Here is a 72,089-nt window from a genome sequence, read left to right as displayed (position 1 = left end):
AATTCGGCTTCCGCCTGAAATACAGCTCACGTGCTGACACCTTGTCTCTGATCCGGTTTTGGATGTAGACAACTGTCCAGACCGCCTCAGCCCAATAGAATTGGGGCATGCTCTTCTCCTCCAGCATTTCCCTTACTGCGACGACAATCGGCCGGTTCTTTCCCTCGGCCACACCGTTTTGTTCCGGTGTGTATCGGCAACTGAATTCTCTTCGAATTCCGTTCTGCTATAGATAACCGTTGAATTGGCCGGAAAAGTAATCTTTTCCACCGTCCGACCGTAGGCACTTGATCTTCCTCTCTGTTTCCCTTTCGACTAGGCTTTGAAGGTTCTAGAAATAGTCAAACACTTCGCTTTTCTTCTCAATGAGATAGATCCACGTGTGCTTGCTATAGTCGTCGATGAAGGAGACAAAATACCAACTCCCGCCAAGACTAACGTTCTGTGTCAATCCCCATACATCCGAATGGATTAGATCGAGCTTGTTACGGCTCCGGTTTTGCTCGATGGGGAATGAAAGCCGGTGTTGCTTCCCGAGTTGGCAGGCTTCACATATTTGGGCCTTCCGACCACTAAACTTCGGCAATCCGAACACAACTTGTTTCCATTACAGACCTTGACGCCTCAGATAGTAGACGTGGCTGATCCGCTTATGCCAGAGATCAATGTCTGATTCAACATTCTGTCCTTTGGCAAACATGGCGGTGCCGACATCATTAGTGTTGAGGATGAACATCCTCCCTTCTCTACGCCCTTGCGCAATTATCCGGCATTCTTCTTCGATGAACCACCCGAGGTGCGTAAACCGCACCTACATCCCCTGGTCGACGATTTGTCCGACTGACACCAGGTTCTTTGTGATTGTCGGGAACATGTACTACATTCATCAGCTTCCCTTTTAGTCCGACATGGCTTAAAGGGACTTCTCCGACATGCACAATTGGGTGAGGGGTGTCGTCTCCAGTTTCGACAATCCCCGGTTGTTCCGGTTTCTCCAAAAAAGAGAACCACTCTTCATGTCTTGTCCTGTGGTTGGACGCTCCGGAATGAACGTACCATACTTCCTTCGATTTGGAAGTAGTTTTCTTCATCGAGTTAGCCTTGTGCTCCATCACGAAGGTTGGCCCTTTACCGGTCTTCCCGGTTCCGGATCCTTCCAATCCTTCTTCGTCGTGCGAGCTTTGCCGGATCCAGATTTATCCGAATCGGCACGCTTCTTCCAGCACTCGCTCTCTCTGTGGCCTTTCTTGCCACAGTACCAGCATTCCGTGTCGGTTTCTGACTCCAACTTGACTCCCCCTACTTGTGGAGGGTCCGGAACTGCTGTCGGCATTGTCTCTGTGCCTTCGGTTTTGCTCTTGCCGGCCGCCTCCATTGCATGCTAACCCACCTCGTCCTCCACGCCCACGGGGTCAATCCGCCTCCTGGTATAGCATGCAGTTGTCCGATTGAGTGGTCCTTGACCCACTCGCGTGGTTTTCTTTGACCATCAACATGGATTGTAAGTCGAAGAAGGACGATGGCTTCTCCCATGTGCAGATCGCCATCCGGATTGGGCTATACCGTTGTCGAGGTATTCCTCGCGGATGCGTGGAGTGAGGCGGGACCTCGGGGGTCCTGTACCGAAGAGCAAGAGAGAAAGAGAAGAGACCCACTACGTGCGAGCGTAGATTCACAGGGACACGGCCCTTCGAAGCAAAGACGCGAGTGGGACAGCGACACAGAGAGACACGAAGGTATGTATGTATTAACAAAGACAACAGCAAGAACACGAAAGCAACAAAAACACGAAGTCGGTTACAACCGAACAGGCCGGCGAACAGATGCCGATGCCTGTTCGTAAATGCACAGAAAGATAGGAGCAGGTTGGAGGTGCTGTCGGAAGCACTCGGGCATTCCTCAGAGCAGCGCGAGCCTCCCCGAAACCTGCACAGAAGGAAGCTATGGAGTTTGCGAACCAGAGAGAGAGAGAGAAGCCTTCGCACGCAAACCGACAGCACTTCGTCCTCAACTCTCCGCGATCCCTTGCCCCTCCTCGTCTCCCTCCTTTTATAGGAAAGGAAGGAGCCGTTTCCCCTTTACTTCCTACCTACCGAATCTACCTAGGATCTCCTATGTACAACATAAGGCGCACGTGCATGAAGAGTCGGTTCCTACGCTCCGGTACACCGATTCCGCTTGTGGACGGTTTTCTTCACGACATCCACCCCCACCTAACCGCGCATCCACCGGCATGCGCCAAATTGTGTTGGGACGGAGAAAACCGGTCGAGCCTTCATTCTCCGCCCGTCGGTTCTTCCTCGGTTTCGGATTGCTCGTCGTCGCGGTCCAGGTCAACCAGATCCGGCTCGTCGTCGTGACGCTTGTTGAACGCTTTGATCCGCTTCCCAGCTACCGGTATCGCCATTCTCGTACCGTCGAGTTCCGCTAGATGGTACGTCCCGTTGTCGTTGGCGCTTTGTACCACGTAAGGCCCGAACCACCTTCTTGCGAACTTCCGTGTCGCTCGGTGCTGGTTGTCGAGGCTAATGTCGTAGACTAGCACCCAGTCGCCTTCCTCGATCTTCTTCGGTCGGAGCCGGTGCGTCCGGTCGAACCGAGCTTTGTTCCTCGTCCTTGCCACTCGAAGCTTTTCCGCAGCCTGCTCCACGTCCTCCGGTCTTCGCTCGAGCTGCCGTATGCGTGCCGTCAACAGTTCCTCCCGGCTCATCTCGTCTCTCCATTCTACGGTTGCCCAGGAGGAGATCATATGTTCCATCGGCATGATCAGCTTCTGCCCAAACATGAGCTCTGCCAGCATGAATCCGGTTACCGAACTGTGCGTAGTTCGGTCCGCCCACAACGCGTAAGGCAACAGCCGCGACCAGTTCCCGACTTGACCTCCGCATGCCCGAACTAACGCCTTGACGATCGGTCCATGTCCGCGCTCCACCTTCCCATTCGCCTCCAGATTGTATGCAGTGGTGAGCGAGAGCTTGACTCCTAGCCGGTCGAACAGCTCCTCGGCCTCTTCGGCGTCCAACTCCCCGCGATTAGCCACTATCTTCCCGACGCACCCGTACCGGCATATCACGTCCTCGATCAGGAACCGACACACAGCCGCGGTCGATTTGTTCTGAAGGGCTCGGCCTTCTACCTGGTTCGTCAGATCTTCCCGATCCAGGACCAGATACCGCATCTGTCCTACTCCCATCGGCATCGTCACCAGATCTACCATCCATTTGAAGTGGATGGTCGGAGGGTACGTAGGGTGAAGCTCGTCCCGATATCGGACTATGGAGTGCATCTGACAACTCTCGCAAGTTGTCACGAACCGATGCACGTCCCGGTACAGTCCCGGCCACCAGTACTTCCCCTTTATCTTCTCGAACGTGGCCCACGTTCCACGGTGTCCAGCCCAAGGGCTGTCGTGGTAGGCCGTCAGCAGCTCCCCCTGTTCTTCCTTCATCGCCACCACCCGGAGCGGGACGCCGTTCCTCTTCTTCGGGTGCTTCCATAAGTATCCGTCCCGGAGAAAGAATCGGTATGCTTTATTCCGGATCCGGTTGGCCTCGTCCTTCGTCCATGACGCATCCGGCGTCATTGTCCTCAAACATCCACCGATCTGTAGCCACTCGCCATCGTACTTGCTCTCGTCGAAGTCGTTAAGTGCCGGAGTGCTCGTCCCATTGGTCGTTACGTACGCTGCCTCGAAGAAGTCCACGCCGACTTCTTCGTCCTCCGAAACCATGCCGCCCTCGTCATCAAACCTCGCCCTCGAAAGCATGTCGGCCATGGCGTTGTCCTTTCCGGAAATGTGCCGTATTTCCGGGTCCAGGGACTTGATGTACGCTATCCACCGGAGCATCACTAGGTCTGGTGTCGCGCATCCGGAAACCATGCCGAGAATCGGCAGGCAATCCGTCTCAATAACCACTTCTGTCCCGATTAGGTAGTCTTTGTTGGCCTTTACTGCCGAAACGATACCCCAGAGTTCGCGCTTAACCTGGGCGTACCCTCGCTGTCGCTCACTGAGGACCTTCACGCCGAATCGGATCGGGAACCGAATGCCGTCCTTGTCTTCTTAGTTGACAACCCATCCGATCCCGGTCGGACTCGTATCCACTGTTATGTATACCGGGGTACCCTTCCCGTAGACAGCCTTCCAGAGCGCCGGTGCTGCCGCAAGAGCTTCCTTCAGCTTCCAGACCGACTCCGTGTGCTCGTCTCGCCACTCGAATTTTCGCCCTTTCTTCAGCAACCCGTATAGCGGCTCCGCAACGTGGGCGTAATGCAAGATCCATATGTGGTAGAACGCGCATGCCCCCAGGAACCTCCGAACTTCTGTAACCGAGCTACAGTCGGTCTTCATCGCGGAGATGGCTTCTACCTTTGCCGGAGAGGGCTTCCGGTCATATGGTCCACATAGGTGTCCGACCACCAGGATTTCCGATTGCCCGAAGGCCGATTTTTCCCCGGAGAAGGTGAGCCTCGCATCCTCTAGGTTTTGTAGCACCTTCTCGCAGTCATCGATGTGTGTTGCCACGAATCGCCGGCATCCGTCCGGCCCGACTGTCTCGTCCTTCTCTTCCACCGGGCACCCCTTAATCGGGATGTCGTCCAGAAATGGCATGGTGATGTCCGGGATGCAATCCCTCAGTACCTTGTTCATTGCATTCACCATGTGGGCCACCGAGTTAGTCCCTCCTTGTGGCAGGGTACACATTCGCACTAGGCCGAGGGGAGTTCGCATCGTCGTAATGTCTCTGCTCTCCACGGCTAGCTGGAACTGGTCATACCCTGAGTACATATCACCGACCGAGTAAATCGACCTTCCGGCAAAGGCCTCCGCGAACTCGTCTATGGTCGGTCCAATTCCTGCGTTTCGAATGGTCACTCTGTTGACCAGCTGCAGGTCTTGAATGAAGCGCAATGTTCCGTTTTTCTTCGGTACGGTAAACCATCGGTTCGAGTATGGGGCACTCGACGGTTCAAGAATGCCCATATCTACTTTCTGCCTCAATAGCTCCATCAACTTCAGGATGTGAGCTCTCGGTACCGGAATCGGCTTGAGATTCCACGGCACATGCGGTACCGTGAATATCACCATCGGCTCCACGATCGTCGGGTCTACGCACCCGATCTCTTCCCGTGAGAATGCGAAGGCTTTCCCGTGCCTTCCGAGCATCCTCCGAAACCGGTCTTCCTCCGCCAGCAGTAGGAACCCGCCCCCACCGATTTTGAGCTCCCGGAGCGTCCCGTCGGTGAAGGTGTGTCCTATGCAGGCCGGATCTCGTAAACTGGGGTCCGACGCAACCCCTCTGATCCGGGACTCGCTGCCCTCCGGTAAGGGTGCCGCGACTGGCCTTACCTTCCGGTCCACAGTCTTGTACTTTGTGCTAACTCGGGCCGTCCGATCCGACCCGAGCCCCCGACTGAAGTTCGCGATGACTTCGTACATCTCTTCGGAACATATCGGTATCATCCGGTCTTCGTTAAGGTCTTCTCCGACAACCTTCCTCAGCATCCCCAAGGTGTCGTCGAAGGAGACCGCCTCCACGGCTCCGCTGATTTCCTCGTCCGGGCCAAGAACTCTGCACGCTCGAAGTCGCACTTCCGCCCTTTTCTTTTCTCGCCCAACAATGCTGACTATCATACACCCTCCGTGGTTGGAGAAGCAAATTTTCCTACCTATCGTACAGTCGTGGGGTCTTTTCCGAGTGTCCGGGCTGTCTCGGCCCCACGCCTTGGCAGCCCTCTCTAAAAATCCTCCCGGTTCTCGCCACCGAGGGATTCGCGGTTTCTCTCGTGGTTCGGCCGCACCGTCAGAAATTGGACCGAATGGCGCCCGTCCTGGCTTTTGACCCTCGCGTAGGCCGACCCGTTGTCCAGCACTTTGGTCTCCATCCGCGCCGTCGTGATGTATGGTTCACCTAATATGACCGGGTGCGAGGACGTCTCCTGTACGAAGAAGTGCTGGTCAATCTCGACGTCGCCGATCTTGACTCGCACATTCGGGCAGGCCCCATGCAATTCCTCGGTGGCACGCGTCGCCGCCCGTATCTTCCACCCGTGCTTGGTGTTGATCGGCCACTTCCCCTTCTTATAGAAGTCCATGGACATCAGGTTTATTTCCGAACCGTGGTCCACCAACGCCACCACCGGTTCCTGAACATCTCCGATCTTTACCGGGGTCTCCGTGGTCGCTCGGGCCCAGTGTGGCCTCGAATAGTGGCTCTCCGTCCACTCATCTGCCAGCGCCGAGTCGTCGATGTGCGTCATCCGCACCTCTACCGGTCTTTCCGGATCCGTCTCTGTCGACAGCCTCTTCTGTTTCACCAAGTCTACAATGGAGTCGTGGAACTCCTTCTTGGCGATCCCTAGCACCTCTCGCAATGACAGCTCCACTTTGCTGTCGAGGATCCGTTCCTCTAGGACCTTCCGTAGGTCCGTAGTCCTTTCTATTTCCGTCCCCAGTCGGTATCCGCCCTTCCTGGGGTTATCTTGCGAGCTGGACCCGTCGGCATCGTTTCGTCGTTGCCCGAATCGGGTCTCGTACCGTTGTGAGGGCTCGGCCGCTCCGGCTTTCCCTACTCGCTTGTCTTCTACCAGAGCCTTGTAGTTCCGGCAGGCGGCTTCTACGAAGCCCGTCTTCTCCTCGACCGGATCGCTCCACCCGGTTATTTCCCGGACCCATCTCTCAGCGCGGTCCGTTTCATCTTTCCTTAGCCGTGCACCGGCACGACCTTCCAGCATTACCGCCCAGAATCCGTCTTTGCCCTCCTTTCGGGCCTTGCTGCACCCAACCCGAATGCCGGCCGACGCCGAGTAGTGGATGGCTTCCACGTGTCGGGCCGCTGCCTCTTCCATTAGTCTCTTCATACCTCCTCGTCCGTCGTTTCGGTTCAGGGCCCTCCTGGTGTCACCGGCGTGCACCCGGCCTTCCCACAGGTACACCACCCGGTTCCTCAACGCTTCTGCGAAATCGCCGCAGTCCTTCCGAATGTGGCCGACCTCGTCGCACCACATGCACCTGTTCCCCGCTGTCGTCCATCGGTCACGAGCCGGTTCGCCGCCTTCCCTTCGAGTCTGGGCGATCTGGAGATCCTTTATCGCCCGCGTCAATTCCTCCAGCGCTGCTCCTCCGGACGAGCCATTGACCATGTCGGTCGAAGCCGGACCGGTTTCGAGCCATTCGCGGGTTTCTTCCCTTCGCACTTGCGGTGCCGGTTCAAGCCTCCTTGCTGTGACAGAGCCCACACCGGCCGCCCCATTGTCAGCCCATTCTCGCCGTTTATCGAAACGGCCACGGACTCTCTTAACCGCAGCCCAGTCGGTTGTCAGCCCGTCCTCGGTTTCCAGCAAGGAGCCGACTTGGTCCCGGTCCCGCTCGTCCACCGACTTGACGAACAGTAGGACCCGGCTCGTATCCAAAACGGTTCGGTCAAGCGCCGAAAGGCGCGCAAAGCGTTCTTCGAACTCCCGGAGGAGTGCCGTCGCGTTTCTTCCCTTGTCGGGGAACTCCACCCATTCCATGAAGTCCCTTTTTGAAAGCCGGAGCGCGTCGTCCAGCCCGTATTTTTCTAGGAGTCGGCCTTCGAACTCCTCCCAGGTACGGCTCTCCGCCCGCACCTCGAGCACCTCTGCATGGATGCTCGGCATCGCCACTCGAGGAAACCCGGCAAGACGCCTCTCTTCCGGAATGTCCCGCATCAGCATTTCTGCCCCGTAGGACGCCAAATACTTCGTGGCATCCTTTCCGCTGAACTGGCCTATCGTACCGACGACCGCCTCAATGGCTCTGTCGAGGGCGCCGGTGCCCTCGCGTGCACTCAGTATCCGATCCACGGCCGAAGCCATGGCCTCTGCAAGATCCGACCCTTTCATCTTCTGCTCTTCTGCCGCCTCCTTCACGTCGGGTTCACCAAAGATGTCGAGGTATTCCTCGCGGATGCGTGGAGTGAGGCGGGACCTCGGGGTCCCTGTACCAAAGAGCAAGAGAGAAAGAGAAGAGACCCACTACGTGCGAGGGTAGATTCACAGGGACACGGCCCTTCGAAGCAAAGACGCGAGTGGGACGGCGACACAGAGAGACAAGAAGGTATGTATGTATTAACAAAGACAACAGCAAGAACACGAAAGCAACAAAAACACGAAGTCGGTTACAACCGAACAGGCCGGCGAACAGATGCCGATGCCTGTTCGTAAACGCACAGAAAGATAGGAGCAGGTTGGAGGTGCTGCCGGAAGCACTCAGGCATTCCTCAGAGCAGCGTGAGCCTCCCCGAAACCTGCACAGAAGGAAGCTATGGAGTTTGCGAACCAGAGAGAGAGAGAGAGAAGCCTTCGCACGCAAACCGACAGCACTTCGTCCTCGACTCTCCGCGATCCCTCGCCCCTCCTCGTCTCCCTCCTTTTATAGGCAAGGAAGGAGCCGTTTCCCCTTTACTTCCTACCTACCAAATCTACCTAGGATCTCCTATGTACAACATAAGGCGCACGTGCATGAAGAGTCGGTTCCTACGCTCCGGTACACCGATTCCGCTTGTGGACGGTTTTCTTCACGACACCGTTGTGCTAGACCATCGAGGCAGATTTGAACCATCTCGTCTTCGTCCATCGTTAATGTACCGTTGATGGACCTGAGTGCGTCGCAAATCTCCTTTATCTTGGTGGTGTAGTCGGTCACGGACATATCCCTTTGTCGGATATTGTTGAGTTCTTGTTGGAGCTGCAACTTCCGTGTCATGGTACTAGCGGCGAAAATCTTCCAAAGATTTTCCTAGGCCTCCTTTGGCGTTTTTGCATCTTTGATGTAGCTGAGCATCTGATCGTGCACACTGGATGTGAGACAATACAATACTCGGCTCGCTCCTTGCTCCCATGCCGGGAAGTCTTTGTGTGCCGGCTCCGATGCTACCTCATTGGCTCCTTCCACATAGCTCCAATAACCATGCCCCAGCAAGTACTAGTGCATTTTATATGACCAGGATGCATAGTGAACTCCGATGCTACCTCGTTGGTTCCTTCTATGTTGGAAGTGAACTCGCCATAGCTTTGTCCATACCTTTCTCTTTCTATTGTTACTGGTTATTAGGGTTTGTCTTTGAAAGCGTCTGTCGGTTGTAGAGGTTCTCAACCCTCGCACTCTGATACCATGTGAATGTGAACGTGCGGAAGCGTATTACAAACCGGCTCTACCAGATAGCAACAGTTTGAGAGGAAGGTTCAATGGAAGCTTAACACAGAGAATATGTGCAGGAGAGACAGAGAGAGAGACAGAGAGAGAGAGAGAGAGAGAGAGAGAGAGAGAATATAAACTCTATGTAGCTTAGTTGGTAAGGTTGCCCAATGGAGACCAGGTGGTCATGGGTTCAACCCCTACATTCCATAGTGGCATCTAGTGAAATAGAGATATATATGAAGTATATAATAGAGAGGTGAGGAAATTGGGTTTCGAACCCAAGACACAATGCTTGTAGTGTTATTGACTTACCATTAGGGTAAGCTAATTACGAGAGAGAGAACATAAACTCTATTCAAAAAATATTCTAAAACTCTGTGTACATAGAATGTGCTTAGAGAGCACTTTTATACAAGTCCATAAAGGACTGACAGAAGTACTGACAAGTACTTCAATGCTCATACGAGCGACTGTCACTGACTCCCAAAAATATCCCTACATACTAGGCTAGATCCGTAGGCCTCTAATGGCCTACTGGTTTCATTCCGATCCGGCTCTCCGATCCGGGTCCTGGTTCCGGATATCATCTGAACACTAATCTGATTCTCCGTTCCGAATACCCATCCGGCTCTGGCTTATTCAGCCGATCCGGACCCGGTTGAGCCTGCTCGTTCAACACTTCAGTTGTTGGTAAAGCGGCTTGGAGGGAGCTCATGGAGAAGGAGCTGATGTTTTGGGCCCTATCCATTTCTAGGACACAATCGACCACTTGCTCGATCATTTGTTGAGAGAAGTCAACAAGAGCTAAAGTGGTTCGAAGGGGCTCACGGAGGACCGCAAGGAAGGTGTCTTTCAGGTTGCCAGCCGAGATTTCCTAAGTTAGCTTATGATAGAGGTTCTGAAATCGAATCGTAAATTGTGGGATCGTTTTGTGAGGCGTCTACGCGATTGCATAGAAGTCGCTGAGTAGTTCCCTCTTGGGTATCTATCGATGGAATAGTCGGATGAAATGATCGCAGACGGCTTGAAAGGAAGCAAAACTCCCCCAAATCGTGTTGGGAGTACCAGTGTGCAACTTGCCCATCGAGGGACAAGCTGAACTCCGTGATTTTCAATGTTTCGGCATCCAGAACGGCCAATCACTGTGACACATGGTTTGCTTGCCATGTGGTTAAAAAGGATCTAACATGCATCTCTACATCAACGCCATCTGTATATCTCGAATACGAATACGACATCGTGTCGAAGTTGGGGTCTTTTGGTATCACCGGAAAAAGTTTATCTGTGGGTTGGTTGACTTCGGAGGGATTGTTAGGCAAGGCGGGGTCGTGACCTACAACTGATTGGGCGTCCAATTTCGGTGGCGACGATTGCTCTATGAGAGTTGAGTCGGTAGTGTTGTCTACTGGTTCGGCACGTCGAGGCGTTGGCCGAGTGCGTGTGTTCCGAGGAGGCACCATTACAACGACTGGGCGTTTCTTACGCATTATTCGCTGTGAATCGGGCATGCCAAATTGTGTTGCTCCCTCATGAAGAACACCTTCGATTACTCCTAAGTAATTGGATCAAGGAATCGTGGTGCATAGAAACTTGTGCCCCAAAACAAATCAGATCATTCTTGATACGAGGAATTGCACTCTACAGGATCGGCTAAGTTTGTGAAATGCCTCAAACTCTCTTCCCTTCTTCCATTACATCTTAACTCCTTTATAGAGTTTCTTAGTACATTCCAAGATACCTTATGTTATCTTGGCATGCTTATAGTTAGTCCTCTAGTTACCTCTAACTAACCCCTAACTAAACTAAGGTATAACTCTCCTAACCTTGGTTATAGTTACTTGGGTTAGGTGAGGGGTTTAGCCATGTGGTTTTACCACGCGATCCCACAATATTATATGTTTTTTTATAACATGCTTATTAATTTAAATTTGATTGAAATTTTAAACAATAACCTTTATTAAATACTCTACTTAGAGTGTAAACTTTAGGTTTGATTTTAATGTTTTAAGTTTTTTTTTTTTTTTCCAAAAAAAACACTACTTCCCATTAGTTAGCAAAAGAATTACATCGAAGAACAGCCATAATCAAAACAGCATAATCCTCACCTAACTATTTACAACAAGAGTAACCCACTGCCTCTTTTTACATAGTGACCACCATGGTGACCACATATTCACAACGAAGCCAATGGCGGAAACAGCCATCTTGATGCTTGGTAATTCCATTTAGGACCAGACGCTGAATTAACCATCATAGGAGAGCGACCCCATTTCAGCAAAAACTTTGAGCGAGCCCTGTCTACTGCATCCGAGTTCCCTTCAATTGAGTTGTACTGTCCGCACAGCCAAGATACCAGCTCGAACCAAATGTTTAGCAACACCTCACCGCTTGGGAGTTTTCGTTGCTGAAAAACAAACATACATCGTCTGGTCCAAATGTGCTAGACCGAGAAGCATGCCACCAACATCCATATCTCCTCAAAAAAACCAGAGTTTGTACCAGGTTCTACTCCAACACTTTTGAATACACTGCCGCCCTGCAATATAAAACCATGACCATGTGGATTTAATTGTTCCGCCCAACCTTCCTTAGTTAGTTTCAAACCCTGTAAGGACCCCCACACAACTCTCCCATTCACCCCGCATGTTGCCACTATCCTGAGACTTCGACCCCAAATGCTGATTGCCTCTGCACAATTCCAAAAACAGTGAGGTATCGATTCCAAAGAGTGACCACATAACAGGCAACCAGCCTCCCCACCACGAGACCTCATCCACTCCCCTACCGGTAACGCCTTATGACTAAGAAGCCAAAACCACACCTTGATTTTTTCTGGCATATCAGATGCCCATAGTCTCCGCCAAAACGACTTCAACAAGTCATCTGATATGCCTTTATCCCTCCAACTATTGTGAGTTTGAGCAGCACCCACTGATTTGGAGCCAATGATTTGCCTTCCGAGCTTAGTACTATAATCAAAAAACCCCACCAGTTTGTTCGTTCCCGGTTTTTGCCACCATACCTCTCGTGGATCCCACTCCAAATCATGTAGAGGCTTGTTGTCCAATAGCCATAGTTTACAATCATTATCTAGCTTCCCTGGGTCTGGGTTTAATTGCCACTTCTTACCTTCCAACACTGCCACCCGCACTGCCAACCACTGACCATTGTCGGACAAAGCACTTAGGTTTCCCCACAAACGATATTCATTAGATGGACACTTGCCACGGATAATTTGTCCATCACTCTCACCTACAAACCACCCAGACCAGACCCCCTCTTCCTTATCCAACCTATCTAGACCATCAACAGCCTTATTTATCAGTTGGGTCACCTTCTCAAGCCCTCAAGAAATGCTACCAAACTGACCCTCCCTCCTCTTCATTTTGAAAACATCCCACTCTCTTACTGAACTAACATTGTACCCTAACATGCGGCCCCATGGCAAATATTTTTTCTGTTAATGTTTTAAGTTTTAAGTTAAAACTTAATTTTTTTATTAACCTTTTTTTTTCGATAAAATAACCTTTTTTCTAAAAAAATAACCACTTTTTTTCCCAAAATAACCTCTGTTTTTTCCAAAAAAATAGCCTCTTTTTTCAAAAACATTTCCTTCATTCGAGTATGATAAACACCCTTGAGGTATGGTAAATACCATACTTTTGTATCCATTATTTATTTTAAGGTAAAACAATTTTCAAGGTCAGAAAGTTAAGGTAAAATGTATAATAATAAAAACATAAGAATGTTTGATAACATACGCATTCGTTTGCATTCATATAAAAAAGAATGTTCGTCTATTCATTCGAGTATATTACGTACTCTGATTTCCTTCTTTTTTTCAAAAAAGAAAACTCTTTTCTAAAAAAAAATAACTTTACACGATATTTATTTTATGTATTTCATTATCTTTGTGAGGTAGTTATGCTGATTTGTGTATCTTTGTGTTATAGTAATGACATCTATAATAACAATGTAGTATTATATATAGAGATTTTCATTTTTTAAAACTAGTATGTCAAATTGAAATGACATGCTAGTTTTTTGCAAATCTTATGAGATATGGTATGACATACATCTTTAAAAAATGTCCGTCAGAAAAACTTTTTGATACTAACCCGTCAAATTTAAATTAAGGCCACTGTGTATGTTTGTTTTAAAGGATGTCTATTGTACTTTGTATGGAAGAAAAGGAATACAGGTCAATTTTTGGGAGTGTGACACTCGTCTTCGTCTTCTTCTTCTCTATCTGTAATATGTATACTGTATACATTACATTACATATATCCTTTTGGACACCCTGCTACCACATCCTTGGCCGCCATGGATTGATGGTTTCCACGCATTCATGATTATCCTGATTTGCTCATCTCCTGCAATCGAAAAAGAATCGAAAGGATGCGAATCTCTGCTCCTACTGCCTCAACCATCCCTCTTCTCCTCAAATCCTGCATCATCATCATCATCATCATCATCATTTTTTAGGGTTTCTGATGATGATGATGATGATGATTGTGCTTCTGATGATGATGACCATGGCGCCTTACGCTTATGGCAGCAGCAGCAGCAGCAGCAGCATTAGCTGCAATCACACACATGTCATCCACTCCTCACTAATGGCATTCAAAGATGGGATCACATCAGACCCTACCGGATCCTTAGATCTCTGGGTCAGCAGCAACCACACCTCCCCTGATTACCCCAACTACTGCACTTGGCCAGGAATCCGATGTAACACCACCATATGCGATCTTGATGGCCATGGCAGCAATGGATATCTGGATGTTGTGACCTCCATAACCCTAGTTTCTCTAGGGTTGCAAGGCACCCTCACTACCTCTGCACTTGTATCTCTCTCCCCACATCTCACCTTCCTTAACATCTCTAACAATAGCTTCCATGGCCACATTCTGGACGGAGGCGATGCTGACATGATCCCAGCAGCAACTAACATCCTCTGCAGTAGCCTCACTCACCTGGATCTCAGCCATAACTTGTTCACAGGATCCATTAAAGCTTACATACCCCCTAACTGCTCGGCCTCTTCCTCCTTGACCCTTCAGTACCTTGATCTCAGCTTTAACTCCTTCTCCTCCCCTTTCCCTACTTTGCTCACAAACTTCTCCTCTCTCACCTTCCTTGATCTCTCAGCCAACGCCATCACTACAGGTTTGCCCCTTTCCTTTGACAGGCTTTGCTCTAAGCTTCAGGTCTTCCACCTTCACGATGCCGGCCTCTCGGGACCCATCCAAGCCTCCACCTTCGCTAACTGTTCCAGCCTTCGATCCCTCGATCTCTCCCATAACCTCCTCTCGGGACCTTTGCCCCTCGATTGGACCCCTCACGCCCCGGCCCTGCAAATACTCAAGCTCCAAAACAATGGCTTCACAGGCTCTATCCCCTCCTCTCTTGGCAATTCTTCTTTGCCTTTAACCTATTTCGATGTGTCCAAGAACCTCCTCAGCGGGCCGATCCCATCCTCCTTCGGAAACCTCGCATTCTTGGAAGAGCTACGGATCTTCAAGAACGGACTGAATGGCACTGTGCCCCCTTCGATCGTGAATTGCACGAGATTGATCTACTTGAAAGCCGGATACAACGACCTATCCGGTCATGTTCCGGACGAAATCGGGGCTTTCCAGACGGCCATATGGCTCTCCTTCACTAACAATCACAGGCTTTCGGGAACTATCCCGGATTCGATCGGGAGATGCTCCAACATTCAGCGTTTGGCTTTGGACAGTACATCAGTTGGAGGATCGTTACCCCATTCTTTGTTTAACCTAAGCACTTTGCTCGAGCTCTACCTCGATTCGGCCGAATTCTCGGGAACCTTATCTGAGGAAGTTGGACTACTGTCTTCCCTTTCGAATCTGGACCTCAGTTTTAACCATTTCTATGGGCCGATCCCTCTGGGGCTCGGCCGATTGAAGACGCTTCAAGGCATTCAACTGCAAGGAAACAGTTTGGAGGGTCAAATCCCTGCGGCATTATCCAGTTGCTCTTCCCTCTCTGTCATGGATTTGTCATATAATCAGCTCTCAGGCACCATCCCGGAGACCTTTTCTCAGATTGTGTCCTTGAATCATCTCTCTTTACAATATAATGGTCTGTATGGCGAAATACCGGATATCTTCGGTGAAATGGATGGGTTAGATATCTTGAACCTCTCTGGGAACATGTTCAACGGGACGATCCCGGCCTCATTGGCTGGCCTCTCGACGATTACTCGGACACTCGATCTCTCCTTCAACAATTTATCGGGCCACATCCCTTCTTCTCTGGGCAGAATGCAGATGTTGCAGGAGCTGAACTTAGCATACAACATGTTTATGGGCCAAATACCAGAAGCTCTTGGAGATTGCCTAGGTTTGCAGGACTTGAACCTATCCATGAACATGCTAGAGGGAGAGATTCCTTCCAATTTCGATAGTTTGCTCGGCCTCATCTATCTCGATGTGTCACAAAACAATCTGTCGGGCTCACTGCCCTCATACCTTCAGAACCTCACCAATCTCATCTATGTCAATTTCTCCTACAATCATTTCCAAGGGGCAATACCTGATATTGAGATCTATAAGAACTCATCTGCATCATCACTGATTGGAAATCCTGGCCTTTGTGGTTACCCCCTACTCAATACACCCTGTACTAATAGTAATCCCTCCCAAAATCCCCTCTCCAAGAAGCTAACAATGGTCATAGCTATATCTGTATGTGTGCCAATTGCTGTAGTTTTGCTACTACTTTTGGCTACCTTGTATCACTATGGTTATATCAGCTCCATTGGTCGACCGGCCGGGGAGGACTCTCCCGACTCCTACGGCCACATCGAGATGAAGCAACAATTCAAAATATGGAGAGCAAAAGATATTAGGGCTATGACAAATGGGTTCGATGCGGCCAATATCATTGGGGTCGGGGGCACGAGCACATGCTACAGAGGAGTGATTAGGGACAAGTTTGGGGCCCACGATGATTTGATAGTTGTCGTTAAGAGACTCGCTATGAAGGGCCCCGACAAGAAGGAGGCGAAGAGAAGCTTCATGAATGAGCTCATGGCCGTGTGCAAAATGAGGCATAGAAACCTCGTGAAAGTGTTGGGGTATTGTCCCGATGTGAAACACGAGGCGTTGGTAATGGAGTACATGGCAGGAGGTGATCTTGACGAACATTTGCATTCCTCCGAAGAAGATGGTGTGGGGTCGAAGAGTCTACTTAGTTGGCAAGACCGGAAAAATGTGGCTTTGGACGTTGCTGAAGGTCTTGTGTATTTGCATCACGAATCCGTGCAACCGGTCATCCATTGCGATATAAAGCCAAAGAATATATTGCTAGGAGGACCCAACACGGTGGCCAAAATTGCTGACTTTGGTATCGCGAAACTCCTCGAACATGATGACAATGGAGGCATGACCATCACTAACTTGAGAGGGAGCTTCGGCTATGTTGCTCCAGGTAGGGTTATATATATATATGAGCAATAATTTTAACTTTCCCATTTTTCGACAAGGCATGATTAATCATAAGATGGTGATGATGGTTTCTTGATATTTTTCCCATGTAGGAAGGGGCACACTATCATTATCATGTTTTTTGCTCACTTAGTGTTCCAATATCATGATATCCTTTAGGCAAGCCGAAATGTTACGTAGCTACGTCCATGGGTGACCAACAACATGCCATCACCTAACAAGGATTGCCCTACCTTCTTTAGAGAAGTTTGCAATGCTAGATCATAAACTCCGATATTCAGGAGCTTGGTTGGAAATGCAATCTAATTGACACTTTGACTGCCTTTGGAGAATACTCTATAGCCATTTCCAACTAGAAGATTGTCTATTGTTAATGTAAACAATCTTAGCTGGAAATGCAATCTAATCGACACTTTATTGCCTTTGGAGAATACTCGATAGCCATTTCCCACTAGAAGATTGTCTATTGCTAATGTAGCATTTCATTACACGACAAGAACAAGTGTACTCTCTATCTCAAGAGTGGCAAACACAATGCTCTTTTGAGAGAGACTTTATAGAGGCAAGTGTTCTAGTGTACTACTTGGGGACCGTGGAAAAGGAATTTCTTTTCCAACAAGCATACAATGTAGATACAAAATCATTAGACTAGAGATAGAAAGTTAAGCTTCATTGTCCTACAAATGTGAATGGTACACATCTATTTAACTCAACATGCTTTTTACATCTTTATGCCTATCTAGTGTCAATTGAACCTTCGATTAGATTCACATTTATCTAGTAGATGCACTGACTAGAACACCTATCAACAAATAATTGAAAGAGAAAAAAATACATGTTGACACATATATTTCAACATGTAAATGGCTGGCCAACCGATGAATAAAGCTATAGTCTATCACAAAGCCTTTAGTTGGCCATCCGGCTTTGGTTTTCAAATGCGTTTGATCTAGCCATGAGCCCAAGCAAGCTTTTGTTTATGAAAATTTTAGTAGGTTAACCACACTCACCCATCCACCTCTTTGTGACCCCATTGTAATTATTTTATTATTAATCTCATCCACAACATTACTTTTGTCACCTATTAACACTACTTTGTAGATAATTTTGAGTGCCTTATAAACAAATAAAGACTTCCTTCCATGAAATCTTTTTTGAAATCATTAAAAGATAAGTCATATCAATATGTATTCACAAGCTAAAAAAACTTTTCATGAGGTATAGATAAGAAACAAAGATCAGATAATTATTTTCCTTTTGATTCCCAGAACACCACTAAAAATGTAAATTTGTACACGCAGAGAATGCAACAGGGTCGAGGATAACAACAAAGGCAGATGTGTATAGCTATGGGGTGTTATTACTTGAGCTGGTAACTGGGATGAGACCAACGAGCACGCATCTCTACGAGGCAGGAATGAGCAATATTCACATGTGGGCACAAACAAGTTTAAAGAATGGGAAGGTGTCCGATATCGTGGATGGATCAGTACGAGAAGCCGCTAAAATGGACACATCTGTGTGGGATGAGGCGGCCAAAGTGATTGAGATGGGCATCCGTTGTAGTAGCCGAATACCCAAAGATCGACCAACTATGAAACTTGTTCGTGAAGCACTTATCCTCATGTTTAGATCCAACCTTTCACATGATAGTCATGCTATATCTACAAATTTCTTGGACAATGTCGATTGCCTTATAGATCCTAGGTGAGTCCTTATCATAGATCCAAATGGCTATTGTGTTTCAACAACATTTGTTGTGAAAGAGAAAAGTAACGAAATTATAATAACACAAAGTATTACAATTTCAAGAAAAAGGGTAATTTTTAAAATGAATATAGCTCATCCTCATTTATATTAATTATTATTTGCATCTCTCCTTTTTCTTTCTATGGAAGTACCAACAAAATAAGGGAGGCTTTATTGTGTAGATTTGATGATGCACCAGAGTTGCAATGCGTTAATCCATGATGTTTACACAACTAGATCAAACAAATCATCAACGTTTGTAACTTTGAAACAAAGTAAATCATTAGATCCTTCCATAAATTGGCAAATTAAACACATAATGCCTACAAAACCAAAAAACTAAACTTGTACAATTCTGGCATTGAAATATCATCAATGGTTAGAACACTTCCACAAGTCTATCATTGAAACACATGCAAAATTAGAACACCTCCACAACACAAATATCATCAATGGTTAGAACACTTCCACAAGTCTATCATTGAAACACATGCAAAATTAGAACACTTCCACAACACAAACAAGTTACCACTCATTTTTAGGAGGGATTGAAAAAGGATCATCAAAAGCTTGTGCAACAAAGCTACCATCATTGAGCATCAACAATATCTAAAGTATCCACAACTTTCTTTACTTTTAAAAAAAAAGTTGTGTCCATTCGTATTCATTTATGTCTAAAAGCAAAGAGAGAAGAAAAGGTAGCTTACACGGTCTCCTTTATAATTAGCATGTCCCTTGAAAAGTCTCTCATTTTTGTGTATTATATTACACTATTATGTTATATGTTGTTATCAAAATGAAGAAATTTTAAAGAGCCGGGACACTTTTAGTGAATGGAGGAGCAACAAACACAGTGGCAGCTTCGTGTTGAAATATCTTGTAGCTTGATGAATATATATTCCAAGATGCAATATTGATAAGTACAAGATTCTATTGAAGCAAAATAAATTAATTGAAAAAAGGACCATCAAATATGTCTTTGTATTCACTAAAATGGCAAGCAAATTTCATTTGTGTAGATGATCAACCAGAAATATTTGCAATAGGGAAAAATCATTAACATTGGAAGGGAAGCTCGTGTGATCAGTAAAGAAAAGCAAGACAATCTAGTTAACTTGGTTGACATTTATATATACATACGTAACAATAACGATTGTTGATATTACAATTGAAAATATTGCTTGGAAAAATACCCTACTTCTACATAAACAAGGATCAATTTGATTTAAGCCGATCGTTCTCTACTAGTGACATTTTTCTTTAGTGTATGAGTACTAACAAAGATATGATTTGCAAGAATCTATTGTTGGGAAACATGTCCCACCGGATAGGAAGAGAACGAACCGAATCGGATGGAGTCAATAAGTATTTTGGCCGAGGCCGAAACCAAAATCGGGAGACCATATATGTAAATAGTCTAAATGTGCCCCTTGTGGGATATGTATGTAAATAGCCAAAAAGTTGTATATGTATAAATACAACTATGGCAACTTTATGGTTAGTAGTGCATGTTATTGTATAGTTACACAGAAGGTAGTTGCCTCTATAACTGTGTAAGGGTGAGAGATAGCGAGAGAGAGTGAGAGTGAGTAACTTTTCAACCGTTTGTGTGACAAACGAGAGCTTAAGGTTGTTATCTTGGAGCTTCTCGTTGTACCCCTCCCCTTATAGTGATCTAGTTCAGAGTTCGAAGACTTCCGTGGTTTTTCCCTTTCGGGTTTTCCACATTAGATATTGTGTCTCTGTTTTTCGTTTTGTTATGTCGTCTTCTGTCTGTGTATCTATCTCGCGCGTTTCTTTGCACCTGCAAACGAACGTGAAACCAGTTGTGACCGGCCAATTCTAACATCTGTCTATAGTCAAAATTCCATTTCATGACATTTCTATTTAGTATATCACTATTAACCAACAAATGCTTTAGTAGGAGGTATGTCCACATTTTGAATCAAATCTTTATATGAACACTCTAATGTAGGTGCTAACATATAACTTTTAAAAGTAATGGCATCAAAAGGCGGGAAGAGAGATATTTTTAACATGAAACAAAGATGGATTTTATTATTGTCTTCAAAGATCAAATATGGTGGTAGAATGTTGGGAATGGATGTGACTTTCTTGGGCAGATCTTGAAAAGCAATGGCGGCCCACAGTGGCTAAGTGTTGGAGAACCAACCGGAAATCAACAATATAATGGAAATTGGCAATATAAAATGGATGAAAATGATAACACTCATAAAAAACGCTATATGGATGTATCCTTGGGAAACTCATGTGTTAGAACGTGGCTTTGAGGGGTGTAAATGGTTGGGGCGCTTTAATGCCACAAGGGATATATAGGACATTAAATGAGCTAATACAGATGTTGAGAGCTCTACCACAATGGTAGAATTTCAGGAATGGATGCCAATTAGAGCACTTACTAGATGCAAAAAAACAATGGGAAGTAGACCCAAACAACTATAAAAACGATGCAGTTTCTAAATTTTGGATCTTGGAAGGTACAACTTGAAAAACTTGACGTGGGATCCAGTGGAACTAGGATGGAAAACTCTGTAAGGCACTATTCAATTGTTCCAATATTCTTCTAAGCTTGGCCGCAATATTCTATAACACAAGAACATGGAGCAAGAGGGCCTTGTTGGCATAAAAGGCCGACTCCACCCAACTCTTGTATCTTGAGTGTGAACACATTCCCAAGTTAGGGATTGAGTATATAAGCCCAACTGTAACATTGTAAAGTGAGAGTTCTCATAGAGAGAAATAAGAGTTTCCATTAGAGCTTCTTGTCTATCTTGCTTATCTTGTTGCTAGATCTTTCTATGTTGTTTGTTGTACACATCTTACTACAAGTCCTCAACGTCATATTCCACTGCACCACCACCACATTATCTTCAACAAGTGGTAACAGAGCAACCTTGTTGTCCTGTGGCAACAAACAGAGAAAATTGAGAAGAGAAGCTAAACGACTAAAAGAAAAGACCAAGCTAGAAAAAATCTCACTTCTAGAAGAATGTTTCTACATCTAGCACAAATGTAGAAATCCGGAAGTTCGATGGAAAGAACTTTGCCCTATGGAAGGAGATGATACAAGATGTATTGAACATTTGCCGACAAATTGAGGTGATACCAAGGTTGTTAGGTACGTTAGGTACGGTACGGATACCATACGTATTTAACGTATTAATACCCGTATAGTACCTTCTAATTTAAAAATGCGTTAAATACGTTTTCTTAATATTTTAAATACTTATAAAATACGTAAAATACGTATAGTACGTTAAATACTTCTAGAATTTGAAAATTATTTACCTTTCTAAAAAATATCTATAATATTATAAAAAACATCTATGTTTACACAATTTTGTGATGTATAATATAGTTCTATATCCTAAAATGCATATAAGACATTTGAACATTTCACATCCTAAAATACTTGTAGTAATATGGATGTCGACATTCCCTTATTCTATAAATCAGTGTAAGTGTGTATCATGATGTTCTACTTCAAATTGTAATTATTTACAATTATGACTTCATAGATTGAGGAATCTCTACGATTATCACACTCATGATAGGTTTCTCTATTCTTCGTTTTCTTCTTCTTCTTCTTCTTCTTCTTCTTCTTCTTCTATCTATTGCGATTATCACACTCAGGACAGGTTTATGTAGACTTCTTTTCTCTCTTCTTCTTCTTCTTCTTCTTCTTCTATCTACTGCGATTATCACACTCAGGACAAGTTTATGTCTTCTTTTCTCTCTTCTTCTTCTTCTTCTTCATCGTCGTCTCTTCTATTCTTCTTTCTTCCTTCCTTTGGCTTCTTTTTCACTAAAATCTTTTTTTTCTTTTCCTTTTTGTTAGGGTTTTACTTACATTTTCTTTATAAATACGTATTATACCAATTTTTTTATAAATACGTTAAATACTGTATTGGACAAATGTACATGATATTTGACTGAACAACATTGAGGTATAGTACGTATTATACAAATGATGAGGTACTATACGTATTGAAACGTTAAATACGGGTACATAAACAACCATGGGTGATACGGCACAACAACAAGCTGGCCTTGATGACAGTAGAAGAATGGCGTTCCACAACGAGATAGCCAGGTTGACTATTTGGATGCACCTGGCCGAAACGTCTACTTCAACATAACAAAGGAGATGACAACATTCTCATTGTGGGAGAAGTTACAGGTCATATACGAGAAGAGGTTCTCCTCATGGAAACTCATATTGATCAGACAATTATTCAATATGAAGACGAGAGAGAAGGATCTGGCGACCTCCCACATCAATACCTTCAACTAGGTACAGTTGTCTAAGCTCTCCTCCCACGAGATTAACTTCGAAGAAGAAGTTAAAGAATTTGCCCTCCTTTCGAGCTTGCCGGCGAGTTGGGAGGTATTCTGCATGACATTCACCAACAATTGTCGTAAGTTGAATATGGACGAAACGATCGGACAAGTCCTCATTGAGAACATTCGGAGAAAATTGATGAGACTCGCCATCGATGAATCGGTAGAAGCCCACCACTCGACCGAGTCGATCGGACGGACTAGCCGATCAAGAGAACAAGCCGAAAGCACCAGGCGAAACACCAATCGACCGAGAAGAAGGGAAGGCCGACAACGGTCAAATTTGAGGAATAATCAATCAAGTATCTTCTGCACACACTCTAAAAAGACTATGGTTTATAAAGAGACAAGAGAATGGTCGGCGATTCGATCAAACACAAGGACAATCCGATTCGAACTATTCTCCTACATGCGACCAAATCAATGTTGCTGAATCCCGGTTGGGAGAAATCCGCTCATTGGAGGATCCATCGACAGGCGAAGTCCTATATAACGCACAAGATGCGTGAATGTGGTTGTTGGACTCAGGCACCACATTTCACGTGACCCCCAACATCGAATGGTTTTCAAACTATTCAGTTAGAGCTAGTAGTACCGTCCGAGTAGGCAACATGCAGGAGTGCTTAATCGCAGGGATAGGCGAGGTCCCCATTCAATTGTCAAATGACAATTCACCTTGCACCTGAGCTGAAAAGGCATCTGGTATCCATTGGCATGCTCGCCAAAGCTAGGTATCTAAGCAAGTCATCATGGATGATCAGCCAAGGAAACATGAAAATCGAGTGCGGATGCAAGTACAATAACTTTTATCCATTGATGGCGATCAATCCTGAGGGCATAGTGAACATAGCCGAATCGTCAGACTCAAACTTATGGCATGGCCGACTTGGCCATATGTCCCAAGCCGGACTGGACCGGCTGATGGTGATCGGCTACATCCCGAAACTCCAAACAAAGATAGACTTCTGTGAGCATTGCCGTTATGGGAAACAGACCCGAAGTCCGCACTCTCTCAAACACCAGCCCCTAGAACTGGTTCACACAAATATATGTGGGGTGATGCCCGAACTGTCACAAGGAGGCTCCTAGTACTTCATCACATTCTTAGATGACTATACACGAAAGGTCTGGGCCTACTCGATTATGTCGAAACACGAATCGCTCAAGGTCTTCTTTCAGTGGTTAGTCGAAGTGGAGAACCGATTAGAACACTGAGTGAAGACACTGTAGTCTGACAATGAAGGGGAATACACCTCCCGAGTCTTCAAATAGTACCTGTTTGAATAAGGGATTTGGCACCAAAAGACCGTTCCCTATGCCCCCATGCAGAATGGCATGGTGGAACGGATCAATCGAACGATCCAAGGGAGAGTGACGACTATGCTCCAGCAAGCCGAACTAAAGCTGGAATTCTGGGCCGAAGCATTGCATACAACGGTATACTTGATAAACCTTTCGCCAATGAGAGCAATTTGGCTCAAAGTGCCACAGGCACTATGGTCATGTAAACAACCGACCTATGACAGGCTTCAAACTTTCGGATGCGAAGCCTATGCCTTCATACCATGGGAGAAAAGGACCAAGTTGGCGCCCCATGCAACAAAGTGCATATTTCTTAGATATGGAACCAATGGGGAGTTCGGCTATCAACTATGGGATCTGGAGAACTAGAAATTGATCCGAAGTAGTGACGATGTCTTCAATGAAGACTCAATCTTCTCCGACCAATCCCAACCGAAAAAGGTCAACAAAAGAGTCTCACTCGATCTCACTCAATTGGATGAAGACGAGGGCCCAATCGACTGAGCCCAATCGGCAATTCGACAAACAGTCGAAGTAGACCAAGCCATCGACCCCCTTGCCGAATCAGCAAGAGGTCCACTAGTCGCAATCAATTTTGATTCGACTAGAAGATTGACAAGAGCCAAGAAAGAAAAAGTCAACTCAACCAATTCACCCAAATCGGCTAAGGTGTTGAAAGGCTGAGCCGAACTGGCCAAGGCACCAATTCCTCTGTCAATCAATCTTGACGAAGGGGAGGATGATCCGACAACAACGAACTCCAATCACCGAAGTGGGTCATCTAGAAGGACACCTGAAGACAGTTTGAGTAATACCGATCAACCAATAATGTAGATCGAAGGATCTGAACCAACAAATTTGGCACTCAGGAGATTCGGACGAGTCCAAAGGCCAACAAAGTTTTATCAACCGGGCCTTGACTACATCAACTACATGGATCCAGGCGAACCTAGTTGCTATGAGGAAGTTATAGCCGCATCTGACGCCAACACATGGCTACAAGCCATAGATCCAAGATGGACTCGATAAAAGAAAATCAGACATGGGAGTTGGTTGAATTACCAACTGGACAGAAGCCCGCTATTGTGCAAATGGGTCTATCGATACAAGTATATATCCAGTTCAGAACGACCCAAGTACAAAGCTCGGCTCATCACCAAGGGGTTCAAACAAGAACATGGAGTCGATTATGATGAGATATTTTCTCCCATAGTAAAGATGACAACCCTTCGGTTCCTATTAGGAGTCATCACAACGGAAGACCTACAACCTTCCTACACGAAGATCTCGACAAAGACATTTACATGTATCAACCGGTAGACTTCACAACGATGGGGGAGCAAGGTCACCTTGTCTGTAAGTTGAAGAAGAGTCTATATGGTCTAAAGCAAACACCACGAATGTGGTATCAAAAATTTGATACCTACATCTGGCAACTCGGCTACAACCGGTCGGACTCTGACCCATGCCTATATATTCGGCAATTGGTTAACGAGTCCTGGATCTACCTGATCATGTGTGTCAACAATATGTTGATTGCATGGAGCAATCAAGAAAAGATGGGAGAATTAAAGTAGAGCCTTCATGAAAAGTTTGCGATGAAGGAACTCGAACAAACCCGACACATATTGGGCATAAGGATAGAGTGAAATCGGACAGCAAAGACCCTCTGGCTCTCCGACTCCAACTATATGCAAAAGGTGTTAAAACGGTTCAACATGGAGAATATGAAACTAGCACCAATTCCGCTTCCGAACTGACCTTACATATGCTGAAGGGGTCGTCATCCAGTACATGTCAAACCCATGATGGAAGCATTGGGAAGTTGTGAAGAACATCTTCAGGTATCTACAAGGAACTGAAGATGTACAACTGACTTCCGGATCGGCTAATCCGACTAAAGTCGGAGGCTATACAGACTCTGACTACACCACAATCCAGACAATCGGAAGTCGATATTAGGCTATATATTTACCTATGGCGGCAACGCCATATCATGGAGGTCGAAATTGGAAGAGTGCACGGTCCTATCGACCACAGAGGCCAAATACTTCCGGTATCTACAAGGAACTGAAGATGTACAACTGACTTCCGGATCGGCTAATCCGACTAAAGTCGGAGGCTATACAGACTCTGACTACACCACAATCCGGACAATCGGAAGTCGATATTAGGCTATATATTTACCTATGGCGGCAATGCCATATCATGGAGGTCGAAATTGGAAGAGTGCACGGCCTTATCGACCACAGAGGCCAAATACTTAGCCACGTCGGAATCAGCTAAGAAAGCAATTTGGTTGCACCAACCGTCGACCGATTTTTCGGAAACAAGACAAATTGACCATCAAGCGCCAACCATCTATTGGGACTCACAGAGTGCAAGACACCTCATCCAAAATATGGTTTATCATGTGGAAAAAAAGCATATTGAGGTGTGGTACCATCACATCTGGGAGCTCGTAACATACACCTCTTTTGGAACTTTGTCTGGTAGCGTATTGAGGTGCGGTATCATCACATTATATCTCAGTCCGGAAGATATATACCGAGGTGAACATCATCGATTGCCTGACAAAGACACTCCCAAAATAACGCTTCGGAGCATTGAGATATAACATGGGACTACGACAAGCGACCGAGCTGGAAAGAGCTGAACGAACAGACGCAGCAGGTAAGTCAAAGATTGGCCCAGCCAGACGAGCCAAAAAAGCGAACTCAAAAGCACTAGAAATCCAGGAGGCTAAGGACAAAGTCGAGCGCAAAGAAGTTGACTGGAAAGGAAATGATCATGGAGCAAGCAAAACTAAAGACTGATTGAGGATCCAACGAGGAGCACAAGACCAAGCGCGAGCGAGAAGTTAGAAATCAACCAAAGGCCGAAAGACAGAATCTGATTCAACCTAATCGAGATAACCAGCCGAATTAGGCTAGAGTCAGACTTCACCTCTGCCGATTCGGCCATAAGCCAATTGACTTGTAATCATACAATTGTAATTTAGATGCAATTTGTAATATAGGTTTACAAGGGAGATAACCCCAACAGATTGTACATCCATATAGAGTATCCCTTTTACGAGGGAGTTTGTTGGCATAAAAGGCCGACTCCACCCAACTCTTGTATCCTGAGTGTGAGCACATTTCCAAGTTAGGGCTTGAGTATATAAGCCCAACTGTAACGTTGTAAAGTGAGAGTTCTTAGAGAGAAATATAAGAGTTTCCATTAGAGCTCCTTGTCTATCTTGCTTATCTTGTTGCTAGATCTTTCTGCGTTGTTTGTTGTACACATCTTACTACAGGTCCTCAACATCATCTTTCATTGCACCACCACCACATTATCTTCAACTGGCCTTTCTTGCAAGTGGATCAAGGAAGAATTGGATGACGATTTCTGTAAAAGTTAGTGTGCAGAAGCGTAGACAAAACAGCTCAACCGGATAGCAACAAAAAATACGCAGGTTTAACAGAAAGCTTGAGATACACATAGAGTATGCGGGAGAGACAGAGAGAGCAGAACATACAACATCTATTTCAAAATAATAAACACTTTGTACATACAATGTGCACAATGAGTACTTTTATACAAGTCCTTAAAGGACTGTACAAAAGTACTGACAAGTACTTCAATGCTCGTACCGAGCGATTGACAATGACTCCTAAAAATATGCATACATATTAGGCTAGGATCATAGGCCTCTAACAGCCTACCGGTTACACTTAGATCCGGACATCAATCCGGCTCTTCATTCTAGACATTGATCTGGCTCTTGGCTTATTCAGCCGATTTGGATCATGTTGAGCTTGCTCGCTCAACACTCCCCTTCAAGCTCACCTTAAGGTCGGATCGTGGTGTAAGTGTCTGTTGGTCCTTTCCTCCGGCTCCTCCTGGTGTCTCAACGTAAGGTTGGATCTTGAGCCATATGGCTTCGCATGTCACGACAGCCGCTCCTCGGTGCTCAACAATGCATCTGTCGGTTGCTTCTTTGTTAGAGCGAGGTACTAATGTAAGCATATGATAAGGATAATATATCTAATAGAGAAATAAGCGAGGAGAGAGAATGAAGGGTGTTGATCCACCTAACCACCCCCCAAACGAAGGGATCGAGACGGACTTGTGCCTCCATTAGCATCCCATACCACCGTCGTGGCGTTGAGTCGTACATGGTATTGGCGCGCTCGCTACAAAATTATGATCCACCAGAAGGACAGAGTCTTGACGTAGTCAAGAAATGATCAAATGATGGTAACTTGGCCTCATATTTATAGCCAAACCTAAGGCCCCCATGCAAGTTCACACTTGGCCTTAATGGGTTGTCTCAATCCCAAGGATTAAAAGTAATCCTTCCCTTCTTTACACTCTCATTTAACTCTCACACTTTATCCACGTGTATAGAATACTACGGTAAAAATTACCATGGGATATTATATGGTCATAGAGCATGGTTGTTTATGTACCCGTATTTAACGTTTCAATACGTATAGTACCTCATCATTTGTATAATACGTACTATACCTCAATGTTGTTCAGTCAAATATCATGTACATTTGTCCAATACAGTATTTAACGTATTTATAAAAAAACTGGTATAATACGTATTTATAAAGAAAATGTAAGTAAAACCCTGACAAAAAGGAAAAGAAAAAAAAGATTTTAGTGAAAAAGAAGCCAAAGGAAGGAAGAAAGAAGAATAGAAGAGACGACGACGATGAAGAAGAAGAAGAAGAAGAAGAAGAAGAAGAAGAGAGAAAAGAAGACATAAACCTGTCCTGAGTGTGATAATCGCAATAGATAGAAGAAGAAGAAGAAGAAGAAGAAGAAGAAAACGAAGAATAGAGAAACCTATCATGAGTGTGATAATCGTAGAGATTCCTCAATCTATGAAGTCATAATTGTAAATAATTACAATTTGAAGTAGAACATCATGATACACACTTACACTGATTTATAGAATAAGGGAATGTCGACATCCATATTACTACAAGTATTTTAGGATGTGAAATGTTCAAATGTCTTATATGCATTTTAGGATATAGAACTATATTGTACATCACAAAATTGTGTAAACATTGATGTTTTTTATAATATTATAGATATTTTTTAGAAAGGTAAATAATTTTCAAATTCTAGAAGTATTTAACGTACTATACGTATTTTACATATTTTATAAGTATTTAAAATATTAAGAAAACGTATTTAACGTATTTTTAAATTAGAAGGTACTATACGGGTATTAATACGTTAAATACGTATGGTATCCGTACCGTACCTAACGTACCTAACAACCTTGGGTCATGCCCGTAATATACTCCCCTTCTTTAAAACATTGCACTCTTGCAATGGAAAGTTAGGGAAGTTAGTTCTAAGAGTATTTTCGTGTTCCCATGTGGCATCTTTGATAGACTTATCCCATGCGACATTCCTCCATTTGTAGAAGTTTGATTCTGCAAATAAACGGTTGTCCAGACCGCTTCGGCCCAATAAAACTTTGGCATATGCTTCTGCTCAAGCATTTCCTGTGCCGCCTCCTCTATATTCTGATTCTTCCGCTCGGCCACATTGTTTTGCTTTGGTGTGTATCTGCAAGAGAATTCTCGTCGAATTCCTTCCTTCTGTAGATAACTTGAGAACTAGTCGGAAAAGTACTCTTTCCCGCCATCGGACCTCAGGCACTTGATCTTCCTGTCAGTTTCCCGTTTTCGTAAAGATTTTGGTTGTGTGTCGCAACCGTCGATATTCTATGACTCGAGGATGATCGGGATGACAGGGCGTAATTGCAAATGGTGCGATGACAAGAAGCCAACAAGGCAAGATGGATGCGACGTTGTTGCAAAAAGAATTCTATTTGTAAAACACCAATTACAATATTTATCCAAAAGTTACTTGGTAATACTCCAACTCAACTCCTCTCCTCTCTTAGAACTAAGGCTTATCAAATCAACCACTTCAACACCTTTCTTTTTGTATTGATCTAACTTTCTTTTTTTTATATTTACTATTTTTATGTTACAAAACTTGTTTACCAAAAGAAGAGATTGCGTTGGGAGGACTCAAACTCTCGACCTCTATTTACAAGGAGCATTTGAAATAGACCACTTCAACATCTTTATTTTCTTGCGTTCCCTTTCTTTTCTTTAGTATTTGTCTTGTATCAACAGGCTAAGTTGACCTCTGCATCCTTCACCCTCGCGTCCTTTGAATTCCAAGGTTCAGAATTGCAATTCTTTTTTTATTTTATAAAATTTCTTCCCTTTGAAATCTTCTATTATAGTTGCGCCAACTACCGACGCAACATATACTTTACCTTTATCTTCAATGCTATGAATGAGCTTCTTACCTCCCTCAGGCCATCACAACCCCTTTTTGTAAGGGCCTGCCCTAGTCTAAATCTTGTACAAAATCCCCAACATATCGTAGTGGATGATCCCGTAGGTGCTCCTTATTCCTTTCGTGATTTGGTCAAACAATAAGGAATTGTGCCGACCTCTTCCCATCTTGACTCCGAATCCTAGCAAATGTCATTCCGTTATCGAGCACTTTAGTCTTTAATATTGGGGCATGCACCACATAAATCCTCCACAACCTCGGTCGCTGCTCTGACCTTCCAGCCATGGTTCCTCTCTATTGGCCATCTCCTGCGACTGTAGAAATCAGATGATATGATATTTATCTCGATGTTGTGGTCGATGAGCGCCACACACAGTTCCATTAGATCGCCAATTCTAACTAGAGCATCAGTCGCTCAAGCCCAATGAATGCGGGTGTAATGACTTCTTTCCTCTTCATGACTACACTCTATGTCAGCACTCCGTACCCTGACTAACCATGCAATCACCATATCTTCATCTTCTTCACGTATCATGACGGTATTTACTACTCTCGTTTCTTCAATCACCTGTGTTTTTCTTCGGATCACGTCGATGATTACTTCATGGAACTCCTTCGCGATCCCTAATACTTCCCGAAGTGTCAACTCAACTTTGCTATCAAGAAACCTCGATTCTAGCACTTGCTTTATGTTCGTGGATGATTCAATGTCGGAGGCAAGTTTGAATGACGGGGTGACCTTCTGCTTATCGTTGTCTTCTTTCATCACCTCCGCATCAGCTCATTCTGTTTCCAATCTCTTTTGCTCTCGGGTTTGAGGTTTTCTTGAAGGTCCTGCTTCTTCAGTTCTCCAAGTCTCTTTTCTTCGATTGTGACTTCGTAGGCATTCACCCTTGCTATCTTGGCAATCGTTGTGAGTGAATCTACTAGGTCATTCCACCCAATACTATTCCTTATCTCGTCGTCAGCCTTTTGTAAGCCCTATGGTTGGACTCTTTTGTTAGTAGCGAACTTTATCACTTTTCCCCAGAATCCCGATCCAATCTGGGGATCATCAACCTTCAATCCGGCGGTAGTCGAAAAGTACATTTCTTGAACATTCTTCGACTCTTCGTCCTCCATCACTTTCTTCATCCCACCTTTCTATAGATTTTTGACATTGTTTTGACATCGTGAAGCCTCAATTTCATGACACCGTTCGATAAGGCTCTTCACCTTCAGGAAACAGGCGAAGACTTCGCTCTTCTTTGTGATCAAGCACACCCAAGTGTGCCGAGTGTAGTCATCGATGAATGTTACAAAGTAACGGCTTCCTCCAATGCTCATTCTGTGCCAGTCCCCAAACATCTGAATGGATAAGATCGAGCTGATTCCGCCTCTGATTCTTTTCATTGGGGAACGGAAGCCTATGCTACTTCTCGAGCTGGCAAGCGTAACAAATTTGGCCCTTCTGGCCACGAAACTTTGGCAGTCTGGAAACCACATGTTTCGACTGCATCTCTTGAAGCTTTTGGAAGTTGATATGGTCGAACCACTTGTGCCATCGGTCGATATCCAACTCTTTTTGCCCTTTTGCAAACATAGTGGTTCCAACTTCATTTGTTTCAAGGATCAATATCCTCGCCTCTCGACGCCCTTGTGCAATGACTTTGCCTTCTTCTTTGATGAAGCACCTGAGATGTGCAAACCAGACCTGCATCCCTTTATCGACAATCTATCCTACCAACACTAGGTTTTTCGTTATTGTTGGGACATGCAATACATTCATCAGCTTCCCTTTTTTTGACATGATTTAGGGGGACTTCACTGACATGTTCGATGGTATGTGGGGTGTCGTCACTGTTTTTGACAACTCCTAGTAGTTCTGATTTCTCCAAATATAAGAACCACTCCTCGTGGCTCATCATATGGTTTGATGCTCCAGAATCAACATACCATACCTCATTCAGTTTTCAGGTGCTTGTCTTCATCAAAATAGCCGTGTGCTTCATCATAAAGGCTGGGCCCGATCCATTTCCAAACTTTTCGGTTCCTTCTGACATTTTACAAGGTTTAGGCAGTACATTGTCTTGCTTGCCGCTTATTCCCAAGCCGGAAAGTCCCTGTGTGTCACATTCGGTGTTGTTTCATTAGCTCCATCAACATAACTCTAGTATTCATGTCCGATCAGGTATTGGTGCATCTTGTACGACCAAGATGCATGGTTGCTTCTATCGAGCTTCTCCGTCGGAAGCAAGCTTGCCATTCCTCTGTCCATTCTTTCCTTCTTATTCTTTACCAAGTTTTAGGGTTTGTCTATAAGAGTCGCTTGTCGTTAGCAGAGGATTCTCAACCTTCGCGCTCTAATACCATGTAAAAGTTAGTGTGCGGAAGCGTAGATAAACCGGCTCAGCCAGATAGCAACAAAAAATACACAGGTTTAATGGAAAACTTGGGATACACAGAGAGTATGAACACACAAGGTCTATTTCAAAATAATGAACACTCTGTACATACAATGTGCATAGTGAGCACTTTTATACAAGTCCTTAAAGGACTAATAGAAGTACTGACAAGTACTTCAATGCTCGTACCGAGTGACTGACACTGTGTTGGGATTACGGTCCCTTCTCATGGGATGGTCGGATATCGGAGATGGATGCCCGGTTTCGGTTTCGGATCCGGATGACGAAGACCCCGGTTTCGGTACCGGATGACGAATGTACCCGGAAAGCGATCCGGATGCAGGGACATATCCGTGAATATGTTCACCATGGGCCTCTGAGGCTACAGTTGTAAATAGCCCAAAGTCATATAAGTATAAATATGACTTAGGGCAAACAGTTTTGTTGCTTGCTTCTCATTTTTCTGGTTTTTCACTTTAGAGGAGTGAAGAGAGAGCAGCCGTGAGAGAGAGAGAGAGAGTGCGAGAGAGGAAGAGGTCGACGTCTCTGTGTAACACCGCCGCCTGTGGCGAAGGAAGCGAGCTCAAGGTCGTTGCCTTGCAGCTCGCCATTGTAAATCTCTCTGTGCATAGTTTTGGTTTGGAGTCTCGCACTCCCGTGGTTTTTTCCCATATAGGGTTTTCCACGTTAATCCTTGTGTACTCGCGTTTTCTTCGTTTTGTTTCTACGTGTGTTTCCTATTTTCTGCTCCATTGATCCGCGATTAATCGGTTGTGGCCGAGTGAAGAAGGTGAATAGAAGCGTCTATTCCTTACAAACTGGTATCAGAGCGACTGTTGCAGAAAATGGAAGGCGGCGGCAGCGGGCAGCCGATGATGATGGTGCTGAATGCACAGAATTACGCCGACTGGAAGATCAAGATGGAGGATCTTCTGATTGTTCGGGACCTGTACGAACCGATTGACAGGTCGGAAATACCGAAAGGGGTACTTGAGTCGGAGTGGAAGCTCCTGAACCGGAAAGCCGTAGCGACGATCCGACAATATGTCGATGTAAGCGTCCTACAACATGTGGCGAATGACACCAACGCATATGAGATGTGGAAGAAGCTGTCGGGCCTCTACGAGAGGAAGAATGCGTTGAACCGGACCTCCCTGATGAGGAAGATAGTGAACCTCAAGTACCGGGACGGCGAGAGTATGGTCGAACACGTAAGCACGTTCATGGGATTCGTGAATCAGCTTGCGGCGATCAAGTTCCCGTTGGAGGATGCAATGCAAGCCATCATCCTGATGTGTACATTGCCAGAAAGCTGGGAGAACTTGGTGGTGACTCTCAGCACCTCCTGTACAGAAGATAACTTGTCCTTGCAAACGGTAAAGACAAGTATTTTGAATGAAGAAGCGCGTCGGAGAGATAAGGAACCGACCTCCGACCCGAAGATGCTGTTTACCGAATCGGATCGGGGAAGACAATGGAACCGGAGTCCGCAAAGACGGGAGAAGTCGGGGACCAGGTCGCAGTCAAGAGGAAGACCCACATGCTTCCACTGTGGGAAGCCGGGGCACTTCCGAAAGAATTGTCGGCATTACCGAAAAGACAACGGAGCCGACGACACCGATTCGAAGAAGTCACCGGAGAGAAACGGTGCATACCGGGGAGCCACGGACCGGAGAGGTTCGGATCGGCGAGGGCAGGACCGGAAAGGAACAACGGCACTCGCGGCAAGTGAGGAAGAAATCATGCTCATCACCGAAGAAGGAGAGCTAAACATTGCCGGCGATGAGACGACCTGGGTGGTCGACTCCGGAGCGTCGTTCCACCTGACCCCGGAGAGAAGATACTTTTCATCCTACACAGCCGGTGAGCATGGCTGTGTTCGGATGGGAAATGAAGGTACGTGCCGGATTGCCGGCATCGGAGACGTGTGGTTGACAACCCCGACCGGATGCAAAATGCTGCTGAAGGATGTCCGACACGTTCCGGAGGTTCGATTGAACCTGATTTCGGCCGGAAGGCTAGACGATGAAGGCTACACGGGTAGCATCCGGAACGGTGTCATGAAGTTCAGCAAGGGGAGCCTAATAGTGGCTCGGGCCCGGAAGGTCAACACACTATACCTGATTAATGCCCGATTATGTCCGGAAGAGCTGAATGTGGCAGCCGACACTGCCGGTGAGCTGTGGCACAAGAGACTGTGCCACATGAGCGAGAAGGGGATGAAGAGGCTTGCAGAAGACAACCTCATTCCAGTGAAGCATGTGCACCTGGAGAAGTGCACCGATTGCCTGGCCGGTAAGCAGAACCGAACCTCCTTCCACTCAAGGCCACCGACGAGACGTAGCGCACCATTGGAGTTGGTGCACACCGACGTGTGTCAGGTAGAAACGAAGTCACACGGCGGAGCCCAGTACTTCGTAACATTCATAGATGACCACAGCCGAAGACTGTGGACGGCACCTTTGAAGACAAAGGACCAAGTATTGCCCGTCTTCAAAGAACTCCACGCGAGGTTGGAAAGGGAATCCGGCAAGAAGCTGAAAGCGATACGAGCGGATAACGGAGGGGAATACCGAGGGCAGTTCCACGAGTACTGTCGCTCGAAGGGAATCCGACTCGAGTTTACTGTGCCGAAGACGCCGGAACTGAACGGGCTGGCCGAGAGGATGAACCGGACCATAATGGAGAGGGTCCGGAGTATGCTGGCGCATGCGAAACTACCCAAGGGATTTTGGGCTGAGGCAATGTCGACGGCGACGTATGTGATAAATAGATCACCCTCAGTACCTTTGGACGGAGACACGCCGCAGAGAGTGTGGACCGGTAGGGAAGTATCCTACCGGCATCTGAAGGTGTTCGGGTGTCTCGCCTACGTGCATGTGGCAAAGGACCGGAGAGGAAAGCTAGATCCAAAGACCCGGCCATGCATATTCCTCGGTTATGGCGACGACGAGTTCGGCTACCGAGTATGGGACCCGGTCGACAAGAAGATATTCAGGAGTCGAGATATCATCTTCATGGAGGACAAGACACTCGCCGACTGGGAGTCGGAGAAGAAGATGAAGAGCTCCAAGTCGACCGGTGAGGATCAACTCTACGAGGAGCAGTCCCGACCGGCAAGGGACCGGTTAACACTCGAGGATCCGGCCGAAGACGGTGAAGAAACAGAACCGGCCGAAGAAGATGAAAATGATACCGGAACCGGCCCCGATCCCGAAATGGATTCGGATGAAGAAGAATCGGAAGAACCGGTTACCGAAGCTCCGGAACGGAGATATCCTTTAAGAGAGAGAAGGGCCCCCCGGAGATTTCCGGAACCAGAGCACGTGCTGCTAACCGACGAGGGGGAGCCGGAGAGCTTTGAAGAAGCAAAACATGACACCCAGAGCCGCAGGTGGTTGAGTGCCATGCAGGACGAGATGGATTCCCTGCATGAGAATCACACATATGAACTTGTGGAGCTGCCGAAAGGAAAACGGGCACTCCGTAACAAGTGGGTGTTCAAGCTGAAACCGGGAGATGCCGGAAACCCCCCGAGATACAAAGCCAGGATCGTGGTGAAGGGGTTTCAGCAGAAGAAGGGCGTCGACTTCGACGAGATATTTGCCCCGGTAGTGAAGATGACCTCCATCCGGACGGTGCTGAGCATAGCGGCAATCATGGACCTCGAGGTAGAACAGATGGACGTGAAGACGGCATTCCTCCACGGTGACCTCGATGAAGAGATCTACATGCAGCAACCGGAAGGATTCGAGAAGAAAGGGAAGGAGCACCTGGTATGCCGATTGAAGAAGAGCCTTTACGGACTGAAGCAGGCTCCCCGGCAATGGTACCGGAAGTTCGACTCCTTCATGACCGACGAAGGTTACCTCAAAACGCAGTCGGACCACTGCGTGTTTGTGAAGAAGTTCGAAGGAGGAGACTTTCTAATACTCCTCCTGTACGTGGACGACATGTTGATCGTCGGACGGGACCAGGTCAAGATACGGATGCTGAAGAAGGCTCTTCACCGAACCTTCTCAATGAAGGACCTGGGTTCGGCGAGACAAATTCTAGGGATGCATATCATCCGGGACCGGAAGAAGAAGCTGTTGTGGCTGTCACAGGAGAAGTACGTGACGAAGGTGCTTCACCGGTTCAACATGTCGGAAGCAAGACCGGTCGGATCGACCCTCCCGGCAAACTGCAAGCTGTCCAGCAAGCAAAGTCCCAAGACAAAGGCTGAAAAGGAGGATATGATGAAAGTGCCGTATGCCTCAGCCGTCGGGAGCTTGATGTACGCCATGGTGTGTACGAGACCGGACATAGGATATGCAGTCGGAGTGGTGAGCCGGTACATGAGCAATCCCGGCAAAGAGCATTGGAACGCGGCCAAGTGGATACTCCGATACCTGAAGGGCACGGCAAACGTGTGCCTCCGATTCGGCTCCGGTAAGCCCGAACTCGACGGCTTCACCGATTCGGATATGTCGGCTGATGCAGATACCAGTCGGTCCACATCAGGGTATGTGATGACGTATGCAGGGGGAGCTGTTTCATGGCAGTCGAGGCTGCAGAAGACGGTTGCGTTGTCAACCACGGAGGCGGAGTACATGGCAGCTGTTGAAGCCGACAAGGAAGTAATATGGATGAAGGACTTCATTAGAGAGCTCGGTATCCGGCAGGAGGAGTACCGACTCTACTGCGACAGTCAGAGTGCAATCCACCTTGCGAAGAACGCGGCCTATCACTCCCGGACGAAGCACATCCAGCGAAGATATCACTGGATCCGGGAAAGGATAGAAGACAAGGAGTTCGTGCTGATGAAGATCCACACGGACGAGAACGGGTCGGATATGCTGACCAAGGTGCTCACACCCGACAAGCTGGAAGCATGCCGGAAGAGGATCGGATTGGAGAGACATCCCATGCCGAAGTGAAGGGGGAGTTTGTTGGGATTACGGTCCCTTCTCATGGGATGGTCGGATATCGGAGATGGATGCCCGGTTTCGGTTTCGGATCCGGATGACGAAGACCCCGGTTTCGGTACCGGATGACGAATGTACCCGGAAAGCGATCCGGATGCAGGGACATATCCGTGAATATGTTCACCATGGGCCTCTGAGGCTACAGTTGTAAATAGCCCAAAGTCATATAAGTATAAATATGACTTAGGGCAAACAGTTTTGTTGCTTGCTTCTCATTTTTCTGGTTTTTCACTTTAGAGGAGTGAAGAGAGAGCAGCCGTGAGAGAGAGAGAGAGAGTGCGAGAGAGGAAGAGGTCGACGTCTCTGTGTAACACCGCCGCCTGTGGCGAAGGAAGCGAGCTCAAGGTCGTTGCCTTGCAGCTCGCCATTGTAAATCTCTCTGTGCATAGTTTTGGTTTGGAGTCTCGCACTCCCGTGGTTTTTTCCCATATAGGGTTTTCCACGTTAATCCTTGTGTACTCGCGTTTTCTTCGTTTTGTTTCTACGTGTGTTTCCTATTTTCTGCTCCATTGATCCGCGATTAATCGGTTGTGGCCGAGTGAAGAAGGTGAATAGAAGCGTCTATTCCTTACACACTGACTCCTAAAAATATGCCTACGTACTAGGCTAGGATCGTAGACCTCTAACGGCCTACCGGTTACACTCAAATCCGGACACCGATCCAGCTCTTCATTCTGGATGCTAATCCGGCACTTGGCTTATTCAGCCGATCCGGATCATGTTGAGCTTGCTCACTCAACAATTTCTTAAAACTATATTGGAAACAATTATGGGTTATGTAGCCATAGATCTCTTCTGGTAGGCAAGTTGATTAGGGGAGACAAGTACTGCTCTATGGTGTGATCTCGAAACGAATATTTGAGCTCAATATCAAGAGGTACAAGGCTATTCAAACACACTAGAAGCTGCGAGACTTTCCTTTCAACAATCATGTTCAAATTCGCATTTGGTGGACAATGTAAACAACGTGCCAAAGTGGTGCTACACCATGCCTAAATGGTTATATCCGCAAGGAAATTACATGGTATTTTTCTAAAAATTTGCAAGTCACAAGATGATCAATAGAAATTGGTCGTCCTGGAATATATGAAGATTACGATATCTTCGTGTTGTTCGGGCTTAATATCGGTTTTAGGGGAGTTCAATGATAAAGAGAGAGAGAGAAGTACGTACTAGATAGGGTAATGTGGCAGATAGAATTGTTGAGTGCCTATGATACATTACTGGTGTACATATCAAACTATAAAGACATTTTACCTAACTAATGGGGAAGCACCCTTTCTTCAAAAAAAAAAGATCAAATATGACATATAAGACCAAAATAAAACATTTTCACGTAATTCATGTGAATGTGAGCAACAAACTTTACTAATGAAAGTCAAAATTGATAATGTAGACTATACTGTGAGATACTCCCAAACTTGTTTATGTGCAAAGTGTGCCCCAACGCCCCTTTTCACATGGTTCAAATGGCATACAACGGGATGGGGCTCTAACATATATTGATGTGTTTGCTTGCTCCAATTGATGTATTTTTTAATAAGTGGCTAAGTGATTAAATGCTCTTAAGTTATTCCTCATCATAGAATTAAGATAACTCAATCCTCACCCTTCATTCCATATGGTTAGCCCACAGCTAACCCTAAGGTTATATAATTATAGTTACAGTTATGTTGTAACATACTTCTCCCCTTTTAATTGAGAATTTTGAGGTTTGGATGTCAAATCCTCAAGAATAACCAAAGGTTTAATAGAAACTTAATTATAGTCAAAACCTAAGAGCTCTTTGATACTACAAACATGAAAAACATGATGGACTTTGATGCCATTTGGAAGTTCGGGACGATAGGGAGATGAAGCAATATGCTTGAGGATGAGGAAAGCTCCACAAAAGTGTGAGACAAATTTAGCAAACTTACCCGTAGACAATGTTGTAGAGTCATGATGCACATGTAAAAACATTTATTTTCCAAGGAGAATTACACACAGTTAACGATGTTGGTGAGCATAAAAGCAAGCTCTATCTTGAGCCGTTTTTATATTAACTTGAGTTATGTTCAACATGTCTTGCATATCCCTTTGAAAGCTTTTTGTACTTTGTAGCTCATCATGATGAATGTGAACATTGGTCGGGACATTCGCTAAAAACCATATATCAACATAAAAGGACTATATCCTGTTGATGTATATTTGAATCTATTAAAGAAAACTCCAAAATAGGAAGGTATGGTTCCCATTTAGTAGGCTTCTTGGCGACGTATACTCGAAGCATATCCGTAATGATATGATGAACTAGTTTTGTTTGTCTTTCAAACTGAGGGTGGTCTTTGGAATCCATGCTCAAAGTAGTTTCTAGTTTCTTACAAACTTGTGTCAAAAAATCATAAGTAAATGCAGAATCTTTGTCACTCACAATATGCATCAAAATAACTCATTAATGAATTGGTAAGTCAACTTCCGAGTTGTCACCATGGATTTCGTTGGAATGAATCTGGCCATTTTCATCAATCTAATAACTACTACCCAAATGGCATAATAACCTTTTTAAATGTGGAGTAAACTAACAATGAAATTCATTGATATACTTTCCCATCTATCATTAGAAATAACCAAAGGATGTCAAAGCTCTACAACCTTAAGTCATTGAACCTTGTTAACCTAACATTAATGACATTTAATCGTATAATCTTCTGCATTAGGATGCATTTTAGACCAAAAATTTGAGAAGCAGTAAGAACAAGTGCATGATATATCCCAAGATGCCTTGATGAGAATGTGTCATGACATTCAAAAAGAATTTTCGCTTTTTACCTCAAGCAAATGAGGTACACAAACCTTTTCGATTATGGTAGAGTAGACCATTTGCCATGTGGAAGGTTCCATTCGAGGATGAAGTATTTATGGCATTTATTCCAAATTTAGCTCTAACCCAAAATTTCCTAAAATAATTGCCATCAAGGTACTTTCCTCACAGATGTTCATATAGATCAGATTTTGTCTCACTGAAACTAAGCATGTTAACTTCATGAATACGACTCAATGCATCAACAACATTGGTCATCCTTTACGATATCGTATAGAGAAATCAAAGTCCTGAATGAGATCTACCCATCGTTCCTTACAACCCAAGGGGTCATGTTGGTCACAAAAATATCTAAAAGGTTGGTGGTTAGTAGTTATCACAAAACTATTTACATTTTGGTAATGCCTCCATGACTTAAGAGCTTGCATGATTGCAAATACTTATTTTTCTTGAATTGAGTATTGACGATCAGTAGAAAAAGGTTTCTTACTCTCATCAATTGGGAGCAATTGCAAATAGATTTTCGCAAGAAACCCACAAAACCTAAAAATGAATGTAGTTCTTGAACTATTTAGGGAGTAGGTCATAGTTTCACTTTCTCTATTAGAGAAGCATAAATTTGTACACCTTTTTAGTGATAAAATGTCCAAGATAAGTAATTGACTTCTTCAAAAACTCACACTTCGATGTCTTGGTATATAATTGTTTGTCATGTAATGTTTGAATGACAAAACAAGCATTTTTACCATGTTCATCTAATGTAGATCTATAAATAAGAATATCATTTAAGAATACAATGATAAACTTTCTGAGTTGATCCCCAAACATAGCATTCATTTCTTTCCGAGCATTACAAAACCCAAAAGGCATGACTAGAAACTCGTAATGGCCATAGTGCATACGAAATGTTTTCTTTGGATTATCATGTTAGGTAATGTGAATTTGGTGATAACTAGTTCTCAAATCAATCTTTCAAAAGTATTTAGCTCCTTGTCGAATATCTATCAAATCATATGGTCGAGGCAAGGGATAACTATTTTTTATAGTAACTTTTTTCAAACAATTATAGTTAATACATAGGTGCCAAGATATATCTTTTTTCTTGACCAGAAGAAGATAATCCATCCTTAAGTGCTCCATAAGTGGCAAAGCAATCTCAACTTCTTCAATTCAAATAAGTTGATATGGAGAAATACTCACATGTGAAATACCCTATGTGAGATTGATATGATTTTCAACATTATGTTTAGGAGGTAACCCTTTTGGTTGTTCCTTAGGGAAGACATCTTGAAACTCTTTTAAGCGTGAGTCAAGTAATTGTTGCTAAAAATATGGTAATTGATCCCCGGCTCTTGATACATTATATATCTAGAGATCGAGATCAAGGGCACAACAATACATTGTAGAACAAGAAGAATCAAAAAATGATGCACTACAAAGAGTAGAGACAAACAAAGGTTCGACACAATGAATAAAGTGTTGAGAATTATTTAATGAAAACGGTGTTGTGTGGTTCACCCAATTACTGGATGAAGAGGAATTCTTATTAAGAAACCATACATAACCAAGGAAGTCGAGTTTTTCCACATAGATATCCATATGGATTGGCCATTGATGAATCACACTATTGATATATTGAACTCCTTCCTCTACTAGATGGACTTGGTAAGTGTGATAACTTAGACTTGGCGTTAAGTCCCAACATCAGAACCAAATGATCATTGATGAAATTATGTGAGCTACTAGAAATGTGAACCCAATCGGTGTGAAAGGGCCTTTATAAATGTACAAATGGAGAGCTCAACTTGAACCTTTACATTCAACAATATGATTATCTTACATCAACTAATCTTACATCATCGTGTCCTCAAAGGAGTTGTGTGTATGTCAACTGGTCTTACAACACCTTAGAGGGTTTATGTTGCCATGATGAACCACTTGTGACTGTTGCATAATGAACCACTTGATATTGTGGCAAGCTTCAAAGATCTTGGTCTTGAGGTTCCCTCCAATCATAGATGGTATGAACATATGCTACACATCTTGCTTAGAAGCAAGAAAGGGGGATTACTATGCATTGGGGAAAGTAAGCAAATAGTGCAGAATTAAATGTAGTATTCTCAAAAAATGCCCCTCTAAAAACACATTGGTATCAATACTTGGAAAGAGTTTGAAAACGTTTAAAAGTACTAACTTACGCATTTCCTTCAAGTCAAGCCATAAACGCAATATGTACTCTTACTTGAGACTAGATTCTTCCTATTGAGATCAATGGCCATGGAAGGTTATCTAGTATATGCATAAGCAAAATTTTGTGTTCTAAATGAATGGATAGTATAGTTTGGAGAATTGGATGCATCTCATGTGCTTCATGATGCATCAAATATTCCTCCATGAATACAACTTTGGAACGCCAATGTGTCATAACTTGGGAAAGATGTGGAGGCTCAATGTTCATGCATTATATTACACCCATTGCATCGAACTACAAAACCATCGTCTTCTCTGAACAAGTAAACCACACTTCAATATACGCAAGAGTCCATTCCTTTGTCTACCATCAATACCATTGCTTCAATGCAACTGAGTTCACATTCTCTTTGATGTGAGATGGGGCATCAAGGCAAAATTGAGGAGACTCGTCACCAATGCTTGTTTTGCCCTAAACAAGTGCAGCAATCAGCATATTTGCATACATTAAACCATATCCAAAACAGATTATCAATCTGGTCCACTCCCTAAACAAATTCCTTTCACAATCACAATATGCACCTTCAATTACAACAACCAATATAATTCTTGAACATTGAGAGTCGCCACTCAATTTCACACATACGATGTGAAAATGATTGAGTTCACATACGATGCAACTGAGTTCACATTCTCTTTGATGTGAGATGGGGCATCAAGGCAAAATTGAGGAGACTCGTCACCAATGCTTGTTTTGCCCTAAACAAGTGCAGCAATCAGCATATTTGCATACATTAAACCATATCCAAAACAGATTATCAATCTGGTCCACTCCCTAAACAAATTCCTTTCACAATCACAATATGCACCTTCAATTACAACAACCAATATAATTCTTGAACATTGAGAGTCGCCACTCAATTTCACACATACGATGTGAAAATGATTTATTCACAGATCATATTTGACCTTAAAGGATGATAATAAAATCTATCTATTAGTGTAGTAGGGTCAACAAGGGCCTTCTGTAATGTCATGTTATCTATTTATAAATACTATTTTTACAGGAAAAGAGGAGAAGATATGCTTCATTTCATAGGAAACTAGACTAGTTAGTCTAGTTAGGTGCAAAATAATAAATTACATGATGTTCCTCAAGCAACGAAGCACATATTATGCACGTGATCATGCCTGCTAAAGTTTCAAAAAAGGAACCAAAATTTACAAAAATCAAAGGAGCGAGTGGAGGGGTGGGAGGGGTATTAAGTACACAAGAGAGATTGACCATTCACAAATATGTAATGTTTTTCCACTTCCAAATTCGCACGTAATTAAAAACCTTGTCTGCCCTGCATATACCGATATATATAGCCACGGTTATGTGCTTCTGAAACTTGAATGAATGCCACCTCGATTTTCTTCTACAAATGACCGAACATGTACACTTTGTATTCTTTTCATTTATGTGATTCAAGTCCAGAGATGAACTCTATTGTCTGGTAGGTCCGGATCTTCACACGTTTTGCGCAAATAAATGAATTTATATAAAGGTAGATAGATAAATAGATAGATAGAAAGAAAGATAGCCTCCAAATAAAAGAATTTCCTTCTTTTTGTTGCTTCAAGAAAAAATGAAATTTCTGTGGCAAGAAAGCAAGAAGCTTGCAATATGTGGCTACTACTAAGATGATGGTTTTATGTGTTGATTTTGCAACTATTAGCCGGAGGACCTCCATATTCTTCCATCTATAGCAACAACCATCACTGAAACATCGTCATGATATTTGCGCCTGTCGCCTTGTGGAATATCTAGTAACTCATGGAAATCCATTCCTGAACAAAGGGCAAATACCTATTTCATTAGATCAATCTGTCTACAAAAGATGGTCCCCTATGAGGGATAAAAAATATTTCCATACGAATTGAATTACTCTACAAAATAAAATACTAAAAGTTTGACTGCATAATTTTCATCCATTGATCTCCTATCACTATGTAATGCAGGAATAATGCATCACCACTTGAAAAAATACCCAGTGTGTTCTGAAAACCATCACATTGGAATCCCTCATAGAGTTTCAAATAACAATAACGCCATGTGTGCTATTCTTAGGAAATGAAAAGACAACAGAAAAAGGAAAAGGAAAAAGGATTTGGTTTCACCATTTTTTCTTGATTATAATCATTCTAGTTTTAACCAATAAACAAATAAAAGATGAAAATTTATCTCCTGTTCTCAAGAACTGCCAAATGTTCATTAGTGGGGAGATGATTCTTTAACACAACTAAAATCAGATTTGTTAGAGCTATTTACATCTGTATAATTTACGCATAATGTAGTGTACACTCAAAGAGTGAATTTTGGAGAAAAGATGTGTTTATTTTTCAGCTCTCTTTTATCATTGATCATGAAGTGACAATTTTTAAAAAGTTATATTCCCTAACCACCTCATAATAAATTTTTCGCTATCTTAATTTCTTAAGTTTATTCCATCCGCATTGACACAAACCCTGTCAAGCAGATGAAGGCCAGTGGCATATTGGACTACATGCAGCAGCTGGACGTCTGAATCTATGCCATATTTTACATTCTTTTCTAAGCGAGGACATCTAATAGAAAAGTTTCGAAGATGATAATCTCTATGATGATTTGAAGATAAATATAATCATAGAGGTTTCCCACGGGGAGTGTTCCAATGACGTTTCATATTGACATTGCAATCTTGTATCTATTCAGATCTATTACAAATGCACATGTTTCAGACATCATCCTTAATGTAAAATGATTGGATGGAGAGTTAACTTTGACCTCGATGTAAAATGAATGTGGATTAGATGTATATTCTTTTATAGTTCATAAATGTGGTTTTACACTCCTATACTAAACAACAAAAAGAAAGGTTGTAAACTCATTTCCTCTGTTTTTCTGGTTTCTACCATTCCAGGCTTCATGACCAGCAATTTCAAGAAGTTATCGAGAGAACTTCATCAAGAAAACAAAAAATATGGAGAAGAACGATGAAAGGAAAGAAAAAAATAGGGTTAAACAAGTAGCAAAGGTAAAAAAACCAAATGATCACCAAGGATTTTCAATTATTGTCAAGAACCTAATTGGGAATGAAGCAGCAATTCAAATGCTAGAGAACCCATCCTGCAGTAGGTAAGATCGACTGGATTGTCATTAAGGAGGCTAAGGAAGGAAATAATGGCATAATCTGGATTTCAGGAAATTGTGATGATTTGACATACATATTAGTCACATGAATATTCAACAGTCTTACATGGAGTCCAGTTTGAGGAACCTAACTTAGACCACCATAGTAGATCCAGCGACATTTCCGATGAAGGATGGAATCAATGAATAGGATCTTGTATGTATCCATGATCTCTAAGATCATTCAGGTTAATATCAAAAGGGGTACGGACAAGGATCCACTCAAGCTTGGTATTTTCGGTCAGTCACATCCTACCTCACTCTCTTGAACATGGTATAGTCTCCCGTAATGATGATTCTAACTCTCTACCTGAATTCTTGTTTCTCTCATCTAGCAATGCAACAGATTTCACTTACTTTCATCCTTTTGCAAACACATTTTCCATGCCATATTACTCCGACATTAACATGAGTGACTTGAAACATTCATATGGGGGCATGGACATTTCCAGTATATTCTGGGCTATTCCGGGACCAAGATTTCACGTCACAAATGACTGTGGCTATAATCATTACTATCAGGTCAATGTTGAATATGGGTCAGACATCCTCCGTGCCCGCATCATCTCATTTGTACCTTGCATTTATCAGCCAAAATGACATCAAGAAACTTAATGATGCTAATATTATAACTGTATGTAGCATCAGAAACAATGTAGAGTTCCATAAATCAACAGTATGCCCTCCATTAAACACACCCAATTGGTGTGTCCATTAATCAAACTAAAGGTTTTCAGATGTCCTTCCTCTTAACAAAATATTGGAAAAGATGAAATTTCCTTACCAGCTTTCTTGGCAGCTCGAAATAGAAGTTCTTCAATGAGATATTGAGCAGGATCTCCTTCTGGAAATTTCTCCAGGAACCATTCTACATGTGAGACTACTTCTTGGTTGCTAAAGTACTGATATAGACCATCCGAGGACAATACTAGAAAGCGATCATTCGGATCAAGTTTATGATGGTGCAAGGAAGGTGTACAGCTGACATATGGATCGGATCCAATGTATTCAATCTGAAACATTTTCAATATTGCACTATTCCACCTAGACTGCAAATACATACATAAAGATGATCATTAACTAGACCTCCATAGAAGCAGAATCCATCATTTATATGTGAGTATCATGATGTATTCATTGCTTGAACTAAATAATATAATGAGTATGCACATTGTGAGCAACCATGCATGAACGAATGATATGTCCAAAATAAATCAACCAGATAATTGAAACAAAGAAAGAGCTTTTCTTGGGCACCTTCTTTAAGAAACCAGCACCAAAGGCCCGCGTCACTTTCAATCTCCCCTTCACACGGCCATTGAAAACACACATGGTATCATCGGGATGCTCAGCTTTGATTCGGTAAACTTCCTAACCATCATGAGAGAGAGAGAATGAACAATCACTGACTGCAAACTGGAACCTCAAACTTGAAAATTTTCAACACTTCTGGATAAGAAACACCTCACCTCTTCAATATTTGTGCTGTGATCTGTGGAGAGCTGCAGCGCACTTAACGAAGAATTGAAGAGTGGAGGGCCTAGCTCCGCTGTAAATTTGGGGACTCCTCCATTTGCTATCGGGCTTTCCTCTGATATGCGTTCCAGGTCCTGTCGACTAATTGCATCCCTTCCACCACTACCTCTCTTTGTAGTATCAGAATTGAAAGATGACATCAAATGGTGTTCATTCTTCTTCTGCGCAAGAATTGCTCGGCTATCACCTACGTTTAGCACATACACATCTTTATCTTTCATCAATGCAACCAAAATGCATGAACCCATCAATGCTAGCTCAGGATTCTCATCCAAAGCACGATCAGCCATAGCCAGGTATGCTTCTTCAGTTTGTTCAAGTGCTCGTGCTAAAGCTTTAAGAACAGCATCATGATCAACTTCACCATGCCTCCACAAATTTGGCTCCCCTTCTTTCAAATCCTCCTCCTTGGCAAATTCCTTAGCCTCTATCGAAGGACTATTCCTGTCAGGAGAAGACTTTTTAAGAGTCTTTTTGTTTTTTATTTGTCTATTCATAAAATGGGCTCCAACAAAAGATTTTTCGGTCCATGCTGTAGAAACCCTCTCTGGCCTACACCTAGCAGGATCCGCATCTGCCACAAGGCTGGCCTTATGCATGCCAATACTAGTTGTTCCAGCAGCTCTGATACCATTATCAAGATTGGCGTGGCATCTGTCCATACTCTTTTTACCAATGTTGTCACCAAGACCCGACACTTCCTCCTGATGTTTACCCAATCGAAGACAAGAGGAGGGCTCTGAATTCGCCCTCTTCAGCGTCTCGCAGAATATACTACAAGATTCATGGCTGTGATGTCTTTTCTTCGCACCATTTGGTTTGTTTTCAGCCTCGGTATCTGCATCAGCAAGCAATTCCCTTAAAGTACGGCTTTTTGTAAGGACGCCACTCTTGGCCTCCCCTGATGATGACTGAACATCAGAATGCACACTACCAAATTCAAATCTCTCTGTATTTACATTTGACTCGACACTTTGAGGGAACTTCTCATTCACATCTTTGCTTTCATCCTGAGAGCTGTTGTTCCGATCAGAAACCTCTCGAGAATTCCAGAGAAGCTCTTGAAGCTCCTTGTGCACTGCCCTATATAGATTGCTCATGAGGAAATCTGGTGCATCCGGGCCATTAAAACCATCATAGATACCGACAAAAAGCCATCCATGATCCTCTGATACAACTACATGAACACGATCTTCACCAGCCTTGCCTTGAGCCCACTGAAGGTTGTGATTCTCATTGGGATCATTATCCCTGCAGGCATATCTGAGCTCGGGAGGGGTTTCATAGACCACAGTTTCTCCTTTGCTTCCATTGCGGCGGTGCCGCCAAACAAACTGCCTAACAGGGGTGACGAGAGAACGCCGCGTGCGAGTGAGAGTCGATGAGATTGTTCTTGTGAGAGCTGCTCTTACAGGTTTGCGTACCGATTCTAACATGCGGGCAAACTTTCTTTGTTTTCTCATTCGCCAAAGGTGGTATGGACCCGCAAGGGGAGCGGAGAAATGGGCCTGATCTGCAGGGATTGAATTCTCGAAAGGACCAGACATGTAGCCTCTCTCCAAAGGGCCAGACATGAAGCCCCTTTCAAAGGGACCTGACACAAAGCCGCGTTCTGACATGAAACCGCGTTCAAGAGGTCCAGACATGAAACCTCGATGTTGTAGGTGTTCGTCCCCGGCGAGAAAACTTTCTTGCAAGGAGCCAGAGATGGGTCCCGACAAAGAAAACCCTCTCGGGATGGGCTGGAGGGGAAGGGATGCAAAGGAAGCTGTGCTTTCAAAGGCAGCATGCCGGTCATCGGGCACATTGGCGAAGGAGTGGAATTGCTCATGGCAGATGAGCGTGCGAGGGGTGGAAGTGTTGGCACTGACTGAGGCACCCGAGATCGATTTGAAGGCGGCAGAGGCTGATGGTGTTTCGGCTCTATGATTATTAGTAGCTGATGATGCATCCGTGGAAACTGCTCCCACTCTGAAGGAGGAAGAGGAAGGGTCAGTGTCAGGGTCAGGGTCAGTGGCAGCAGAGGAGGATGAAATGGCCGCGAGAGGCAGGGGAAATCTGTCGGAATGGGACTTCGGGGAGAGATGTCCGGCATCTGATGCGGGCGGGCGGACGTAGCAGAAGGAGTGACCCAAGCCTTCATCCAGAGGCTCGCTCGTGTGGTAAGCACCATAGTAGAATGTGGGGCGATCGCGATGATGCCGGCCGCCATACGAGTCACTAGGGACAAAGCATCCGGCGACCACACGGGAGACTCGATTACCCATGGCACATGGCGGAAGAAATGAAGAAGAAGAAGAAGAAGAAGAAGAAGAAGAAACCAATTTTTCTTCCTTCTCTTTGTCTATGCTGGAATCCCCAGAGTATTTTCACTGTCTACATCTTGCGAAGCCCTGTGTGAGAGACAAACATTGCAACTACTCCTTCCATCCCCTCCCCTCCAAAGAAAAAAAGCCTGGTTGTCTTCCTTCTTTCTTCTGCTCTGTTTCTTCCCTTCAGCTGCTGCTGCTGCTGCTTCTTTCTCCTTTCCTTCTTTCTTGTTGCTTCTTCTCCTTCCACTCCACCCCCAAAACCCTTTCCTCTCTCTGTGTTGTTTTCCTTCTGGCGTCCTGCTCTCCCTTCCCCTGTTTCTTCCTTCCTTCCTTCCTTCCTTCCTTGCGTCTATGCTTCCACTGTTGCTTCTTTGGCACCGAGCCTGTCTGCTTCTTCTGTGTATGTGTGGTTGTTCTGTGTATCTTCTCTTCTCTTCTCTTCTCTTTCTGTTCTGTGGGGGGGTTGTGAGACTGAGCTTTCTTTGATTGGACCTAGCAAAAGACGACCAAAGTCGCCCCTCGAACGAAGGAAAAAGGGAAAGGAAGAAGAAGAAGAAGAAGAAGAAGAAGACGGAGGAGGAGGAGAAGGAGAAGGAAAGTAGAAGAGAGAGACAGAGACAGAGACGGATAGAAACAGAGTAGGGTAGGGTCTAGAGAGAGAGAGAGAGAGAGAGGTGTGTGAGGAGAGTCAGTCTAGAGAGAGACAGACTCACTTTGTCAACTCCCCCCACACACTCTCTTCTCTCCCTTTGAAAATATTAGTGAGAGAGAGAAAGAAGGTTTTAGTTATTTCCAAAGATGCCCCTAAAAAACTCCACCCATCCATGAACCATCATCCATCCCTTTCTTTTGTGTTGTGCTTCTTTGAAGTTCCTTCCATCTCAAAGACCAGGTCCTCTCACATCACACTACTAGATATTCTTTTCTTAACTTATTACTCCCATTCTGTTGTTGCCCGTAATGGAGTCCCTCGGATCTCTCACTTCATTCGTGAATTTGATGTGGTTTTACTAGAAGTCAGGAGGTTATTGTAATAAGCTTTACTTGCTCTCGTCGAGCGTTTTACAGCCCTGCCTTACAACACATAAGATGACATTCTATAGAGGTTTTTAGATATGTTTTTGAGGCTTGCCTAATGAGCTATATAATTGGTTGTCATGACACTTAAATCTACGGGACCCCACAATTACGCACCTCGTGCATTTTGAGATGTACGACCACCTCAACCCCCTTGACCTCCAACCAAACGTGTTTAAATTCATGATGCATAGTGAAATTTCAATGTATGGATGTTGCATGAAAAACTTCCAACCCATTATTACCTCTATGCTTGTGTGCTTACATTTGGTCCAGCCGCCACAAAACAACCTCACAACATCCCCCCTTGGTGCATTGACTCGTTTAACTTGCTCGGCAAACAAGTCCCCGAGTTTGTTGTAGCCACGATTGAGTGCACAAAGTTCCCACAATGCTAGAGACTCTTGCTAGGAAAGAAGCAACGGGATAGAAGGAAAGGTGCATTGCATCTTTATGTTGACAAAAAAATGAGGAATTCAAAGGATCTCACAATTATCTCTTGAAACGTAGTCATAATATGTTGCACTGAGTGTAGTTTTAACATAAAAAATCTAGGTAATTCTACTAAAACATAAGTGTTCTTGGATGGGCATTCTTATAACAACTTTACCCTCTACAACTTACATCTCATTTCACTATTTGTATATACATGATGAACACCATTCATATTCAACATCTAGATTTTAGGTTTTAAAACTTTAACATGGTATCTATGAATTACTAACTCGAGTATCACCAACCTTTATTAAAAATGTATCATATCTCTTTGTATGAGATTACTCACATCATGAGGTTAACATTATGTATGTAAAACAAGAACACGACTAGTTCTATTGACAAAGTTTTCTATTACAACTATTACAATCATTAAAAAAGATGGGTAGAATGTGGAGAATTGCCCCACTTAGGGCTACAAAAAACAACATTTTGCAACTATAATATGTTGAAGACATTCTTTTGTATTAATTTACAATGTTTGTAAGGGCAAGTTTGCATTCGTCCCTGATATTTAATCAACATCCGCGTTCTTAGCTACCTTACGGATATATAGTGATGAAATCCCGCTACTTTGTTTTGTTGTCTTCTTTAAATGTGGGGACGCATCCTTGTCCTTTTCGTTGTCTCCGTACATTGCTTTTCATATAGTCTAATGAGAAAGTTCTCCACATGCAATGTGTGTACTCTAGAAAGTGTTTATAAGGTTGAGAAAAGAAAACATTGTAGATAAAACAACAACAAAACACATCACAAATTGAATAGATGTCCCCACGCACACCATCATTATATCTATCCATAACATAATGGTCAACTTGTTTTAGGAGACTTAAATCCGCATCCTTGCATCAACCCCCAAAGTTGATGTTGAACAATCTCCACAAAGGAAAATCCAAAAGTTGTAATTCTACCCAATGCACTATATACTAAGAAATAAAATCCAAGAAGTTGACATAATAACAACGATTATAGTGACTTGATTTTGAAATTGGTTGACATACGTGGCACTTCAGAAAGCATAGTTACATTATTCTTACATTATAATGAAGGATACCATTTGCACATTACTTGTACATAACTAGAAAAGGCTACAATATTTGTTACACAATCCCTTCAAGAGGGTTCAGAGGATTGTCGTTACATGATGATTAGTTGAATGCACATATGTGGTTGTAAGTGTGAAATGCAACACATGTCTTACTCTTTGCCAGATTTTTTGAGCTACATGATCAAGATACATTGAGCATTTGACGCTTGTTTTCTCATTCGAGATATATGATATCTCCAATAGTTTCAAGTTGATGTATTCTTTCACGTTCTAAAAATAGAGAAAATCTTGTATATTCTTGTGACACATCAAAAGGAATAGTTCAACTCCAACTATAACCTTAATATTTTAAATGCAACTTTACAATAATTTAGATTATTGGTACACATAATGGCATCTTTGACATGTCAACATAGCATTTGGCACCTTGAAAGGAAGTAGTTGGAAGTCGACGGAAAGTCTTTAACATATATGGCAAGAAAGGAAAACAAAGAACAATAGAAGTTGTATTCCTTTTTCACACGCTTATAGCATAAAGGTTTGTATTTCATTTGTGGATGTGCTACAAAAAAATCACTTGTTTTTGCTTATTGCTACATGTACATACTTTGGTAATGTAAAAGTTTGATTGAGCATTATTTGTCACATAGTAGGCATACCTTTACACGAAAACATGCACATATTGTTAGACTTATTCGTATAATTCGCCTAATTTTAATGAAATAAGTAATGTGGAGGTCAAAGGATGTGAAGTTAACTGATAGATCACTAAATGCGCAAAATAGAATCTTATATATAACACTAGAAAAGATAGTAATACATGTCAAAGTTATGAATTGAAGGAACAATGAGAAGATGCCAAATTAGACAAGTGAAGGGATAAGAACTACAAATTTTGCAAATAAAAATAGTGATGTTGAATTAGAAGGGAAAGGATACTTGTACAACCAAAAATATGTCCTCACTCTACATAAACTAAAAATATGTCCTCATTCTATATTTTCACTTGAGAATACCCTAGCTTCCCAAGCTAAGGTATTCTCAAGCGAAGATGTAACTTAGAACATATATAAATTGGATACATCATACAATGTGTTTAAATCCAAAGTCATTGAATAGAACCGCCGCATGTTATTAGGAGAATAACTATGTTTAATTAATGGTCTAATTTTGTGAAGTCTGCCTAAACCTGTTACAATTGAACAATGGAAGAAGGTGCAAAAAAAATGTCTAAATGTCATTTAGTACAAAGCTTTATTGATGGGAAGGGAGTACACAAATTTGACTTCCAGAATGCATGCCATACCTTTTTCATATGTGAGTAGTTGTTAAAAGAAAAAGAATGTGTTAGAATCTTGAAAGTTATTCGAGATCCGATTTTGCTTGAAGTGGATCATCCTTTTCGCATGTCATGTATGTCTTTTAGCCCGAGAGACCCTATCTAACACAACAAACAATTCAACGTTATGTCAACTAAGATACATTTTGGTTTCTTTAAAAGTAGCAAACCTAAAGTTAGAAGAAACCAAGTCGAGCAACATGAGGTATATCGTATGCAAAATGTCATCGCACATGCGATGCACATAAAAGTAAGGATCTCTTCATACATTTCCGTGGGAAATTCCTTTTCTTAATAGAGATGTGACTATGATATCACATATACTTTGATGTATACTTTTTTATGCATAAATTTACCATAGTTAAGCTTTATATTTTTGTAGTGCATGAGGAACTCCTTATCATAAAGGTTGTGCAATCTTGGTTATCCCAATGCACTCCCCCACTAAGCTACAGTGTCCCCTTTTTCTCATTTTGTGAAGTGAAAGAAACGAATAAGATCATTTGTCCATGAACTTAGATGGAGGAGATGTGGCACATTTTAAATTCCTTTATTCATAACCTTGGAAGTTGGGATCGAGGGATCCCTTGAGATATGAAGATTCGTTTCCTTTGTCAATGTGAAATTTTTGGAATGGATGATACAAGATAAAGCTAACAACGAGATTCTCAAATTTGGTTAAATTCCCCAATTCATTCATGATTAAAATGATGATATCTCTAATGTTGGAGTTTTAGGCATAGCCATAACAACCCTACGTGGGACATGTAGAAAAGGTCATATAAAGTATGTAATAATCCAATTGATTCCAATCTAGAGTGTCTCACATCTTTCTATTATGTGAAATAAGCATTAGTTGTATTTTGACAATGGCACTCACATGATCAAGTGCCACAAGTAGGTGGAAAAAGAAAAAGAAAGAGAAAAGAAAAATGAAACCATGGGAGCATTTTCCATGTGTATGTGTTGTGCATAACTTTCAAGAGTGTGAGGTATAATATAAATGAGTGTGCAAGGTGCACAACAAAGTGTGCTCTCAGTGGGCTGATATTTATGTCGCCCCCAATGCTACACTAGTCCTACATCCAAGTTACGAACAAAAAAGTTAAAATTTCCATAGTTTAACGAAGAAAGAAAGAAACCTAGAGGTGATGTAAAAAGGTGAACTACACACCCTTGCAACTACCCAAGTCTTTTTGTGATGCATTAAAACATAAACAAAAGAAAAACGAATAGAACTTATTCCTGTTGACTCATAAATCACTCAACTCCACTAGAATACACATTGTTGTCTCTTTTAAGCAGTTTTGCTCAAGTGCTTTAAAACCATTGAAGATGTCTCATAATTTAAATCTACGATTATTTAAAGGACCTTACACCTTAGTCACTTCAAGCTACTTTAGGATTTCAGAAGTGTTGCATAAAGAGTACACTAAGTATAACACGTATTATCAACTAGAATAATGTAATTTTAAATAGGGCCAAAAAACCTAACACCCCGAACTTGTGTCAAGTATTTATTGGATACCCCAAAAGTTTCAACAATTGGAATCAACTTTTGTTCTATAGAAGGGATGGTATTCTCGTAACATATGAAAACTAAGGGGTGTTCGAGCTCGAGTAAATATCCGAAAAATGAAGGGTATTTTGGTGTTTCCCTTCAAAACAAATATTAACATTGCCTCCATTAAAATGTAAGAGTTGAAAGATTGATTATTCCATTCTTAAAAAGTAAAAGTTTATGTAACTTAGTTTTTGTTTATAAAAAATGAATTAAGATTCAATCATTAGTAGGCTAGTCATGTAGTTTAACGAATGCATGTTAATTTTTGCGATATGACCTAAGATAGTTATTGGGAAACTAATCACTTAGTTTAAACTTGAGGCATTAATAATTTGATATAAACTTGCTTCAAGCAATTATTAATGTGCAAACTCATGTTTACACCTAAATTTGCTTGTATTATTGCTAAACTCCATTACTTAGCCTTTTGCATGTTTTGCTCTTGTCACACAAGAATTTATTGTTTTGGTTATTAGGGCATAAGTTAACAAATTTGTGTTCCTTCACACAAGTTTAATACACCAATTCCCATAGGTCACCATTTTTAATAGCTTTATAGTGTACACATACATATTTTATTTTGCATAAATAGTTTTCTACAAATAAGCAACGGATTGATATCGGAAAGGTTTATCAACACATACCCTTTGCTAAAAAATATAAGTAGGATTCATGAATCAATATTTTACTTTTTAATGTTTGATAATATCATGAGTGTAACCCGATGTAAAACATGTCAATTATTGGAATAGGAGAGCGTAAAAACTATTTTATAAATATTGAACAATGACATTCACTACATCAATTTTTCTGATAAAATCAATTTGATACTTTATATAGGAATTGCATTATAAATGATTGAGTCAAATGGTTCCTAAAGAAACTTAGAGGACAATCGCAATATTGGAAATTATCTAGATGCCCTTTTCAATGCACGTTTATGGTTGGTACAATTTGTCTTTGTTCGATTCTTTGTGTCACTTATTGCATGGACATTGAAAATTTCATGTAAGCAATATTGGAGTAGTTTTTTTGAAGTATATGAATGAATTCATTTGGGAAACCCGATCTCCTTGAATGCATGGAATTTGAGTATTTTTACATATCAACATTTATGAACTAGAGAACCACTTCTGCTAGAATAGCTTTTTTGAAGTGAATGAATGAACTCATTTGTGAAACTTGTCCTCCTTTGAATGCGTGAAAATTGAGTATTCTTGACATATCAACATTTATGAACTAGAGAACCACTATACTCATTTGTTTGCACCATGAATACAAATTCTTGTAGTCTTATGTGGCTTGTAGAGAATAACTTAGCAAAACCTCATTGTGTGTGGGAGATACAAACATTATTAAGGTTTCTTTAAGCATTGTATTTTTTCAAGAGCTTTTTAGCTAGAAGAAAATGATGAAATAATCAAATGGTGTTTGGTGTCTAATTGTCTCACAATTCATGGCCTTCGATCTTGACTGGTGTTTCCCTATCACTTGGGATCAAAGAGCCCACCTCGTAGCTATCTCAGACACACCAACTGCGGACTACGACGGAGCACGGATGACGAGGCTACGATCCATAAGGCTACGAACATGGAACTAAAAGTGACAAGGCTAGGAACTTTAGAAGTTGTGAGTGATGAGACCATGATCTTAGGAAGCTAGGGAGAGCATGAAGACATAGATGAAGAAGGAGACAATATGGCATAAATTGCGAAAACTAGATTGATATGTCAATGATTGGTGTTGAATCCCTTGAAAGGGACCAAGGAGGTTACACATTGTCGCGAAGTTTCGAGCGTGCATGTTACTTGGGCGGGACCATGGGGGTCTTGGACTTGGGAGTACTCAAGGGATAGAGAAGACCCGAGGTTTGCTTTACGACAATACTACTTCCCGACCCCTTCCCGAGCAAGGGCTCATTCCCCTTTGTTTTGTGAGGCCAGTCGCTTTCGTTGATCACGACTCATCGACCTTTCGAGATCACTGCACGAGCCAAGTGATCAAATAGGTACAAGCAAAGATGAGCACACAAGATGAACGCACAAGGGGACGATAACACAAACACGAATGCCCATACGTCTTTATGAGGAGGAGAGGTGCATGGGCACGCCCGAATGCTCCCTCGTCACAAGACGTCGAACGTATGAGGAAGACACAAAACACACGCACAAACGCTTGTACGCCTTTATGAGCAGGAGAGGTGCATGGGCAAGCCCGAACGCTCCCTCGTCACAAGACGACCGAACATACAAGGAAGTCACAAACACATGCACAAATGCACGTCTTTATGAGGAGGAGAGGTGCATGGGCATGCCCGAAATGCTCCCTCATCACAAGATGACCGAACGTACAAGGAAGACACAAACACACACACAAAATGCTCGTACGCCTTTATGAGGAGGAGAGGTGCATGGGCAACCCCGAACGCTCCCTCGTCACGAGATGACCGAACGTACAAGGAAGACACAAACACACGCACAAAATGCTCGTACGCCTTTATGAGGAGGAGAGGTGCATGGGCACGCCCGAAACGCTCCATGGTCACAAGACGGCCGAACGTACAAGGAAGACACAAACACATGCACAAATGCTTGTACGTCTTTATGAGGAGAAGAGGTGCATGGGCACGCTCGAAACGCTCCCTCGTCACAAGACGACCGAATGTACAAGGAAGACACGAACAAAGAAAGAAAGAAAGAAAGAAAGAAAGAAAGAAACACGAATGATATCGGCCAAAGAAATAAATACGTGTTCGATTCCAACACAAGAGGACCCTTTATAAAATAGGGTTTGATTACAATGGCAACTTATAGTTAACCACAAGCTCAATCAAAACATAAATACTAAATGCCCTTAGAGACAAGAGCAAATCTGAACACGGTGAAGATGAACACACGAGCACCACCAAAATGCCAACCCCAACGAACCACGACCACCTGAACGGCGAGCACATGGGCTCGCAACGACGAATGGGGCTCGCAACGTCGAACCAACAAAGCTTGGGCTCACAAGCACTTCGAGAGTCGACGCGAAGAAGACGAGCACGTGGCGATGAGGGGATGAAGGGGTATGAGATGAAGAGAAGTGGTGAAGAAGAAGATGAAGAGCTCCGAAGGAAAAATGGCAATAGTCTCCTCCTCCCAAAACGTCCTCCCCCAAATGAGCCCCCCTCGACCTCCTTTTATATGAAAAAAAGGAAGGGGGATTGCCAATTTCTTCTTTAATGCAAAAAGGAATAAAATTCCTTAAATCACGTTGCACTGTAAGACTAGATTTGAACTGTACACCTCTAGCTAAAAGTTGATGTGACTATCCACTAGCCCATTAACTTTCTCTTATATAATTCTATCTCTATAAATTCTTAGCCTGTCTCCCCTCTACTTTTTTATCTCTCCTCTCTCTTACTTTTTACACAGGCTTCTATCCATCCTTTCCACCCTTTCTTTTCCCTTTTCTTTTTCATGTGCACAATTAATCGCTTTTGTGTGCACACACATTGCACATGCACATTTTGACCCCCCCCTTTTCACCAGTTTTTCCCACTCTTGAGCACGCCACATCACGACATCCACCCCCACCAAACCCACATCTTCCGGTATGTGCCAAGAATGGCGGGGGCTGAGGGTGGTCAATAGTTTGTTTCCTCCTCCTCATTGACCCCGTGGCTTGTTGTTTGCTCGCCTTTATCTTCGTCAAGGTCATCGAGGTTTGGCTCCCTGTCGTGTCACTTTTTGAAGATTTTGACCTGCTTCCCGGCTATTGGTACTACCAGCTTAGTCCCATCGAGTTTAGCGAGATGGTAGGTAGCATTATTGTTCGCACTCGTTACCACGTATGGCCCGAACCATCGCTTTGCGAATTTCCGCATCGAGCTATGTTGATTGGTGAGACTACTATCATATACAATCACCCAGTCTCCTTCTTAGATCTTCCGAGAGCGTAGTCGGTGTGCGTATTGTCAAACCGGGCTTTGTTACTTAGCCTAGCCGCTTCTAACCTCTCCTTTGCCAACTCCAAGTTGCCTTATCCTTGTTGCTAGAAGCTCTTCTCGACTCATCTCGTTTTCCCACGACATCGCTACCCATGATGCGATCGTGTCTTCGATGGGCATCATCGGCTTTTGTCTGTACATGAGTTTAGCTGGCATGAAACCTGTAACTAAGCTATGAGTTGTTCGGTCGGTCCACAAGGCATAAGGTAGTAACCGAGGCCAATTCCCGACTCGCCCATCACAAGCTCTTACAATGGCTTTTACGATAGGCTCGTGTTCGCATTCTATCTTTCCATTAGCCTCCGAGTTATAAGCGGCCGTGAGAGAGAGCTTCACTCCAAGTTGGTCAAAGAGTTCTGTAGCTTCGTGAGCGTTCAACTCTCCTCTATTGGCCACTATCTTCCCCACACATCCATACCGACAGATGACATCCTCAAGTAAGAATTTACACACCCCCCCCCCCCCCCCCCCCCGTCGTTTTGTTTGCTAAGGCTCGCCCTTCTACCTGGTTTGTTAGGTCTTCTCTTGCTAGCACCAAATATTTCATTTGGCCCACTCCCATCGGCATTGAAACCAAATCCACCATCCATTTGAAGTGTATGGTGAGTGGGTAGGTCAGGTGCATCTCGTCCCTATGGCGTATGTTTGAGTGTATCTGACAACTTTCACACGTCCCCACGAAATGGGTGACATCCTTGTACATTCCCGACCACCAATACTTCTCCTTTAACTTCTCGAATGTTGCCCACGTTCCTCTATGGCCTGCCCAAGGACTCTCGTGGAACTCAGACACCAATGTTGTCTGGTCCTCTTCCTCTATGACCACTCATTGTGGCGTCCTTGTCCTTCTCTTCGGGTGCCTCCAGAGGAATCCCCCTTGTAGGAAGTACTTGCACGCTTTCTTTTGGACTCTATGTGCTTCCTCCTTCGACCATGAACTATCCACCGTCATTGAGCTTAAGAACTTGCCAATGTGTAGCCACTCCCCTTCGTATTCACTTTCGTTGAAGGCGTGGAGTACTCGCACATCTCGATCATCTATAGACGCTTGGGCCGTCTTAAAGAAGTCAAGAGCGACATCCTCATCTTCAGACACCATGTCGCTTTCTCCCTCGAATCTTGCCCTCGATAGCATATCTGCCATGACATTGTTCTTCCCTGAAATGTGGCGAATCTCCGGGTTCATTGATTTGATGTAGTCAATCCATCTTAGCATAGCTAGGTTCGGTATTGCACATCCCAAAACCATCCCTAGGATTGGAAGGCAATCCGTCTCTATTACCACCTCTGACCCGATTAGGTAATCTTTATCCGCCTTCACTGCGGACACAATACCCCAGAGCTCACGTTTTACTTGGGTGTATCCTTGTTGTCACTCGCTTAAGACCTTGGCTCCGAACTGGATGACGTAGCGTGTACCATCCTCTCCTTCTTGGTTGATGACCCATCCGATCCCTGTTGGACTAGTATCTACCGTCACACAGATGGGCACCCCTTCCTTGTATACAGCTTTTCGTAAAGCTGGTGCCGCTACCAACATTCCTTTGAGCCTCTTCATTGCCTCTGTGTGCTCTTCTTCCCACTTGAACTTCCGCCCCTTCTTGAGTAGCCCATACAAGGGATCAGCTAGGTGAGCATAGTGCGGGATCCAGATGTGGTAGAATGCACAGGCACCAAGAAATTGCCTCACCTCTGTTTGCGATTTACATTCTTCCCTCATGTTTGTGATGGCATCCACCTTTGCCGGGGACGGTTTCCGTCCGTACGCCCCGCACAAGTGTCCCACCACAAGGATCTCCGGTTGGCCGAATGCCGATTTCTCACTCGAGAAGGTCAAGCGTGCATCTTCGAGTCTTTGTAGAACCTTCTCACAATCGGAGATGTGATATGCCACAAAATGGCTACACCCATCCTCGTCCAAGGTTTCATCTTTCTCCACTTCAAAGCACCCTTTTATGGGGATGCCATCGAGGAACGGCATGGTGATGTCGGGGATGCAATCTCTCAATACCTTGTTCATTGCATTTACCATGTGGGCTACAGAGTTAGTGCCTCCTTGTGGCAAGGTACACATTCGCACTAGGCTGATAGGGGTCCGCATCGTCGTGATGTCCCTACTCTCCACAGACAGTTGGAATTGATCATACCCCGAGTATAGATCACCGATCGAATAAATAGACCTTCCAGCGAAGGCCTCGGTGAATTTGTCAACGCTAGGCCCGACCCCGACATTTCGAATTGTCACTTGATTAACAGGTTGTAGGTCCTGGATGAAGCATAAGGTGCCATTCTTCTTTGGCACAGTGATCCACCGATTCAAGTATGGGGCGCTTGATGGCTCGAGGATGCCCATCTCGATCTTTTCCTTGAGTAGCTCAATCAGCTTTGGGATGTGAGCTCTCGGAACCGGGATTGGTTTGATGTTCCACAGTACATGTGGCACCGTAAAGATCACCATTGGCTCCATGATCTTAGGGTTTACACACCCTAGCTCACCTGACGAGAAGGTGAAAGCCCTTCCATGGCTTTCGATCATCCTTCTAAATCTTTCCTCCTCCCTAGGCAATAGGAAGCCACCCCCACGAATCCGGAGCTTCTGTAGCGTCTCGTCGGTGAACCGGTGCCCTATGCCTCGTGGGTCGCGCAAGCTAGGATCAGCCGCTACCCCCTTTATCCGATCCCAACTATCATTAGGCAATGGGGCAGCCACAAGCTTCACCTTCTTGTCCATGGTCTTGTACTTTGTTTCCACCTTGACCGTCCTCGCTTCCTCAATCAACCGCCCAAGCTCTTAGATGGCGGTGTACATGTCAACTGAGTTGACTGGAATTACCTTGTCTTCATTGAGGCCCGAAATGACTATCCTCTCCATCTCTCTGAGAGTGTCGTCGAACGAGACTACCTCCATGGTGCCGCTTATGGTGTCATCTTCCCCCAATAAATTACATTGTTTGAGATACCTTTCGTATCTCTTGGCCCTAGGCTTATCTCTATCACTTAAACTAGTAATTTTACAAGCTCCATTTTCGGAGAACCAAAATTGTTTCCTATTACATTTAATAGTTTTACAAGGGTTTAGGGTCTTAGTTTGCCTCGGGCTATTGCGGCCCCACTCTTTAATAGCTCGCATCAAAAATCCTCTCGGCTCTCCCCTTTGAGGGAGGCTCGATTGCGCTCATGGTTGGGCCTCACCGTAAGGAATTGGATTGAATGCTTCCCATCTTGGCTCTTGACCCTCGCATATGCCAACCCGTTGTCTAGCACCTTCGTATCCATGAGAGCCGCCGTGATGTATGGTTCACCCAAGATGATTGGGTGTGAGGACGTCTCTTGAACAAAGAAATGTTGATCTATTTCTACGTCCCCCACCTTCACCCGTACATTTGGGCAAGCCCCGTATAGCTCCTCGGTTGCTCGGGTCGCTGCTCTAATCTTCCACCCGTGTTTCGTGTTGATCGGCCACTTTCCCTTTTTATAAAAGTCCATGGACATAAGGTTGATCTCCGAGCCATGGTCGATCAATGCTACAACCGGCTCTTTTACATCTCCGACCCGTACCGGTGTCTCCGTTGTCACTCTCGCCCAATGTGGCCTCGTGTAGTGACTGTCCGCATTGTCTTTGTCTTCCTCGGGCACCTCAGTTGACACTATATTTACAATCACAGGCTTTGCCACTTCTTGCTCCATCGAGAGTAGCTTCCTCTTCATTAGGTCGATGATGACCTCGTGGAATTCTTTCTTGGCAATTCCGAGGATCTCTCGTAGAGTAAACTCTACGTGACTATCGAGGATCCTTTCCTCCACTACCTTCTTCAAGTCCATTGCTTGTTCGATCTCCGAGCAAAGCTTGAAGTTGGGGGGGTTCCCCTTCTCTTTCCATCTTTCATCGCGTGCTTGAGACTGGTTCGGCTCTTCCCTTCTTCGTGCACCTCGAGCGTCGTATTTCCTTGATGGACCAGCTCCCTCGTCATTTCCTACCTTCTTCTCTTCTACCATTACTTCGTAGTTTTGGCAAGCGGCTTCCACTAAGCCTATATTTTCTTCCACCGGATCCTTCCACCCGGTTGCTTCTTGGACCCTTCTTTCCACTTCGTTCGCTTCTTCTCTTTTGAACTTTCCCTTAGAGAGGCTTCCAAGGATTGACAGCCAAAAGTCAAACTCTTTCTCCTCTTGCCTCCTCCCCTCTTTCCCCACTCGGATCCCAGCCGACGCCGAGTAGTGGACGGCTTCAACATGTCGTGCTTCGGCCTCCTCCATTAGCCTTCTAATGCCCCCTCGGCCTTGATTCAATCCTAAGGAGCTCCTTGTCTCCGTCGAATAGACCCTATTGTTCCAAAGATAGACTATTTCCCTTCTTAGGGCCTCTTGAAAGTCTTCACACTCCCTTCATAGGTAGTCGGGATTGTCGCACCACATACATCTTTGCGCGAACGGGGGATGTCGATCTTGAGGGCCGCCACTCTCTCTCCTAGCTTGCGCTATTTGGAGCTCTCGTACCATCTTTGTGAGCTCGTCTATTGCCGACCCTCTCGATGGTGCTGCAACCACGTTTCTCTCGGGGACGAACCTTGCATTTGCTTGCTCTCTTTCTTGAGGTACTCTACCACCCTTGGGTTTGTGTGTCTCACTAATGGAGCCTGTGGATGTTTGGTCGCTCAACAGAGACCTGTCGTTCCATTCCCTTCTCTTATCGAAGCGACTACAAACCTGTTTTACCATAACCCAATCCGTTGTGAGCCCATCATCAGTTTCGAGGAGGATCCCCACATTCTCGCGGTCTCGTGCATCAACAACCTTTATGAATAGTAGGACCTTGCTTGTGTCAAGCACCATCTTATCGAGAGTCGAGAGTCGCGCGAAGTGCTTCTCAAATTCTTGTAGAAGTACCATAGCATTTCTCCCCTTGTTGGGAAGCTCAACCCACTCCATTAGATCCCTTTTCGAAATTTTGAGTGAGTCATCAAGGCCATACTTCTCAAGGATTCTTTCTTCGAACTCCAGCCAATTGCAACAGTCCGCTTGGATCTCAAGTACCTCTGCATGGATATTCGGCATTACCACTCTAGCGAATCCAGTTAGCCGCCTATCTTTAGGGATGTTTCGCATAAGCATTTCGGTCTTATAGGCATCCAAGTAGCTCATGGTATCTCTTCCATTGAACAGACCCGTTGTGCTGACCACTGTCTCTATGGCCCGGTCTAGGCCAGTGATGCCTTCTCAGGCATTTGTTGGGGACAAGGTCGTTAGTGCGGAAGAACAAACAACATCTGTGATGTTGAAGGACCTGTGTATGAGGATGAACAAGATACACAGAGAGAGAGGGAGAGAGAGAGAGAGAGAGAGAGAGAGAGAGAGAGAGAGAGAGAGAGAGAGAGAGAGAGAGAGATAGGCACAAAGAAACGTTTTATTTCTTAATAGCAATAGTTACAAATGACAACCAACCTCTTTTACTAAAGGTTACAAAGTCACTTTATATGGTGACTATCCTAGGGCAGTTGCCCTTTATGCTATTTACAAAAATAGCCCAAACTTGGGCTGTCCAAAGGGACGGTGTGAATACGGCCATTATACACTTGTATTCGACACTCCCCCGTAATGGGCGTATACATAGGTTATCTGAAATTACAAGTATATACAAGGTTTATCGGACAAATCGGTTTTGTTCGAGTCAGCAATATCTGAAGATAGAAGACCGAACCAGTCGGGTCGGAAGAGCTAAAGCCGATCCTCAAAGAACTGATGTCGGTTGTCCGAAACCATCCTGTGCTGTGTGTCTGACTTTAATCGGACTGATTTTTCGTTATGCCCATCTGGTGTCGAAGGGACCGGAAGCGGTCTGTCGAAAGACACTTGGTCATTCCATTTGCGACATTATCGGTTGTGGATATCTTTTCGAGACCGATTTTCCCTGAAATGATGCAGTCCCGAACAAAGTGATATCAAACGTTGATATGCTTGGAGGCGTTGTGGTGAACCAGATTTTTTGACAAAGCGACAACACCCTGACTGTCGCTGTAGATAACTAGAGCCGAGTCGAAGTCGACTTGTCGAAACGTGTGCGCCAGTCGACCGAGCCATAAAGCTTCTTTTGCCGTGTCGAATGCAACTACATATTTTGCTTAGGTTGGTGAGGTGGCTGTGCGCTCCTGAAGTTTCGACTTCCACGAGATTGCTCCATTGTCGAATTTGAAACAATATCCGGTTGTTGATTTCCGACTGTCCACGCTGTCGTGAAGATTCGTCACTACGCGCGGATCGTGAGGCGGAACCGCCGGGGTTCTGGACCAGAAGGATTTAGAGTCGATACAAGCTTTGGCGAGAAAGTACTTAAGATAGATTAGGAAAGAGAGAAGATGAGATTACACGATTGATTTGATAACGAATTTCTTCTTCTTAATTTCTTCTTCTTAATTTCCTCCACTCTAAGTTCAAGTTACCTTGAACTCTCTATGCTCCACACATAGACACAAAGATAATATCTTTTGCTCCACCTTATATATGATGAGAGCCGTATTTGTCGTGCCTATGTGGGATATCTCACAATTTTCTCTTTTCTTTTCACAAACTTTATACCCTCATATCTTGACATTTAGTTGTCCATTTCTCGTGTAATAAAGTGCATTCGAAACCTCCATCATTTTGTACTTAGATATTAAAAATGTTATCTTCACAATTATTGTATTACATGATTCATACTCGATTTTGTATGTTTTATGGGATTTTCACACTATTGCCGAAAATCTTCACGACATCCACCCCCACCAAACCGCACGTCCTCCGGTACGTGCCAAGAAGAGAAGAAGTGAGATTTCGGCTACGATGATCAATTAGATTCCTCCATGTCTTCATTTTCATCCGGCCTATTATGTTCATCGTCGAGGTAATCGAGGTCAGGATCCTTGTCTTGTCTTTTCTTGAAAAGCTTTACTCTTTTTCCCGTAATGGGTACGACCAACCTTGATCCGTCTAGTTCTGCAAGGTGGTATGTGGCATTATCGTTGGCACTTGTCACCACATACGGCCCGAACCATCTTCTTGCGAACTTCCTTGTTGTACTATGTTGATTGTCAAGGGTGCTGTCGTAGACCAAAACCCAATCCCCTTCTTCAATCTTCTTGGGACGAAGTCGATGCGTGTTGTCGAACCGAACTTTGTTCTTTACTCGGGCTGCCTTCATCATCTTTCGCGCTTTTTCTAAATCTTCAGGTCTTCTTTCAAGTTGCCTTATCCGCGCCGCTAATAACTCTTCTTGGCTCATCTCGTTCTCCCACGGTATCGCTACCCATGAGGCGATCGTCCTTTCGATGGGCATAATCGGCTTTTGTCCATACATAAGCTCCGTCAGCATATACCCTGTCACCGAGCTATGTGTCGTTCTATCGGCCCACAAGGCATAGGGTAATAGTCGTGGCCAATTCCCGACTCGACCGTTGCATGCCCGTACGATGGCTTTAACGATAGGTCCATGCCCTCGCTCGATCTTCCCATTTGCTTCCGGATTGTAGGCAGTCGTGAGGGAGAGCTTCACGCCTAGTCTTTCGAAGAGCTCCGTCGCTTCGTGCGTGTCCAACTCCCCTCGATCGGCCACTATCTTCCCTACACATCCATATCGGCAAACAACATCTTCAAGTAAAGATTTACAAACGGCTGAAGTCGTCTTATTTGTCAAGGCTCGTCCTTCCACTTGATTTGTCAAGTCTTCCCTTGCCAACGCTAAGTACTTCATTTGTCCCACTCCCATTGGCATCGAGACCAGATCCACCATCCATTTGAAGTGTATGGTGAGTGGGTATGTCGGCTTTAACTCATCACGATGACGTATATTTGAATATACTTGGCAGTTTCGCATGTGGACACGAAATGGAGTACATCTTTGTACATGCTTGGCCACCAGTACTTCTCCTTCAACTTTTCGAACGTCGCCCATGTTCCTCTATGACCTGCCCAAGCACTCTCGTGGAATTCGGTCATCAGCGTCTCTTGCTCTTCTTTCTTTACCACCACTCGACGTGGTATTCCTGTCCTTCTTTTTGGATGTCGCCAAAGGAATCCTCCCTTCAAGAAGTATCGATAAGCTTTCTTTCGGATTCGTAGGGCCTCCTCCTTTGTCAACGAAGCATCTGTCGTCAATGTTCTTAGGAATCTACCGATCAGTAACCATTCTCCTTCGTACTCGTTCTCGTTGAAGGCGTGGAGGGTTTGCGTGTCCTGGTCTTCCGCCGACAATCGAGCCATCTTGAAGAAGTCGAGGGCGACATCTTCATCTTCCGAAACCATGTTACTTCCATTTGAAAATCTTGCCCTCAACAGCATGTCAGCCATGGCGTTCTTCTTCCCTACGATGTGACGGATCTCTGGGTTTAAAGACTTGATGTAGGCGATCCACCTTAGCATAGCAAGATCTGGGGTCGCACATCCCGAGACCATTCCGAGAATTGGGAGACAATCTGTCTCTATTATCACTTCTGATCCGATCAGGTAATCTTTGTCCGTCTTCACTGCCGACACAATACCCCAAAGTTCCCGCTTGACTTGGGCATATCTTTGTTGCCGTTCGCTGAGAACCTTTGCTCCGAACCGGACGGCATATCACGCATTATCTTCACCTTCTTGATTGATGACCCACCCGATTCCGGTTGGGCTCGTATCTACAGGCACGTAAATTGGTTTCCCTTCGGCATAGTCGGCCTTCCTTAGTGCCGGAGCTTCAAGAAGCAGTTTCTTTAATCTTTGCATCGCCTCTGTGTGCTCGTCTCGCCATTCGAACTTTATTCTTTTCTTTAGTAGTCCATATAACGGTTCGGCGACATGAGCGTAGTGAGGAATCCATATATGATAAAACGCGCACGCTCCAAGGAACCTTCGAACCTCCGTTTGGTTTTCGCATTCTTCTTTCAGGTCTTGGATTGCGTTCACTTTGGATGGCGAGGGCTTCCGGCCGTATGCTCCACACAAGTGACCTACCACCAAGATCTCCGGTTGCCCGAATGCGGATTTTTCTCCCGAAAATGTCAAATTCGCATCTTCGAGCCTTTGAAGCACCTTCTCGCAATCTTTCATATGATTCGCAACGAACTTTCTACAACCTTCCTTATCTTTCGATTCATCTTTCTCCTCATCCGAACATCCTTTTATCGGAATATCATCCAAGAATGGCATCGTGATGTTCGGAATGCAATCCTTCAAGACTTTATTCATGGCATTCACCATATGAGCCACCGAGTTCGTTGCGCCTTGGGGTAAGGTACACATCCGCACAAGCCCGATCGGAGTCCTCATGGTTGTAATGTTCTGACTGTTGATCGCCAACTGGAATTGGTCATATCCGGAGTAGAGATCGCCAATGGAGTAGATGGACTGGCCCGCAAACGCTTCGGCAAATTCGTCCACGCTCGGACCGATTCTGGCATTTCAAATTGTCACCTTGTTGACGGGTTGAAGATCTTGGATGAATCGCAATGATCCATTCTTCTTCGGCACCGTGAACCACCTATTAGAATAAGGAGCATTCGACGGTTCTAGAATTCCCATACTCACCTTCTCCTTTAAGAGCTCGATCAACTTCTGAAGGTGTGCTCTCGAAACCGGTATTGGTTTCAAATTCCAAGGCACATGAGGCACCGTGAAGATCACCATTGGCTCTATAACCTTTGGGTCGGCGCATCCGATTTCTCGTGGGAAGAATGCGAAAGCCTTCCCATGTCTCTCAAGCATATCACGAAACATTCGCTCCTCTTCAGGGAGAAGGAAATCCTCCTTTCCAACTCGTAGCTTCCCCTTCATCTCTTTGGTGAAGTCATGACCTATCTTCTTCGGATCTCTTAAGCTTGGATCGTTAGCGACTTCCTTCATCTTTTGCCAGCTATCTTCCGGTAGCGGAACCGCAACTGGTTTGATCTTCTTATCCACTGTTTTATATTTCGTGTTGATGTCAGCTTCATTCATCGAGATGCCACGACGGTATTCATCGATGATAGCGTACATGTTGACGGAGTTAACCGAAATCACATGTTGGTTGTGAAGATAGCTCAAGTCCACGACGTCCTCGATTTCGCCGATGGTGTCGTTAAATGAGGCTTCTTCCATAATATGAGTCACGAACTCTCCTTCTTCTATTATGTTCTCTTCTTTCAACATCTTCTCGAATTCTTGTATCCGGCGCTTGTGCTTCTTGTCGGGTAGTACTAGTTTACATGCGCCACTAGGTGTGACACATGTTGCTTCTCCTTGCAATCCACGCGCTCTTCTTTCTTGTGGGGTCTTGTGATTGCTCGGACTATTTGTGCCCCATGCTTGAATAGTCCGCTCTAAAAATCCGAGGATTCGCCTCCGAGACTATCTCGATTCCTTTCATGATTGGCTCGCACTGTTAGGAATTGGACCGATCTTTGGTTGTCAAGACTCTTTATTCGTGCGAAGGCTGCTCCATTATCGAACACTTTGGTCTCCATCCGAGATGATGTGATATAAGGTTGCCCTAGGATGACAGGATGCGATGCCGATTCTTGTACGAAGAAGTGTTGATCCATCTCCACATCCCTGATCGTGACTTTGACATTGGGACAAGCTCCGTACAAGTCCTCCGTAGACTTTGTTGCCGCGTGAATCTTCCATCCATGGTTTGTATTGATTGGCCATCTTCCCTTTTTGTAGAAGTCGGTTGACATGAGGTTGATCTCCGAGCCGTGGTCGATCAAGGCTACGACGGTCTCTTTCTTCTCCCTGATCTTCACCGGCGTCTCCGTTGTCGCTCGTGCCCAATGAGGTCGAGTGTAGTGACTGTCCACCATATCTTCATCGATTTCTTCTCTTGCCATCGTTATGGCATTCGTTTTTGCTTTCTGCGGCTTCCCTTCTTCCTCGTCCGATTGTTGTCTCTTTCTCTTTACAAGGTCCACAATCGTGTCATGGAACTCCTTCTTCGTAATGCCAAGCAATTCCCTCAAGGACAAAGTTACGTGGCTATCAAGAACTCGTTCTTTGAGAATCTTCTTTAGGTCCGTCGTCTGCTCTATGTCCGACCTTAGCTTATAGGTAGGTATGGTCCTTGTCCTCCGAGCGGGGTCTTCGACACCAACCTTCACGGGCCGAACCGTTTCTTCAACTCGTATGCTCGGCTCCCCTTTTCGGCTTGATTCTCGTTCCTCCGTTTGTAAAGGTCGACTCGTCTCCGCATCGTCCTTCTTTTTCGCGTTCCTTGTTTCATGTCTTTTTGATGGCCCTTGCTCTTCTATTCTCTTTCTCTTTTCTTCGACGAACACCTCGTGGTTGTCGCACATCACCTCTGCGAGTATGGTGTTGTCGTCCACCGGATCCGACCACCCGGTTATGCTTTGCACGTTTCGGTCCGCAAGCTCTACCTCGTTCGATGTGACTTTTCCCTTCTTCTCATATTCGAGAACGGAAGTCCAAAACTTTGCTCCCGCTCTAGCAGCTTCAGTCTTGTCTTTCCCGACTCTTATTCCGGCCGACGCAGCATAGTGCATCGCATCCACATGAGTCGCATCGGCATCCTCCATAGATCTCTTCATTCCTCCTCTTCCGAAATTCACCCGTAGGGGTCTTCTAGTCTCGCTTGAGCAGATCATGTTGTCCTCTATGTATACGATATTTTGTCGAATCGCCTCTCGAAGGCTCGCACAATCCCTTCTCATGTGGTCCATGCTATCGCACCACACGCATCTAAAGGGTTCTTTTCCTTTAGGGCCCCGACGATTCATGTTGGCTAGAGTGACCTTCTCGAACTTCTTCGCTAACTCTTCGATGATGTCGTCATCAATCTTCTTTTCTTCCACGTTACTTTGTCTTGGTGGCTGAGCTACTTTCGGCGGTCTTGCTTTCTCCGTGGTAGTCGGTCCCGTCATGTTGGTGTCATCAACCCATTGGCAACGCTTGTCGAGCCTATTGCATGCCCGCTTCACCGCGATCCAGTCCGCTACGAGCCCATTTGCTTGGGTATCATCTTCGAGAAGAGTCCCCAACTCCCGTCTATCCTTTATGTCCACGGCCTTCAAGAAGTACAAAGTCTTGTCCTGTTCAAGCAACACTTGGTCCGTATTGGGGAGACGACTAAACATCTGGTTGAATTCGTCGTACACCCTCGAGACGCTCATCTTCTTATTCTTCTTCTCTATCCACTTCATCAGGGCATGTCGAGTCATCCTCGTTGAGTCTTCAGTCACGAACTCCGCTAGTATCGTTTTCTCGAACTCAGACCATGTTGTCTTTCCTTCTTGAAGCTCGATGACGCGTCTTTGGATGTTGTTGGCGACAACTCTCTTGAAGCTTGCGATTTGACGTGCCTCGGACACGTCCCTTTGATTCATCTCCCTCTTATATGCATCAAGGAACTTCGTAACGTTCCTTCCATCGAATTGGCCCTCGAGCTCTACGACACGATCGACAGCCTTCTCCACGCTCGCGTCGTTGTCCTGAGATCTCATCATTTGCTCGACGATTAGCATCATCCTTTCGAGCTCTCCTGCTTGGTTGCTTGAGGATGCCATCTCAAAGTATTAATCTTGACTTGATCCTTCCTACCGCCTCGTTCACGTCGGGTTCACCACTTAATTATGTCGTGAAGATTCGTCACTACGCGCGGATCGTGAGGCGGAACCGCCGGGGTTCTGGACCAGAAGGATTTAGAGTCGATACAAGCTTTGGCGAGAAAGTACTTAAGATAGATTAGGAAAGAGAGAAGATGAGATTACACGATTGATTTGATAACGAACTTCTTCTTCTTAATTTTCATAAAAAAAAACCATGTTTTTCTCCTCCCCCTTCCCTCTTTTATA

General features: G+C 44.4%; 2 protein-coding genes across 2 annotated transcripts; one reads left to right on the top strand and one right to left on the bottom strand.

Annotated features, from left to right (window-relative positions):
* The first annotated feature begins 13,643 nt into the window (after nt 1–13,643).
* Nucleotides 13,644–18,517, top strand: LOC147865002 (uncharacterized). The gene is made up of 2 exons (XM_087317692.1): nt 13,644–16,621; nt 17,940–18,517. The coding sequence occupies exons 1-2, from the start codon at nt 13,657–13,659 to the stop codon at nt 18,347–18,349; spliced, it is 3,375 nt and encodes a 1,124-aa protein (XP_087173818.1). The 5' UTR covers nt 13,644–13,656; the 3' UTR covers nt 18,350–18,517.
* Nucleotides 18,518–43,980: 25,463 nt separating this feature from the next.
* LOC147865001 (putative protein phosphatase 2C 4) lies at nt 43,981–50,295 on the bottom strand. Its single transcript, XM_087317690.1, has 4 exons — nt 47,403–50,295; nt 47,191–47,304; nt 46,718–46,982; nt 43,981–44,552 (listed from the first exon to the last, which is right to left on the bottom strand). Exons 1-4 carry the CDS (start codon nt 49,734–49,736, stop codon nt 44,437–44,439), a joined length of 2,829 nt encoding a protein of 942 aa, XP_087173816.1. The 5' UTR covers nt 49,737–50,295; the 3' UTR covers nt 43,981–44,436.
* Between the last annotated feature and the right edge of the window lie 21,794 nt (nt 50,296–72,089).

The sequence above is a fragment of the Azolla caroliniana genome, unplaced genomic scaffold, assembly GCF_043228905.1.
Source record: "Azolla caroliniana isolate FFs.n. ecotype wild unplaced genomic scaffold, voAzoCaro1.0.p SCAF_4, whole genome shotgun sequence".
Taxonomy (NCBI): domain Eukaryota; kingdom Viridiplantae; phylum Streptophyta; class Polypodiopsida; order Salviniales; family Salviniaceae; genus Azolla; species Azolla caroliniana.
This window is presented reverse-complemented; position numbering and strand designations above follow the sequence as displayed.

Bases quoted from the DNA above. Each gene is read 5' to 3' on its own strand.
- LOC147865002 (XM_087317692.1), top strand. From the start codon at position 13,657: ATGATGATGATGATGATGATTGTGCTTCTGATGATGATGACCATGGCG. The intron at 16,622-17,939 runs GTAGGGTTATAT...TTGTACACGCAG, and splicing joins CTTCGGCTATGTTGCTCCAG to AGAATGCAACAGGGTCGAGG.
- LOC147865001 (XM_087317690.1), bottom strand. From the start codon at position 49,736: ATGGGTAATCGAGTCTCCCGTGTGGTCGCCGGATGCTTTGTCCCTAGT. The intron at 46,983-47,190 runs GTGCCCAAGAAA...ATGTATTTGCAG, and splicing joins GTGCTGGTTTCTTAAAGAAG to TCTAGGTGGAATAGTGCAAT. The intron at 44,553-46,717 runs GTAAGGAAATTT...CCCTTTGTTCAG, and splicing joins TCGAGCTGCCAAGAAAGCTG to GAATGGATTTCCATGAGTTA.